The sequence below is a fragment of the Pocillopora damicornis genome, chromosome 10 (genome assembly GCF_964200805.1).
Source record: "Pocillopora damicornis chromosome 10, jaPocDami1.2, whole genome shotgun sequence".
NCBI classification, from domain to species: Eukaryota; Metazoa; Cnidaria; class Anthozoa; order Scleractinia; family Pocilloporidae; genus Pocillopora; species Pocillopora damicornis.
Window position 1 is genome coordinate 12,156,296 of NC_142679.1, and position 70,000 is coordinate 12,226,295.

General features: G+C 37.9%; 6 protein-coding genes, 1 long non-coding RNA gene and 2 pseudogenes across 11 annotated transcripts in view; 4 read left to right on the plus strand and 5 right to left on the minus strand.

Annotated features, from left to right (window-relative positions):
- The window catches only part of LOC149038949 (uncharacterized), a 5,122-nt gene extending 2,707 nt beyond the window's left edge, over positions 1–2,415 (plus strand). Inside the window, exons 2-3 of the mRNA XM_089185725.1 lie at positions 739–803; positions 1,012–2,415. Coding sequence (XP_089041851.1) covers positions 739–803; positions 1,012–1,164 — 218 coding nt within the window. The 3' untranslated portion in view covers positions 1,165–2,415. The remainder of the gene's footprint in view (positions 1–738; positions 804–1,011) is intronic.
- A 4,249-nt stretch (positions 2,416–6,664) lies between these two features.
- Positions 6,665–7,648, plus strand: LOC113671160 (uncharacterized). The gene is made up of 2 exons (XM_027187372.2): positions 6,665–6,834; positions 7,028–7,648. Exons 1-2 carry the CDS (start codon positions 6,768–6,770, stop codon positions 7,402–7,404), a joined length of 444 nt encoding a protein of 147 aa, XP_027043173.2. The 5' UTR covers positions 6,665–6,767; the 3' UTR covers positions 7,405–7,648.
- A 16,852-nt stretch (positions 7,649–24,500) lies between these two features.
- LOC149038950 (uncharacterized) lies at positions 24,501–28,518 on the minus strand. Its single transcript, XM_089185726.1, has 2 exons — positions 28,311–28,518; positions 24,501–27,858 (listed from the first exon to the last, which is right to left on the minus strand). The coding sequence occupies exon 2, from the start codon at positions 25,641–25,643 to the stop codon at positions 24,501–24,503; it is 1,143 nt and encodes a 380-aa protein (XP_089041852.1). The 5' UTR covers positions 25,644–27,858; positions 28,311–28,518.
- LOC113671161 (uncharacterized) lies at positions 28,519–44,871 on the plus strand. 5 transcript variants are annotated; one of them, XR_016180280.1, is made up of 10 exons: positions 28,550–28,836; positions 29,189–29,311; positions 29,570–31,302; positions 31,503–31,736; positions 31,921–32,030; positions 34,248–35,539; positions 35,953–36,342; positions 36,446–36,778; positions 37,349–37,582; positions 42,836–44,871. It is a non-coding gene; the product is annotated as an uncharacterized LOC113671161 (long non-coding RNA). The 5 variants fall into 5 exon arrangements; XR_016180279.1 differs by lacking the exon at positions 34,248–35,539 and having other exon boundaries at positions 28,535–28,836; positions 30,661–31,302; XR_016180277.1 differs by lacking the exon at positions 34,248–35,539 and having other exon boundaries at positions 29,189–31,302.
- Positions 44,872–45,041: 170 nt separating this feature from the next.
- On the minus strand, positions 45,042–46,146 carry LOC113664626 (uncharacterized). Its single transcript, XM_089184288.1, has one exon. It carries the CDS (start codon positions 46,059–46,061, stop codon positions 45,276–45,278), a length of 786 nt encoding a protein of 261 aa, XP_089040414.1. The 5' UTR covers positions 46,062–46,146; the 3' UTR covers positions 45,042–45,275.
- Positions 46,147–49,664: 3,518 nt separating this feature from the next.
- Positions 49,665–50,866, minus strand: LOC113671156 (uncharacterized). Its single transcript, XM_089184292.1, has one exon. It carries the CDS (start codon positions 50,623–50,625, stop codon positions 50,227–50,229), a length of 399 nt encoding a protein of 132 aa, XP_089040418.1. The 5' UTR covers positions 50,626–50,866; the 3' UTR covers positions 49,665–50,226.
- Positions 50,867–51,606: 740 nt separating this feature from the next.
- LOC113671347 (uncharacterized) lies at positions 51,607–52,897 on the plus strand (annotated as a pseudogene).
- Positions 52,898–63,728: 10,831 nt separating this feature from the next.
- LOC113671351 (uncharacterized) lies at positions 63,729–65,608 on the minus strand. Its single transcript, XM_089184291.1, has one exon. The coding sequence runs from the start codon at positions 64,143–64,145 to the stop codon at positions 63,732–63,734; it is 414 nt and encodes a 137-aa protein (XP_089040417.1). The 5' UTR covers positions 64,146–65,608; the 3' UTR covers positions 63,729–63,731.
- A 3,275-nt stretch (positions 65,609–68,883) lies between these two features.
- The window catches only part of LOC149038951 (uncharacterized), a 3,305-nt pseudogene continuing 2,188 nt past the window's right edge, over positions 68,884–70,000 (minus strand).

Genomic DNA, 70,000 nt, shown 5'->3' on the forward strand with positions numbered 1-70,000 from the left:
AAACAAGGGAAATTTGCGTTTACGACTACCTATTCATTCCAAATTGCATGGTAAAATCATGTGATTGCTAAATGACGATATACATGAAAAAAAATTGTTAGATAGCTCTGGTTATTTATGTATACTGCAGAGCGCGTAAATGGCGTGCACAAATAGTTTATTCAAACCGTGAAAATGTCTTTGTGTGTTAGGTTAGACCATCGGTTTCAATCGAAACAACAGTTTTCTTAATGCTTGTAGTTTTTCAGTTGCAAAATAGATCAAAGACTGTTACTAACCACTTTGTTAGCTTCTTTTGTCGTGAGTTAACGTTTTCTGTCGTGTATTACACCTCTCTGCATAATAATACTAAAGAACTACACTCCTCCTTTCTAATCAGAAAGAAGAAAAGTTAACGAAAACTCGTTACACGCGTTTATAAGTTCCAACATGCATTCAACGTCAAGCTCTTCCAAGGCCGTTCGCAACTTTTTTTCTCCTGCGTCTTTATGATCAGCACCGAGTTATGTTCCTTTTCAAAAACGAATTTGGTCAAGCAATCGCATTTGGATGATAAACAGAACGAAAATCGTAAATAATCAATTATTTTTGCTTCGATAAAAAAATGCAATCGTCGGGGTACAGTAAGGGAAATAAAAAATCCTTTAACATAAAAAAGAGACATCACTGATCCTAACCATATCATGCTGGGAGCTGATAGTTTTAAACCACAAAAATGTTTTGGTTTGTGTTTTACAGCATATACACAACTGGTCATCTGTTTCCAGATAGCAGAGATCCCAAGTGAAACTTATCAACAAACGGTACTATTAAAATCGTTCTAAACACAATCAGGCATAAGTTACGGTTTCTTAGAGATTTCAAAATTCGAGACCTAACTCATTATGTTAACGATGATTATCGTCACACTCAGGTTCAAAATGATTTGGTGTTCAAAGTGCAGTGTTTATTGAAAAAAAGTTAATAATATCATCTTAACATGTAAGATTCACATTTTCGTTTCCCTTTCAGATTTTGAAGTTTCCTAACCAATTTAGTGTGGCAAAGTGCAATGAGTTCCTTTTTACAAACAATTTCTGTAAACCAGGCCTATGCAAACCAATGGCAAAGCCAGCTAATGATGGACTGGGACGAGATGGGAGAAATAAAATTCAACGATGCTGATCTAAGAATTTTGATGCTGGATGATAATTTCACCAAGGAGTGTATTAGGAGTATTGCAGTTTACAAATGCCCTCTTTATGATAATCAGTTAATTCAACTGTTAGATAACCATCAGTTTGTCGTTCTTCAAACAGACAACTGTTGGTATTCAATCGAGAAAAATAGCCATTTTATTCAAATGCAAAGGAGTAACCGTATCGAAAATGTGCAATGTTATATAAGAAAAGATCGTAGAAGAACACCTATAAAGGGAATAAGTTTTGATTCTTGCCAACAACTGAAAACCATGAGTGACTTAATCCATTTCCTTCTGGAAAACCAAGAACTTGGTAAAATATATGATCTGGTTTTTTCCAATTGCCAGGCTTTCGCAAAGAGAATATTCGACAAATTTGCTGCAACAAAAAAACATGAAATCATGCTTGGATGTAGTCCCACTTTAGAAGTGACCCCTCCCTGGTAAAGGTAGACTTTCATCGTTACCTATAATTGTTAAAAAAAAAAGCAGTGCTAAGTTTTTCCTAAAATTTATTCTTAAACGGCACAATGTTTGTTTGTTTACTCATAAAAATTACGATTTCCTCGACTGTAATTGGTTTAAAAAATCCTATTTCCACTAATTCACTTGTCAAGTTGTTATCGGACAGTTCCATGAGCCAATCACATTCAAATAGGTAGTTTAAATCAACGAATCATATTCAAACTTGTAGTTTAAATCAACTAATCACAACCGTGGTTTCAATCATCATAGAAACAGTGTGCAGACTCCTTAATTGGGGCTTTCTTCAAATTGGAGAATTTTTTATTTCCTCGGGAATTTAAATTTTTATTATTAATTGGTAATAAGACTTCGTGTCGTTTAAATTCTGTCTGTAATCAAACTCGCGCGTGATAAACAAATCGGACTCTCGCTGTGCGGTCGTCCGATTTCGTTATCACACGTATGATTACAGACTGAATTGGCCTCCACTCAGTCCTATTACCATTACTAACTACCGATACGAGATCCCTAAGAGTAAGATATTCAAGTTCCCAGCAACCTAACACCCTCATTATGTAAGTTGAATAAAGAACGTAAGTACCAAGACTGGGTTTGTTGTAGGAGCCTCTGGTTCATTCAGTGCACACGTTAAGTTGTATTATTGTATAAGGGAATTCAGTTATAAATATATTGATTGTGAACCCAATCTAAGTTTAGGGCGATTTTTGTTACTATGAGTAACTTAATAAACTGAAAGTTATCTTTTCTTTTCACACTGTGAAAATGAGTGACTCCGAAGTAGCCGAGAGTATCTCTGCGAGTGGCTTCCTGCCTCAAATTCAAGATCATAGGTCTGTAAGATGATGTAATTTCTGTCTGTTCTTAGGGACTCAGCATTAACAGTGGAAACAAGACTCCCCAGCATGCACTCGTTCCGACAAGCAGATATCTAGTTGAGCCACTATATCATATTTGAACTACTATATCATATAGATATCTGCTTGTCGTATAAATATTTTTTTGATTTCGAAGAGAAATATGGAAAAATATCGGACTGCCAGACGTTTAATTATTTTAAGTTTAGTCACTTCATCGCAGGAACGTCAGCGAAACTGACAGTTTGCGTTACAATTCTTATTTGCTGCTTTGCATCGACAAAAACCTCGACCACTCTTTCGAGCGCAAGTTCCTCTCCACGGGCAGGAAACTTCAAGTGACTCTAATTCGTATTTAACAAGGATGGCAAACTTCAATTAAAAAAATTGATGAATAAATGAAAACGTGGTGGATCAACATTTTCACCTTCTTCGAAATGCTCGCAAGGATTTTCGCGTTCCTCATTAGAAACAACCGATCCATAAGCGTTTACTGCCTCGGAATCTACTAAATCAATGGGTTCATCTGATTCCATACCAGATTAAAACGTATAGAATTGTTTCAAACAGAATTATTTTGATAACCTCCTCAAATTCATTGGAGAAAACGCAGAAGGTATCTCGAGACGTGACAAGCTAAAAATAACTGACCAATCAGAGGCGCTATTTAAACAAAAGCGCTAGTTCAAAACAAAAACAGACGACCGCGTTGCATCAAGGTTGGAAGTGGGCCTTTAAAGTTTAAAGGCGTTGAAAAATATGTTTGAAAAATATGTATGTGCGAAATGTAATTGAGGTGAGGGTATATTGCGTTGCACCTGTATCGAGGGTCAAGGAATCGTTGATGTAAATCACGACACACAGTTAAATTTTCTTCACTCGTATTGGTATTCGAATGCTTTTTGTTTTTGGAAATTCATGGCGTTATCGAATAGCGGTTCATTGCTTCAAATTGATTGTATCCCATGCGAGACGGCCTTCAGAGCAGGTACCTAGAAACGATGGATTGTAGGAAAGTCGATTTTCGATCTAGCGAGACAAAAATGCAGCTCAAGCCTTTGTCGGCAGTAGGTTAAATAGAATCAACAACATTAACCTACCTCAGAGATGCCCTTAAGAACTGAAGGGATACAGCGAGAACATTCGAAATATTTTTTGCATTATTATAACCTTTGTTTCATTCAATGCTCCTAATTATCAAAATCACACTGGAATCACGAACACACGATTCGTGCGAACTTGAATTGTCAGAGTATTATCACTGTTACTTACTCTTACTCTCAAGCAACTACGTCCCCACTGGTTCGCCCTGTGAGGAATATCTGCAGGAGTTTAATCTCTCTCAGACGAGGCATTATATCAAAGCAAACGACTGAAGTGTAAGAGGGCGTGAAAGCACATAAAAGTGAAGTTAAAACGATGATGAGTCGTGTCCCTGTAATAATGTCTGTGTCAGTTAGCACAATTTGCGCGAAAGCAAAAAGAAATGTAAGCTAAATCAAGAGCAACTAATGAAAATTATCTTGCCTTTCGGTTAGAAAGGAGTCTCCATTCAAATGATCTATCACCTCACGGAGGAAACAATGTGTGGACGATGGCAGCTGTGTTTCGGGAGGCGAGTCTCAGACCCAGTGTGGGTATCACAACGAGGATAGCTACAAATACCGTTAATATTCGGCTCACACTTGCAAATATAAACAAGAAATTAGTTTGTCGAAGAAATATAGAAAACATCAAGTCCGAACTTTCCAACAAAAACTGTTCAAATCTTCTACATACTAGTAAATAACCAAAGGGACAGCCATGAAATCACCGTAACGGACGGAAGAGGAAAGGGGCTGGAAGACAAGTAGGCGATGATACTCCTGTTTTGGGAATGCACATTTCCCTTACAGAAAGAAAGGAAAAAAGTTGGTTTGCTCTGAAAGGGAAAAGACATATATCAAACACTTAGACTATTTTTTCTCAAAAATGTTAACAAGACACTTACATAATGGCTGCTCATCAAGATCATGTACTTTTTAACATAAACACAATCCAAGTAGAACACCTTTTAGTTGAAAGAGAGACAAAGGAAACCACTTAATCGAATGATTAAGACAAACAATGAGGTAGCTCCAAGCAGCCTTTGATTATCAAAATTGGTCGTACTTTTATCTTGGCTGAGTCATGGCGTACTTCAAATACACGCTCTTTTATGTAAAAACATTGACATGGGTCAAAGCAAACATTCACATGGGTCAAAGCGCCAAACCAGAATTTTGATTTGAATACAATTATAGTCTGATTAGCCAATGAGGTTTGAGGTCAACTCTTGGTTACCTGCTGCATTAGGGCATTGCGTATTCACTATCTTCAGTTTGAATCTGTTGACTTTGCATTAGCCATACGTACTGAAAAAAAAGTTTTCATAGAGAGCTTAGCCACAAAAAGGTGAGTTTTAACTTCAAGATATCAAATTTTCTATAATTTTCCTCCGACTGATGATCTAAACTGTGTTTGAAGAAAAGAACGTGTTATGTCATGTTTGCGTGCAGTTGTCAGTTTCAAGTGCTAATTCAAAAAGCTCGCGCGAGTTTTGCTGTTGAAACAATCGTCCTTATAGATAAATGGGGAGAATATGTTAGCCGGCAACTGGTCAGTACATAGACAGAACTGAATACAGTTGAGCAATAACATGCAACTCATACAGCGAAAATGATACTGAAAAAATTTCTACCTATCAAACAAATATTTCTTCGTTGATTCATTTGACCCCCTAATGCATCACTTTAACTTCACGGTTTATATGAGTGCGAGCACTGCGCCAAGCGTAGAGTGTGAAAGCAAAAGTGGATTTAAAGGTCGGTCATATAGTTTAGGACACTTGATTTCCAAGCGCTGTAAATATCCCTTTTGTGCTAACGTCTCGAATGCGGTTTGCCCGCCAAAACTTCTTTCCGTTTGAATTACCAAAATTAATCGGTTACATTAACATCCACTTACATCCAGGTTTCCGCAGAGGACAACGTGGCAATACGAAGATCTTAATAAAGAACTCCTCCTTGGAAAGTCTAAAAAAGGAAGTCGACGTTTATTTTCCCTGAAAATAATTAAATATATCTCTACGTTGACTCATCACTGTTTTGTACGTGTACATGTAGTTGCGTGATTTAGAATTTCGAATTGACAAAGAGTTTCCAAACTTTACTCTTGTTCATCATAAGTTCCTAGATATGATAATAAGCCAACGACAACAAGCCAATGAGAACCCTAAGCAAACACATAATCAGCATCGAGCGCGGGAAAACGGGAGTGATGAAGTCGCGATCGGCTTTAATTGTCATCTAATTGGTTGAGAGGGTGGCGAATACTTTCTAAGCCAATTGGAGAGCGTGAGAATCCCCCTCTCTCATACTTTGGCGACTAAAACAAAGAAGTGTTAGTTTAAAACTGTGAAATAACCCTAAAAGATGCTCAAGAATCGTTGCCTGGCAGATTTGAACAACTCGTCTGTTCTGTATCGGAACCGAATATCTGCTTATTAGAACTATTGCATGCTGGGGTCTTGTTCGGCCCCTGTTATTGCTGACCTCTGCGTAGAGAGTCCCGAAAACAGACAAAAATTACATCATTTCACAGGCCTATAATCTGGATAAAACACGCGCGAAAGCGTTAATAGCTTTAAACAGGATCTGAACAAGCAACAGCCTTCTGTCAACTTCACCATAGAACCAAACTTGCCATCCCTTGCAACGCCATTTCAGAAGAACTGTATGTTTTTCCGTGAGGAGAGCGACTCAAAAGTAGAAAAAACTTTTCTCCTGGTTTTTCAACCTATATATGGCTGGTTTTTCAGCTGTTATCGATTGCTAAGGTGAGAGCGTGAGCTGTGTGTGGCGTTGTGTTACATCGAATGTGAGCGTGACTTACTTCACAGTGTCATATATGAATCAAGATTGAATGTCCGCACATTTTTTAAGTCAACATTCAGAGAAGTCTTGAAGAATAAATAGATAACTTCCAAATTTGACTACTATCCAGAATAAATAAAACCTTGCAAAAGTTCCCGATCATGTTCTTAAACCCTTTACACCCTAACATCAGTATTGATTTTCTCCATACTGTTCTCCGAATATTTTAAATACTGAATATTTTTCTATTGTTATACACACCCTTCCCTTATATGGGTTAGTTGCCTGATAGTGGGATCACTTCCATCTACTAAAGCACGATTGTTATTCGAGCAGACGAGTCAAGGCACAGAAATGGCTTTTAACGCTTTCCATTTACTCATGATCATGGTGCACATGGTTGTCGTATTTCAGTCAGCAAGTAAGTAGAAGGATAGCCATGGCCAGGTGGCCTGCATTTCAAATGAATTCAAACTTATCTGAGCATTTCTTTCTAACACTTTCAATATGCATGAAACCGAGTGCCGTTTTCACTAGCAATTTGCTTCTGGTATCTGCCCTGCTTTGTTTGATGATTCGTTCTCATACAGGTTGCATATTTCGATCTCAAACAGATTCTCTGAGTTGTTATACATGCACAAGTAAAACGTCATGGGCAGATTGCAACTCAAAGATGACTAAATTAGAATGTCCATCGGGTTCACCCAACTGTGTCACGGGAACGTTGACCTGTACAAATCTCGATGACGAGGAAACCGTCTTTTACAAGAGATGTGGCGCCTCGGGAGACGATTGTGGCCCGAGAAGGGCCGATTATCCAACCTGTTCATCTTCGTCATCCATAAGTTGGTCGTACTCTTACTCCAGCAGCTGCTGTTCAGGAAACAATTGCAACTCAGGGTCATTCCACAGAATCAACAAAGCGAATCTGGGAATGTGTATGGTATTAATTATTTTGGCTCTTCGTCTGATACTTGCCGAGCGTTTCTAAAACAGCATTTCTGTTGCTGTATGATCCACTTAAAGAGCAAGAAAATTTTTAATTACCTTGATTCAACTTAATATGACGTAGTTGGTAAACACTCAACAATATGTATGAATATACTGGCAGAAAGAATTGTTCGAGAAGGAAAGGTGAATGCTACTTTTACTATGTGCCAACTGTAAATTTCAGTATTCTGTATGATTCCATACCATTAGTTCTTTAGACAATAAATAAAAGTGGACATGCACAATTTCACTTGGACCGTGATTTCACCTTTATCAACATCTAATGGGGTCACCTGAGGTTAGATTACCAGAAACACTCCAACAATCATCCTCCTTTACACTAATCCTTTGATCCACTTAGAGTGACTAGCATCTAATTTCTACTTACATTGTCATCCCTGAACCACATATTAAGGTCACGAGAGTACAGGAAATGATCACCAACAGAAAAAGCTCTTCATTTTCTTAAGAAATGTATGGAGAACAGTATGGAGATTATGCATACTAAATGACTGTGATTATATAAATAACATATAGTTGAACTACGGATTACTAAATGAAGATGAGAGTGATCTTCACAGTAATGAACACTACTGCTCAAGCGGTGTTAATTGCTACGGAGATCACTCTCATCCTCATTAAGGATGTAAAGGGTTAAACCCCACGTTTAGAACACCAAGTTTTCAATAAGTCGTTTTCTCTCCACCTCCCCCTCTCCCTTGAGCAAAACTCCAACATAATGCTTGAATTGAAGTTTCAAATAGCGTAGGTTTTCAGCTAGGCTTTTGACGATTTGTGCCAACATAATTTTTGGCATAATTTATAGAAAAATGAACATAATTTAGCAAACTGAGTACAATTTAGCCAACCGAGAGAATACTTTTAAGCTGTTCTCAAAATAGAGCTCTGCTAACATAATCTGGCTTTTATGACTTTAACAAAATGCAATATTTCGTCTTGAATAGACTTCATTTGACTTGTTCTGTTTATAAAACTGTTGTCACTTTCGGCTCTGGGCTGCCCTCTTGTCGGTGTGATATCGTTTAGTTTTAAGCACCGCAGGATACTGACTTGAGTTCTACGATCTATTAAAAATGGCAACGATTGGTCAGAATCAATATTTGGGCCAAGTCACTGAAGGGGACAAACTTTCCCAAATGCTCAAGGAGTGCCGGTGGTTTAACTGTTGATTCCACATGGTTTGAGTGCAGACTTGTTGATGGCTGCCATGAGAGACGATGCCAGCGTAAGCAAAGCCGCATGAAATCGCATTCAGTCCATATTTCCCAGGACCTTCAATGTTGTTTGCTTTTCTCACATTCTAAACAGTGTCAGCAATGACATTGTTATTCCTTACTTCTTATCTGAGTGAGTTGGGCAAAATGTGGATCTGATTATTTTCGCACTGCTACAAAGCGAGCCTTTTGTGACGAGTACTAATTGGAGGTGGACCGAAGAGTTTCACAAAAACTCGTTGATGTTCGAAGTGGAAAGTGTACAGACAGCACCTGGAACAAATCGAAGATGTACGTGGATTCGTCTATGGTATCCTGACAGAGAAAATGTTGCTCACCAGATTTCACGTCAATCGGTCGATTTCCTATCCGATTCAAATCAAGTTGTGAGCCTTAAGCCTTAACTAGCTTCACTAGCTGCAATCTTTGATGTGGGGAGCCATTCGTCAAGGCAATTTATGTTTTAGAGGAAAACAGCTCACTAGTTTTCTCATTGCTTGGGAGATTTCAAGCGGTTTCTGATGCTTGCCAGGCCCGGCTTTCTCACATGTCTAGGCGGCAGGTGTCGCAATAGCGATTGTGGATCCTACAAAAAATATTGAAGAGATGAAACAGTTCTTTAAGTCTTTTACTACTGAGGGAATATAATGTATAATTATCATGCTTTTGCACTTCATTTCGTGAGATGGTTGATTATTCATAGGACCAGGGAGTAAGATTTCAGGGGGAGGTAGAGGTTTCGTTCGATTCTCGTATTTCATGTACGTGACATGCTGTCTCCCCTTATTTTGGACATTTATGCCTTGTTATTGATGGTGTTAGATTGTTTGCGAGTGGCTGTAGATGTTTTTGAGGTTGTTGTAGGTGGTTGTTGAAATTTTTGAGGTGGTTGTAGATGGTTTTAGGTGGTTGTAGGTCGTTTCATGTTTTGGAACTTACGTGTGTTTAAATCGATAATGATAATAATAATGATAAGGAATTTATATAGCGCTAAAACTATAAACAACATTCAGAAGCACTTTACATAAGTTAAAGTTCTATACTAATTAAAATTAAAATATTCAAAGGCAATAAACATTAGAACTATTGAAACTAAGAACTTTCCTAAATAGAAATGTTTTAAGTTGCTTTTTAAAAATGGCGAGGCTACTACTTGTTCCTATAGTTAATGGCAGCGAGTTCCATAAAACAAATGCAGGTGTGATATGATCAAATTTCGGAATCTGAAAAATCATTCTAGCGGCAGCATTCTGAACTTTCTGTAAGCGATCGAGTTGATGTTTAGGTAGACCGAAGAGAAGTGCGTTACAGTAATCAAGGTGTGAGGATATAAAGGCGTGGACTAGTGTCTTAGTCGATTGAACAGTAAGGAATTTTCTGATCTGTCTTATGTTGTATAATCCGCGAAAAGCCTTGCTACAAAACTTGCCTATATGAACGTTCATTCGCATGTGGGCATCGAACCAGGACCAAAGGTTCCGGACGCTTTCTAAAGGTTTAATGAGGGTCTCATCAATAGTAACAGATTCAATTGATATCTTTTCAAGTTGTTGGCGGGTGCCAATAATTAGAAACTCAGTATTTGCGTCGTTGATCATTAAACGATTAGCAATAAACCAAGAACGAACACCAGCAATGCACATCTCAGTCGAAGATACAGCGTTAATTTCGGAATGGATAGAGCAAGGTCGGAAGGAGAGGTAAACCTGGGTGTCGTCAGCATAACCATGAACGGAAGGGAGATGCTGAGAAATAATGTTGAAGAGGCGGGAAACGTAGAGAGGGGGTCTCCACAGTTCAGTTCCTTCTCCAAGGGACCAGGATTTAGCTCAACATCCATGTGGACAGTTAAATCTTTTGGTCAAACTAAACAGGTCGGACCATGTTTGTACTAAACTGAAATAGGCCGCCTCGGAAACTTTAGTTCTTAGATATTCTTGATAAAAGATGTCTTTGCGTTGAACTTGGTCAATATTGGGTAGCAAAGGCCTTTAGGTTGCCATACCATATAAAATTGTAAGATATAAAACAAGTTCAAAAGCGAAATAAAGCGGCAAGTATGAATATAAACGGCTGCCATCTTGATCGGCGCTTACAAAATAGCTAACGAGTGAGTGCTGCGCGCGAACGAGTGAGATGTCGAGTTGAACACGAGAAGAGAAATTTCATGGCAATAATCATTTTGCCTAGTCAATTTGAGGTTAATTTGATCACATTGTGATCAGAAAAGCCATGCTTGTTTGATGTAACGTTGAGCAACTACAGTAATCGTCTCAAGAAGGACGCTGCGTTTCAAGAAGTTGCAGTGAAATTAAATATGTCAGGTACATAAATCACAAAACTGACCAAAACTACCTTCGTAAGCTCAGCTTGGTGCTGAATTAGCATGCTGGTCATGACTTTTACGTTGTGGCTCTTAAAAGAGCCGTTAAAAATAAGAAAAAAATGCAAATGCAGTTAAATTGTGTAGTGTGTTAAAACCAAATGTTTGATTTAACCGTAAGTTTACGTATTGGACATCCCACAATGCCATGCGTGCTCGGTTGCATGCAAAGAAGCATGATGAATGTATGTTCGGTTTTGTTGTAATCCTATAACATCATGATTGTAAAGCATTAGAATATAGAATTTAACAAATAGGCCTGATATTGTATGGTCACCATTAAGTCGCCCCCTAAAGCATTTAAATTTAGTACCATGGCTGGGGCGGATACAGGGGTGGTTCAGTCGAACTCCTTAAACTGAGAGAAAAAACATCCTAATCCGTGCGGTTTCTTAGGGAAAAACATAAGTGAACGAAACAAAATACCGGTCTAAAATTCATTATAATAAACGCTTCCTTTTTTATTTTTCTACTTGGTAAAATAACAATGTCGTTAAATCGGGAAATCAAACTAATGAAGTTATAGTGGAAAGGTAATTCTCACTATTTTGCAATTTCTAATCAACTCGCAAAGCAACAATATCCGCAGAGCTAAAGCTTTGTCAACCAGAGGAATTTGTTATAATTCAAGTTCGTGGAGAAAGGGTTTTGAGTGAAATAGGCTGGAAAGAAAGAGACAGCGACTCATACATGTCCGTTGTGTGTACCTACTATTGTAGAGGTGTCATTTGAAAGACTTTTTGGTGTGGCTGTTGTTCTTTGTTAATCTTTGTAGTCGAAAAAGCTACTCTGGGTACTGAACTTTAATTTTTATGTACACAAGACACCCTCTGAGGTGGAAGAGTAGAAGACCATAGAATGATATCTGGTAATTGACTCTTTTTTTGCCAGGATACATAGGGTTGGATGATTGTATTGTATTTCTTTTAGCTTTCAAACTTTCAACTTTGTATTAATTGTAACTGTTCACCACACTTATTTCTCTGTACCTTAAGCCCTCAAAAGTTGAAGTAGGTGAGTCAATGACCTGAATTTACTTCCTTTGTTTGGAATTGTGTCATTATGGTATATAATTTTGCTTTACAAGTGACCAAATTGTAACATTTCATATTATTATTTAGATTGTATTACACTCTTTCTTACACTCTTTAAACACTCTTTCTCTTGAAAGCTTTCAATAGTGCATGGTGCTTCTTACCAACGCTCATACCCAAACCAAACATTGATATATGTAATTGGTCGAGGGAAGTCAAGAGAATCTACCGACTCACGTGCAAGTAAATTGTTTCTGCTTGTCAAACCCTTTGTCTCACGACTTTGGGGCTTTGCATACATTGACACCATGCAATTGAATTTCCCCATTACAAGCTCTCGGCTTCCTGCTTAAAACCTGTTGAGCTTGTCTTTGCGCATGTGCGTTCCATAAGGCGTCAACCGGAATTTTTTATTGGTCTTTCGTCTTTGGTTCCTTGCGGACACAACAAATGTAATTAATCGAATTGTTTCTTCACCACAATCGTTTTTGTAAGTGATGGAGCGCAAAGAGCGCACGGAAGAGCGAACGCACAGCGAGGGGGAAAAGTCAAGTCTTCCAGGGCTCTTATTTCACACGCGTTATGCAAGATGACTTTACAGAGAACTGAAAAAGACTGCTAACAAACTAAACATATTTAGATGAACCTCTCAGCCATGCTCGAATTATTTCCCCTTTGTTTGGCAGATTGTAAGCATAAACTCTTTTGGTGCGACACGCGCGAGCTGGAGCAGAAAACAAGGTTACGAAAGTGTTTCTTCAACTTAGATCTTATTCTCAATGTAACCCGGAATTTTAAAAGAGCAAAGTCACTGTTTATGTATTTAAAACCAACTTTCATTGATTTAGCACAGACGTTTCTAGCTGTTCATTTGCAGTTCGTTTCTACATCTCCTCTATCCATGTTCCATCTTGATTCATTCACTGGTTCCTGAGTGTTTTTTATTCATTTGTAATCCGTGTCAATTTTCTCCATCCTTAGTCGTCCTTATCCCCTCTGGTTGCTTGTCACCTCTTTTAATGTTTTTCTATCTTACCGAACTTATATTTCATAGTCATTTGTAGTCTTCTCCAGTCTTGGTCATTCATCTTCTTTCGTGGTTTATCGTTATTTGTGTTTTATTAAACTACTATTCTAAAGTCATTTACAATTGTCAATCTTCTTCATCCATAGTCATCCTTGTTGCTTCTGGATTTCATTATCGTCCAGCCCTTTGGTGTTTGCGTGTTTTACTAAAACGACATTTAGTAGATTCACTAGAATAAAGGAAAGTTTTTCGAGGCACAAAATCTGGGACTACATGTCACGATACAATTTCTTGAGTTGCAAGAATTTTGATACTCTAAAAGTGTGATCTTGTAAACTTAGCCTACATTTCTTAGAAGGGGCTGTGTTATATATCTACATTTAAGTAAGTTACCTCCGCCGTTCTTGTAACAATGATACGGAAAACGTCAAATATTCCTCAGGCTGACAGCGTAACCTATACATGACGCTATGAAATCTTTTTTCGAGGTCCATTTTCTACGCTCTTCATGATCATGGCTCGCATCGGAGCTTTCGCCCACCGTTGTAAAAACAGGTGTGGACCTATACGTCATTTGTTCATTTTCTTACGTTATTTTTTAAATCAGCTTCCCAATTCAAGCTCACATCTCCAAATGAATCTGCTTCCTTGCTGACAGAAGCCAAAGCGAGGAGTGATTATAATGTCATAGAAGGTAATTAAACAATCCTGTGCTGACATCATCGATCAGCTGATTGTTATGGCGGGAAATTGAGTATAATTGAATAATAACCCAAACTCTCTCCTAATTAAGAAGCTCTGCGATCAATCTGCTTCTTTATTTCATTAACGAGCTCAAAACGATTTCCCTTAATTTCTTAATCTGCTTCCTCACACGACACTTTCGACATGGATAACGTAGCAATTTACAGGACACGTCATAAATGAACCTAGTATTGGCCTGTTTCTGTGGCTCACTAGTAGATCACAAAAACCACGATTAAAATGGCATCATAGACACAAAAATTCACATAATACGACCGTTCAACTGCAAACTCCAATTGGCTCACGTAATAATCGTATCCGCTACTTGGTAAAGTTTATAAGCTCAAGCCAGTGTATGTGCGCGCGCTTTGGCATATCGTTTCACTGCGCCTGCCACACCAGTTCAGTCGTCTTCTTTACGGTCCCTATCGGCACGTCTCTGCTACGCTCTAAGAGTCTTAATAAGCATGGAGTGACAAACAGAAAAAAACTAAAATCCGAATAAACTAAGCCAGTCAAGTAACTCAATTATTCTTAGTAATTTGAAAGTTACCTGCCAGGCACAACCTCATGACTTATCAAGTGTGGGAGCTTTTATAGTTTGCCAGGCGATTGTTGATATGCACATGTTTGTGACAACTTTTTTTCCATTTGCTCGATTTTACTAAAACTGATGATATTAAAAAACTAGATCCAAAATAACCCCATCTTCTCAATGTACAGCAGTGAACAACTGAGAACAGGATCAAGTCTAGACAGCTTCTTTAATTTTGACGGGACCAAAAAAAATCTCTAACCAGTGGTATGATTCGAGAAGGATGCCTGTGTGCGCATTGCATGCACATTCCCTAGCCTCAATTTGAATAACAACAGTTTGAGCAAAGTAGTCGATACACACGAGATTATTTCAGCTTGGTTGTTACTGCGGTATGAGCATTAGCATATTTTTCTTAGTAGTTTTTTTTCTTTGTTTTCGTTGTATGCACGAGCTACCAAGCGTTAGGTCACAAGGGACTCTTATACAGTTAAACATCCTCATTATGCGCATTTTCACCTTGCCACGTTTAGTTTTAGTGTAGTTAGCGTCCATGTTCAAGTTGTGTCGTTTCTTATCTACTAAAAACACCGATAAGGTTTGTATATTTTGCTTCTAGATTTTGTACCTTTGGCATTTGCATTCTATTGTATCTGCAACATTTGTTCTTTTTTCTTAACTGTAGAACCTACTCTTGAGTAAACGACCTTTTCTTTTTGATCCTGACTAAGATTGAGTGTATCGTCGGTGAATTGTTCAAGAATCGAGTGAAATTTGTGTCCGCGAATTCGTTTGTGTGCGGATCTTCTCCAAGCTTGGGTACTTTTCTGAACAGGTTCCCATTGCACATAATAGGGAGAGAGAACAGTGTGTTTCCTTATTTCACATCTTTTCTCATGAATTTATCAAAGGAAGGCCAGAGAGCAAAGGAGGGAAAAGTACTTACTTGTACGCACACACTGCTGCTGAGGAAAACTTCCGAGAAAGGAACAGAAAAATGAAAATTATCAACAGTTGCTGCAAATTCAAGGTCAGATGAGTTTACCATTGGTGTGATACTTTCCACAAAAAACGATCGACTAGAACGGCTTTGGAATAACTCACAAAATCTCAAAGATCATACTCCCACGGGATAAGGCACAAAAATTAACTATTTTCGATTTTTGGCATGTAGCATTTCAACATTCAGTCACCGCATGAACGCTCCGCAAGATTTTTTCAATCAGAGCCTACGGAAAGGTCTGTTTTCGTAATTGAATGGGAGTAATCGTCAATCTTTTGACTGTCAGACATTTTAAATAATAATCTACACAGGTTTCTCTTCGCTGTTCACTTTTAAATGGCAGGGAAATTGACTACGAGTAAATTCAAATAAGTGTTAAAAAATTTTAAAAGTTTTGATAATTAAAATGTTTGTTCCCTTTAATGTGCGCGCCTGAAAATCTTTAGAATCTACTACACAATTTATGAACTGAGATCAACGCTATGACTAGAAGTAAAGAGCGAAGTAGCGAGCAAGTTAAGAGAAAGACATTGCAAAACTGGTTAAAAAGGAACTCAAAATGACAGGACCTTTTGATGTGTTATTTTTTAAGGATAACAGTGAATAAGGCTTTCTTCCCTCGCAAGCCGTTATGTTGGTGTGCTGTCAACTTGTCTATTAAGCGCCCAAGAGGAAAAACATAACCTTCAGGAAATTGTCTTCGACGAGAGGTAAGATTTATCAAAACTTGCATGAAACGCATCAGTCTAAACAGCACGAGGCCAAAACAACTTGAGATTGTTGGTTATTACAACAACACGCTCTACTTCTTGTTGATTAAGTAGTGGTAACAGTAATTCATCTCGTCCAATTCGGTCTGAAATCATCCGAGTACAAAATCGGACTTACGGTGGATGGGGAACGGTAGCAATTTGACGCCCGAAGAACCCAGTCCGCATGCGGTTTCCTGGAAAAAATAGATCAAGGATTACCGGATCAAGGATCAGTTCAAAATGAATCAAGTAAATTAATAGGCATGATTAATTGCTCATCTGCGTGACTCAGTCAAGATCTCCTGTATGCTAAAGCGAAAATAAGAGAAAATACTAAAAACTAAAAAAAAGCCATACCACTTTGTGGAAGTGTCAATTTTCGCCTACCGACTATTAGGACTGCTATTGATTTAATTTGATTTATGTAATTTATTTGATTCATTTTGAACTGATCCTTGATCCGCGATCTTTGATCCGGTTTTCCTTGATCCGGTGATCCTTGATGGAGTTTTTCCAGGAAACCGTCTCCAGTCCCCTGTTCTCCCGGGCGCTCGCCCCCCTGTTCCCCTCCACTAATGTAGAAGAAATACTTTCAGGAGACCAAAAGATTTGATCCGGTAAATTGGCCGCATAAAAGCTGACAAGGGATAACGATTTACGCCTATACTACGGAAGATTATATGAGGGATTTTACGCCAGTAACTAACGGCATAATTTCTTCCAGTCGGTAATCTTTATATGTACGATTTTAACTAGTTACTAACGGCGTAATTTCTTCCAGTCGGTATTCTTTATATGGAAGATTTTACGCCAGTAACTAACGGCGTAATTTCTTCCAGTCGGTAATCTTTTATATGGAAGATTTTACGCCAGTAACTTACGGCGTAATTTCTTCCAGTCAGTATTATTTATATGAAAGATTTTACGCCACTAACTAACGGCGTAATTTCTTCTAGTCGGTATTCTTTATATACGGCGTAATTTCTTCCAGTCGGTATTATTTATATGGAAGATTATACGCCATGATTAATGGCGTAATTTCTCCCAGTCGGTAGTCTTTATATGGAAGATTTTACGCCAGTAACTAACGGCGTAATTTCTTCCAGTCGGTTGTGTTCATAGGGAAGATTTTACGCCAGTAACTAACGGCGTAATTTCTTCCAGTCGATATCATTCATATGGAAGATTTTACTCCAAGAACTAACGGCGTAATTTTTGCCAGTCGGTAGTCTTTATATGGGAGATTTTACGCCAGTAACTAACGGCGTAATTTCTTCCAGTCGGTGATATATATGAAAGATTTTACGCCAGTAACTAACGGCGTAATTTCCTCCAGTAGGTGATATATATAATGTAGATTTTACGCCAGTAATATAATTTATCTATATTTTAATTTATTATAATTAATCTACCGACTGAGTTAGTGGCGTAAAATCTTACAGTCTATAGACTGTGTTAGTCACATATTACGCTAGTAAATAACGGCGTAATTTCTTCCAGTCGGTATATTATATACTGTAAGATTTTACGCCGTTAGTTAACGGCTTAAAATCTAACATATATACACCGACGAAGATAGTGGCGTAAAATCGTACAGTCTATAGACTGTGTTAATCACATGTTACGCCGTTATCTAACTACCAGAGTCGAAAGCCCTTCCTTTTGTTGAAATTGGAAGCCGTTTGCTTGTCCTCTTGACTCGATGATAGTGGAGAAAGGAGATGTATCCTCTTCAGAGATGCTTCGGCAAGGATGATGGCTGAAGACTTAAGCTTACAATTACGTTTCTATGATGTTTCAATTTTATAGCGGCAAGTGTCGCAAACTGCACGCAGAGGACCATCGTCTGATAGAACCTTTTGATTGGAAACTTCTTCAAATATTTTCATAAACTCGCCATTAATATTTTTTTTTTCTCTTAATGTTGATGAAAACGAAAGAGCATACTCGACAACGGTCTTAAACATTTTCACTCGGACTATTCATAATCGTAAAAAAACCCTGAACCTTCCCTAAACAACTAGTCGAAGGAGATTAGATTTTGGCGCTCACAGAAAGCTGCGTAAGCGCCAGTTGCTCGATATAACTACATGGCCCGTGCGATGAAATAACTTCACGGGATTGGCAAAGTTTCAGTCACAGCAAATTATACAAGAAATCTAGAGAGATTTAAGCTTACATCTCGTTTAAGGTTTAAAGCGATATATTAAAGTCTGCAACCATTTTGTTTTATACGAACCTCGCAAACTTTTAAACGCGTTCTCTTGTGATAACTGCGAAATTATTCAGTATAATTTCCGGAAAGATTTTTGCGGAAAATCTGATCGATTTCTCTTACACTGTGTGCTGAGACTGAAATTTTTCACCTGGAGCAAAGCTTAGTCGCACGGCCCAAACAAACATGGGGAGCAACTGAACTCCTAGTACATCTCCGTGTTAAAGCGAGAGCAAGGGCTGTGTATGGCGTTGTGTTACATCGAAAGTGAGTGTGACTCCACTACACAGTGTCATAAATACGAATATGAATCTAGTAAGTTGAATGTCCACACATATTTCAAGACAACATTCAGCGAAGTCTTTAAGAATAAATAGATAACTTCCAACTTGACTACTAGCCAGAACAATTGTAGCCTTGCAGAAGTTCCTGATCACGTTCTTTAATCCCCATCGGAAAGTATCCTTTCCGCATGTAGATTTTTCTACCGTTATACACAACCTTGCCTTATATGGATTAGTCGCGTGAGAGTGCGATTACTTCTATCTACTAAAGCACGATTGTTTTCCGAGGAGACGAGTGAAGATCGTCAAGGCACGGAAATGGCTTTTAGTGCTTTCCCTTTACTCAAGATCATGGTGCACGTGGTTGTTGTATTTCAGTCAGCAAGTAAGTTGAAGGATAGCCATGACCAGGTGAATCCGTGTACCTTTGTGCCAACCGATTTTCAATTGTATAGGAAAATGAAACTCAAATTTTATTTTCGTTTTTCGGTTTTCGTTTTTCTTGCAGTAAAAAAACGAAATTGAACTTACATTTTCGTTTTTTATTTTCCCCGTCGGGAAGGAAACGGAATTCGAATTCACTTTATGTTCTCCATTTTTCTTTTTCTGTAGCTAAAAAAATGTGTAAATTTCACAGATTATGTCCAGCGCGCAGCGACTGCTATAGTATAGCTCATGGAATTCTATCTTGCTACAAGTTACAAGGTGCCTGCATTTAGTTCACAGACAAAATATGGAAACTTCAGCAAAAATATTTTTCCTACAAGCGTGATCAGAGGAGAGCCTTTTCTTCGACCTTAATTTGCATATCAAAACTCACCAATTTGAACGAAAGAATTCTCAAAATGCAGGCGTTAATCGGGCTAAAAGAACATATCAGTGTATAGTATATACACCAACGAAGTCACCGATTACCTCAAACCCACGGGTATATCTTTAGCTTTCATCCACCAACATCTTAAAAACAACACAAATCCAGGTGTTTTCCAAATTGCGCTCGTGTCAGTGATTATTTGCATAATTCTAAAACTCGACGAAGATCTCCTTTTGACCGTTCAGACTTCGTTTGTTTATCTTCTACGTTGGGGATTTCAGGTTTTCTTAACAACTGAAAGGATAATAGATGCCGAGTTGTCCTAAAACGTTGCGTAAACTACGCACAGTGTGGAGAAGAACAGAGTTTGACATTCTAATCATTACAGACATATCGCGTTGCTTAAAAGGACGCACAGACAAGTTGAAATAGGTTACTGTGTTCTTTACAAAACAGTCTGTCACCATTACCGACAACAGTCCTTCACCACTCACCCAGACGGTCAAACTACACTATTAGATGTTACCCCCGGGTTCAAATCATTTACTGTATTAGCTCTTTTGTGTTTGCGTGTTTTACTAAACAGACATTCAGTAGATTCCCTCGAATTAAGGAGAGTTTTTCGAGGCAGAGAATCTGAGACTGCATGTCACGATACAATTTCTTTGAGTTGCAAGAATTTTGCTACTCTAAAAGTGTGCTCTTGTAAACCTAGCCTATATTACTAAAAAGGGGCTGTGTTATATATCTGCATTTAAGGAAGTCACCTCCGCCGTTCTTGTAACAAAGATACGGAACACGCCAAATAGTCCTCAGGCCGACAGCATAACCGATACATGACGCTATGAAATCTTTTTTCGAAGTCTATTTTTCGCACTCTTCATGATCATGGCTCGCATCGGAGCTTTCGCCCACCGTTGTAACAGCAGATGTGGACCTTATACGTTATTTGTTCAACTTCTTGCGTTACTTTTTAAATCAGCTTCCCAATTCAAGCTCGCATCTCCAAATGAATCTGCTTCCTTGCTGACGGAAGCCAAAGCGAGGAGTGATTATGATGTCATAGAAGGTACGGAAACAATCCGGTGCTGACGTCATTGATCAGCTGATTGTTATGGCGGGAAATTGAGTATAATTGAATAATAACCCAAACTCTCTCCTAATTGAGCAGCTCTGCGATCAATCTGCTTCTTTATTTCATTAACGAGCTCAAAACGATTTCCCTCAATTTCTTAATCTGCTTCCTCACATGACACTTTCGACATGGATATCGTAGCAATTCACAGGACACGTCATAAATGAACCTAGTATTGGCCTGTTTCTTTGGCTCATTAGTAGATCGCAAAAACCACGATTAAAATGGCATCATAGACAAAAAAATTCATATAATACGACCGTTCAATTGCAAACTCCAATTGGCTCACGTAATAATCGTATCCGCCACTTGATAAAGTTTAGAAATTCAAACCAGTGTATGTGCGCGCGCTTTGGCATATCGTTTCACTGCGCCTGTCACACCAGTACAGTCGTCTTCTTTACGGTCCATATCGGCACGTCTCTGCTACGCTCTAGGAGTCTTAATAAGCATGGAGTGACAAACAGAAAAAAAGCTAAAATCCGAATAAACTAAGCCAGTCAAATAATTCAATTATTCTTAGTAATTTGAAAGTTACCTGCCAGGCACAACCTCATGACTTATCGAGTGTTGGAGCTTTTATGCTTTGCTAGGCGATTGTTAATATACACGTGTTAGTGATTGAACTTTTGTTCCATTCGCACGATTTTACTAAAACTGATGATATTAAAAAACTAGATCCAAAATAACCCCATCTTTTCAATTTACAGCAGTTAACAACTGAGAACAGGATCGAGTCTAAACGGCTTCTTTAATTTTGACGTGACTAAAATAATTTGTAACCAGTGGTATGATTTGAGAACGATGCCTGTGCACGCATTGCACGCACATTTCCTGGCCTCAATTTGAATAACAACAGTTCGAGCAAAGTAGTCGATACACACGATATTATCTCAGCTTGGTTATTACTGCGGTATGTGTATTAGCATCTTTTTTCTTGGTAGTTTTTTCTTTGTTTTTGTTGTATGCACGAGCTACTGAGCGTTAGGTCACAAGGGACTCTTATACAGTTAAACATCCTCATTATGCACATTTTGTACCTTGCACGTTTAGCTTTACTTCAATTAGCGTCCATGTTCAATTTGTGCCGTTTCTTGTATACAAAAAACACCGATAAGGTTTGTATGTTTTGATTCTAGATTTTGTACCTTTGGCAATTGTATTCTATTGTATCTGCAACATTTGTTCTTTTTTCTTAACTGTAGAACCGACTCTTGAGAAAACGACTTTTTCTTTTTGAACCTGACTAAGACTGAGTGTATCGTTGGTGAACTGTTCAAGAATAGAGTGAATTCGTGTCCGCGAATTCGTTTGTGTGCGGATCTTATCCAACCTCGGGTACTTTTCTGAACAGGTTCCCATTGCACATAATAAGGAGAGAGAACAGTGTGTTTCCTTATTTCACATCGTTTCCCATGAATTTATCAAAGGAAGGCCAGAGAGCAAAGGAGGGAAAAGTACTTACTTGTACGCACACACTGCTGCTGAGGAAAACTTTCGAGAAAGGAACAGAAAAATGAAAATTATCAACAGTTACTGCCAATTCTAACCAGGTGAGTTTACCATGGTGTGACACTTGTTTCCACAAAAAACGATCGACTAAAACGGCTTTAGAATAACTCACAAAATCTTGAAATTACACCCTCACGAGGTAAGACAAAAATTTCCGATTTTTTGGCATGTTGCATTTCAACATTCAGTCACCGCATGAACGCTGCACAGGATTTTTTTTCAATCACAGCCCATGGAAAGGTCTGTTTTCGTAGTTAAATGGGAATAATCGTCAATCTTTAAACTTCATAATATACACAGGTTTCTCTCCTCTGTTCACTTTTAAATGGCAAGGAAATTGACTATGAGTAAATTCAAATGTGTCAAAAAATTTAAAAAGTTGTGATAATTAAGATGTTTGTTCCTTTTAATGTAACTGAAAATCTTCTCTTTCTTCCGCCGTTAAACTGACGTTGAATGAGGCAATTTCGCTGAATTCGAAGGAACTATTGCAGATTCCATTTACTAAATTTCCTTAGAATCCACAACGCAATTTACGGACTGAGATCAACGCTATGACTAGTTGTAAAGAGGGAAGTAACGAGAACATTAAGAGAAAGACGCTGCAACACTGAGTAAAAAGGAACTCAAAATGACATGACCTTTCGAATGTGTTATTTTTTAAAGGATTACAATCAATATGACATTCTTTTCTGCCAAGCCCTTACCTTTGCGTTTACATAACCTTCAGGAAATTGACAAGATAAGAGGTAAGGTCCTTAGGGCCTGTTTACATGGAGGTAAATACACATATTTATTGTTTTTTTAGAGGGCACGGTAACGAATCTTGCAATCTGATTGGTTCTTTACCCGGTCAGTATTTTCCTATCTCTGCCCACGGGCCACGGTAACGCTTTCGTGAGTCGCCGAGTACATCCCAACTTTCGTTGTCATTTTTCATAAATATACCTCGTTTTCCGGCTGGGCAGTATTTTTAAGCAAACACGTCGGTCACTACCTCAAGCCGATAAATAACTTATGAATCCTCTCTTTTCTCTCTATCAAATCACTTTGGTTGACAGAAAAATATTGGTTTCAGAATGAATTTGTATAATCAATAGTGTCATTACGTTGGTTGACAAGCGGCCTAAAAACCTTCTGGAATTAATTTTAATCGTTTACAAAAAGTACCCAGAAAGTTGGAACGTGAGGTATTTGGTTACAGTTAAACTGAACGATGTAGCTTTCATTCATTTAATATCTGAATTTTCTCGAGCAATTTGTTCATAGTGAAAGAGCGAGCGAAGTTTTAATTTAAGTTGTCCAACAAATATACGCTCCTGGTGAGTCTTTCCAATTCCGTTCAATTTGGACATTTGTACCTTAAATTGCACAACAGAAATTGAAGGAATTTTTTGAGAAAAGGCCGCATTACATTCCCTTGTGTCTCGTTGGAGTGTGCCGTTCGAATTTAGTTTTTGTGAAGGAAAGATCAGAGTTAAGCACGCCAATACAGCAAACAAACGAGCAAACTCTCACAACTTCAAAATAAAAAGATTGAATTTACTCACAATTACTTTCCTCGCCGTTTACTTAATGAACAGAGGTAAATCTTCGTACATGAATGAATCGTCGATGAGAGTGAAGAATACTTTCCGTTAGATCATTAACTGATTTTGAAGAAAACATTGTCGTGACAGTCCTTGCCAAACTAGTTCTGTTGGTTTTCAAATGTTCCTTCGCTTTTTTTTTTCTTGCGCGCTCTCTAATTGACAGGTGTCAGATTGTGACAGATACTTGTAAAAATAATGTTTCAAAGTTTGTTTGGAAGCCTTTTAAATCACCTTTATCGTTACGGAAATGAAAATGTTTCGCTGAGGCATCTCCCTTAAATTTGCATCACCTCTATTTTAACTACCATTTACCCACTCAAAAATTGTTCAGTTTATGGAAGATCTTGCCGTATTTACGGCCATAAATCATTCGGGTTCTTTCGGAAAGAATTTCCTCAAGTTTAAAAACAATAAATATGTTATTTACCGGCTAAGGGTCGGTCCGTATGGTGAAAAACCGTGACCTCGGTCTTGAAAATGCTGCCCTCGGCCTACGGCCTCGGGCAGTATTTTCAAGACCTCGGTCACAGTTTTTCACCATACGGACCTCCCAGCCGGCAAATAACATATATGTATTTATTCATGGGTCGCGAATTCCCACGTAGACTCTGTGACCCCCTTCCGCAGTATGATTTTATTGTGTCAGCGGTCGTCCCACTTTAGTAATAACTAACTAAGGGGAGTTCAACTTGGGGGTTGAATCAGCTGTTAATTATAACCTTCAATGAAAAGTTCACAGACAGGCCTACACAGACTCCCCTTGTGGTTTTACGTTTGCGACGCAAAAGCCTTTAATTAAAGCTTCGCTCTGACGAGTATGTCTTTGAACGATTTAACTCTTTTGTATGATATAATCGGAGGCGTTTTGTAAATTGTTTTCAGCAGTGGCTGATTTTGGATGAGGTTCCATTCTTGCATCAGTATTTGTTTTAAATTTTTTAACCCCTGGGTGGTATGCTGTCACAAAAGGCAATATTTTGCCTTTAGTTTTTTTGGTTTGTTTTTTAAGTGTCGGCTGCCTTGTGGTAAACGAGACCTCAGATAACGTTTTTTCAATTAGGCTTTTTGGGTAACCACGTGCTTCAAGTCGTGTTTTGAAGTTACACATGGCCTCCTGGAAATTTCTTTCCGAGGAGTTTGTTCTTAGAAGTCTGATAGCTTCTCCTTTAATAAAGCCTTTCTTAACACCTGGCGGGTGGCAAGATGAATAGTGTGTATATTGAAAGGTCTCGGTCGGTTTGTAGACTGATTTTTCAGAGATGACACTGTTGTACTTTTCAACATGTTTATTATCACTCTGAAAGCGTGTACATATAAGGTCTTTCAGCTCTGAAAGCTGATTTTCTATTTTGTCTATCCTGTCGGCATCAGTATTTACAGTGTTCCTCAAGGGCGAACGTGATCTTTCACGTGTATTTACATTGTATTGTGATCGAGACTTGGCAATATTAGCCTTTTCAAGTTTGTTCTTGTGACTAACAAGTCTACGCTGATGGAAGCGCACTAGGGCGCTAACGTATTGTTCTTCGGCGTGACTTTTAATAGCGCTTATTTCCTGTCGAAAGGTTTCGTCAGGCGTGACGTTTGCCTTCGCCTTGTATTGAAGCGACTTAGGGCAAGTCTCTTGTTGTAAGTGTCTCTCCAGTTTTAAGATGGGGGTTTCAGTTTTTTGCTTCTTGAACTGGATAGCGCTGATGGTGTCTTCATGTTTCCTCTTCCTTGGCTGCCGCGTGGATCGGCTATTCCTCGGAAGGTTTTCTTTCTGACGGCTCTCTTTTTGAAGGCGTAGACCTTCGTTACTGCGTTGTTTGGCTAATGCAGCTTTATGGCTTGGCTCGAGTTGTGATGCTGGAGGGCTATCCTCTGGGTCCGATTCTAGGTTCGGATCAGTGTACGTTAATTCCATCTCCTCGTCCAGATTTGGACGGTAGTCTGGCGTTTTTGGTGGCCGCAATGGTGTTTCAAATGCTGACATCTTTTTCAGCTAAAACTGAAAGTGAAGTATATCGTCTAGCAGGACTGGCGGTTTCGATTCTTAAAGAATCTCTTCAGCTGCTTTGTTAAGTCAGGCTGTGTTAATCAGGGACAGGCAGAGAAATTCTCAATTCCAATCCCGCCAAAAAGGGTGGAAAACCATCCTTTTATACTTGGGTTACCTGCGGCTAGGATCAACGGTGTTCCGTTTTCATTGGTTCTCTCTGGAAAGAGAGTAACCAACCATGTGTTGGTATTTTCGATCCGCGCTTACTTACCTCCTCTTTGAATCTGCCATTCAATTTGCCTTTTCTTAAGGTAAATTCTAACAAAATCCTGCAAGGTTTCAACTCCGGAACACAACTGATCAGAGTAGAGTAATTAATTGTGATACCGCTGGTTGACTGCAGGCAGATCCTTGTTTATTATTACTAAAGTGAGACGACCGCTGACACGATAAAATCATACTGCGCAAGGGGGTCACAGAGTCTACGTGGGAATTCGCGACCCTTTATTCATGAAAGTGTCACGCGTTGTGTTACGCGGTGTTTGGTTTCGCTAGGAACCGTTGACTTAATACGTTATACAGAATAGTTTGGGAAACCAAATATGGTCGATTTACAGCGGTAAATATTCCAAAATGTGAACATTTTCTGCCATGAGACGGCTAGGAAATGTACAAAGTTTTAAAACATACATGTTTCGCTTTTGAGCTTTTTGCCATAAACGCGACCCCGGTTAGGCGGGCTACCCCACCTTGACACGTTTACATGGCAAATTGTCATCCCATGGAGCCTGTTTACATGGAGGTGGGGGACCCCAGGAAGGTGAGGTAACCCGCTTAGCCGTGGTCGAAAAATAAAACGCGTTTACATGCAACCTTACAACCACGAGGTGCTGGGGTTAGGTTTCTTGAGGTTGTTGTTGTGCTTGCAATTAGGTAGTTTGAGCAGAGGCGTCCCAAGCTCACATCTCGAAAAAGACGAAAGGTTAATTCTCGGACACATACGTATTTATTCATGAAAGCGTCACGCGTTGTGTTACGCGAGGAACCGTTGACTTAATGAGTTATACGCAATAATTTGGGAAACCAAATATAGTTGGTTTACAACAGTAAATATTCCGAAATGTGAACATTTTACACTCCTTGTGTGTCCGTTGCGGTTTCTGGCGGTTTCTGCCATGAGACGGCTAGGAAATGTACAAAGTTTTAAAACATATATGTTCCGCTTTTGAGCTTTTTGCAATGAACGCGACCCCGGCTAGGCGGGTTACCCCATTTTGACACGTTTACATGGCAAATTGTCACCCCGGCTGACCGGGTTACCCTACCTGGCAGACCGGGCAACCCGCCAAGGCGGGTCACCCCACCTATCATGTAAACGTGATCAAAATAAAATAAGAACGGGTTACCCTACCTCGGCGGGTTAAACAGGCCCTTAGGTTTATCAAAACTCGCAGGAAACTTATCAGTCTAAACAGCACGAGGCCAAAACCAACTTGCGATTGACGGTTATTACAACAACACGCTCTACTTCTTGTTGATTAAGTAGTGGTAACAGTAATTCATGTCGTCCAATTCGGTGAATTGGGAACGGTAACAATTTGACGCCCAAACAAGAACCCAGCGCAGGCAGAAATTTTTTTTGGGATCACTTTCTGAAGGAGCTTAGATACCAGGCTCAATTAGGTAACCAAGCCTTCTGATGATTTGTTTACAATTCTATACTCACCTCCCCCGACTGGTTGAAGTGCGATTGGATGAGGACAGGGAAGGGAACATTTTTGTTACTTGCGCGAGAAAAACCAAATGGGAAGTTATCTGTTAACCCTATTTTTTTGTCATTTTTGGCTGCGCTCCGTTCAAATACGAATCTTCTGCCTTTGGCTAAAATACGCTTTCTTCGAGAATTCTAAACTCTACTCACTGTCAAATGGAACCGAAGGGAATTTCAAACCTAGAAAATACTTGCTTCTGAATAGTGTCTTAGCTCTGCTCTCGGTGACGTTTTTCCGAAGGACTCGCTAGGTTGCAGAACAATCGCAAGAAGTGCACCTCGTCGAGTACAGGTCTTGAAAATGTATTCAATGTTAAAAGAAATCCTTGCAGGCAAAAAAAATTAACCTTTCGGTGAACTACGTAACTGAACCAAGTACTTTTTTACAGGAAAAGGATTCTTCTGTAAAAGAATTTTCTTCTTGCAGACTAAAATTTCCTGAAAAAATAACAGACAATGCATGGAAAATCTATTACAAACAACAGGGCAAATTCAAGGACAGGTGCAGCCATAGCCACTATGAAGTAAGCATCCCTACCACTCCCAAAATGCATTATCAGTTGCCTCAGATGTCCAGGCAGTCCAGGGAACAATTTAAACATTGACTCAGCTTTGTGTAATAAGATTAATTGTTGCTAAGTGCATTATTTCATGACAACGTACTTCAACAAGTAAGGTATACATATAGTATATACCACAAAAGCAAATTACTTCTGGTGTTATCGCTAATTGAGATATCAGATCAAGAAAGTATAAGGTTATTAATAAAGAGTTCAATTTTAGCTGTAAGCTTTTCGAGTTATTGATTTGACAATTTACTGTACGTTGTAAAATTACGAAAGGAAACACTAAATTTAGGTTGTAAAACACTAAAATACTTACTTACTTACCTTCCAGTCTCAAAAAGTTTTCTTCTTTGCTGCTTTAAAAATTTGAGCTTGTGTTTACTACTCGCCGAAGTTTCTTTGTATTCTCTAACGTGACAAAAAAGGTCACGCAAGCAAGAAAAGGCTTGGGCACAAATTCAGTAGGCTTGGCTACTGAGTTGAGCCTGGTTTCTAAGCTCCTTCAGAAAGTGATCCCAAAAAAAATTTCTGCAGTCCGCATGCTCCTAGTTTGACTGACCGACTCGATCTAAGATGGCGGAATGTCGGAGCCGACCATGATTCCACGGTATTCAGCTATCATTTCGCCTCCTTCCAATTTTGAATGTGTTTGTAAATCAACACCATAGTTTCATGTAGTATATAACAAGTGCATTGGATCTTTTAAAGTTCTGTTACCGATAAATTCAACGATCGAGCGAAATAGCTGACAGACCTGAATAGCAGACCCGGCAGACTGTCGATGTGATAGAAAAGACCGTGTTGTATACAATCGAGCCTAAGGCTGTTACAGAGCCAACCTCAGTGACATGTATGTAGCTTGCATTTGAATTTTGGATAATAACAATTTAATGGATATATTTTAATTAAATATTTTTACTTCTCATTTTTATACAGTTGTTAACTCGTTATAGCTGGCATTTGTCATTTGCTAGTTTGAGTCCAATTTGTGATTGGAGCATTACCCCTTGCAGGGATGTCAGTAATTGTTCAAGAAGATAGGGAAATGAAAAAACTAGCTAGGGGTTTAAGAATCTGCTTGGGGAAGAAGTGGGAAGGGGTAGGAATGGAGATTAAGGGAACAAAAAACCTTGCTGTAGATAAGCACGACAAATCTTGAAAAGGTTTTGACAATCAATCATAATTTTATTCTAACAATACAGTTTAGGCTGAGATTGACAATGCTCTCATCCTGTTCATTGTGGAATTCCAGAACAGTTACATCCACTCACACAAAAGAGCTTGCGTGACTTGTGAGTGACTAATAATGGCGTGACCCACGAATGGTAAGTAACAGTTTGACTAATAAGAGAGTACTGGAAACAAATCAAACAGGCCTAAAACAGTGCTGCAAACATTTTGGAAGCCTAAACTGTTTCTCTTTTTTTCTTCATCAATTTCTCAAAGCAAAGCTTTTAAGAAGTAAATGAAAAGCTTACAAGAAATTACTGAAAGAAAACTGTCTACACTGATGTGCATTAGGTAGTCTGGCAGGATTTTTGTAAGACAAAGCCTTGCACTAACTGAGACCAAATTCATTCAAGCTGTGCCAGCCAAGAAATTTTTGTTGACATGTGATTTATCAGAGAGAGAAAGACCAGTGGTTAACACTTGGTACCATTTGTGAAATTGAAGGATTTCACTGATCTCAGGCAGAAATTCTCAGCTTGCTTGCTGCATGCCTTTTGAAAAAAATTAAGGTGAGATTTGTTTTCAATTTTGGTTTGATCTAAGAGATAGTACAGTGTCTCACAGTATTTTTTGATGTAATTGCATGTTAAAATTTGTTAAACAAACTTGTTTGAATAAAGATTTGATTAATTGTCTCCCAATAAAAGTTGTTTGGGTTGGACCAGAGTATTGTTAACTGATGTCAGATAAATGATTTATTCGCTCTTATCTTTCCATATGTGTACCTGACTTGTTAGTAACACACAAAATGTAACAAAAAGCAGCAACCATATGCAGAAGAGTTGTCTCTTAATTCAGACTGGGGCCACAAATTTAGTTATTCTGCCATAATCAACTAGCATGAGGTGATATTAATACTCAAACAGTAATTTCCCAAACTGGCAATTTTTTTCAATGTTTGTGAAGTGGAAAATGGTAGCATAATGCAGTTAGTCTGATAATCAGTGGACCAATAACAGTATAATTAAAGAATAATCATCCTCAGGCTGTGACAATGTTGTCATATAATACCTATTTATAAGAAGAATATTCCCTTCACTTTTTGCCAATAATTGTTAAGTATTTGGTTTGTTGCATTACGATTATATGGTATTTTTGTCCCTGTTTGCCTATGAAAATACCCATATTGGGTATTTATTCTCAGATAGGCTGCAGAGAAATATGATAAAAGTTAGGGGTGGGGCTTAAATGCAGGTACAAGTGTTTTGGCACCAAGTCTCTTGCCTCCAAACAATATACCTTTGAAAATATTAATTGTGACGGCAAGTTTCTTTTTTTTTTTTTAACTGAGTGAATGTCAATGATTTGGAGTGTGGTAGAGACAGGAGTGTTATTCTACACTTGTATTGGACAAATATGTTTCAACTCATTTGATGCTGATTGTAACATGGATTTGCATTAACTCTCTCTTGTATCAAACATTTATCTTGGTGGTATTCTCCAGCCCATCAACAAAAGGCTTATCAACAGAATGCAAGAGATGAAGAGACACTGTATTAAGCAGTTTGTCAAAAGGGATATATTTGCGGGCCAAACTCCACCACCACTACCAACAAATAGGTACTTCTAGCCAACAAACCCACATATCCCAGGCATCTATGGAGATGTGGTCCAAAGTTGACCAGGAAAACCTAAAAACGATAATACAGCTTCAGTGTTAGGAGCATCCTCAAGTTTTATTTCAGACCATGTGCTCTATCATTGTCAACAAGAAGTTCTATTGTTCAAAGAACACAAAAGGAACACAGAAGGAACACAAAAGGAACACAAAAGCTGAAACTGTGTTGTTTACACACCAAACAAACTGGCAGAATTAGTTTTCAATCAATTTGGAAATGAGATTAAACTTCTGGATGCCATTTACAAGACCATGAGATGTGACTTGCTGCTATTCTTTCCAGTTGCTAAAACCAACATAAACTGTATAGGGGTTGGGCTCTTTCATCATTCAAAGTGAAACAACGGCTGCAATATATACAAGAACTGTTAACAATCTTCCATGATTAGGATGATACTTGGAAACCCTGATATTTTTTGACATACTGTTGCCAAGAGAAAATTAATGCAAGAAAGCAAACATTCACAGGTAGGGAATAAATAATAAAAATTGAAAATACAATTTCTTGTGAAAACAACAGCAGTCATTTTGAGGTTGGTTAATCCATGCACCTGTATGGTTTTGTAGATTTGCATTCTAGATGCATTATTTTTACACCGCTTATAACTACACTAAAAACTTACACAACTCTAAATAAGTGGCATCCTTATATGCTTTCTCAAATCCAGTGTACTACAAATGGACCCTACACACCTGTGACTTTCTCTGTCAGCACCACTGGTGGGAGAGGTGGCTGAGGAAGATTAAAAATGGAGGTTTTGACTTTGCTTTGTGCTGTTGCCAAATCAACATCAAAGGATTAATTTCAGAAAAGTGTGGCTCCCCTACAAGCTAATAGCCTCTGGATGGCAAATCCAAAGCTTATGAACTGGTTTGATAAATTATGGTTGGTAGAAGCATAGGTAATGATTATTTCACTCTGTTTATAGTAACATGGTCTGACATAACTGGTTTATTGAGGAACTTAAGAATGAAATGCATCATCTAAGAATAGGGAAAGGAGAGAGAGAAAAATAGAGAAAAGTCTGCATATATTTCTTTAACAGGACACTCTAAACTATTTTCTTTTTTAATTTTTTATTTAAGGTTAAAGGAATTGCTTTAAAATATCAATACCTCAAAGATCACAATAACAACAGACTTACTGGAATGATAACAGTACTGGCCCAGGAGGTCTTGCACAACAAATACTAAAGGTAGGTCGTAGCACTAGTGAATCATGATAAGATTGCCACTGGTGTAAAAGATCTCTGCAGAAGCAGCTCCTTATGATTCTTGTTTGTAGTGAATTGCTATAACAAATTATGATCAAGTTACCAATGGTTCAACTCACCAATGCCAACTTGCCAACATATAAAATTGAGTAGAGACGTCAGTGAGTTGGTCTTTAATCCAGCACAACTCGTTAGAAGTTAACCATAGAAAAAAAGTAAAAGATCTTTAGCAAAAAAAAAATTTTTATCTTCCAACAAAGTTTAAAAGGATCTCATGGCAAATAAAGCAGGATAAACATAGCTAATAACCAAAAAAGTTTTAGACATGAATGACTTATTGTTTGACATCAACACTGTTAAGACTCATCATGTTAATTGGTCAGATTTTTTTAAAAAAATGGCTTTCTAGACAAGTTCTCCAGTAAAAAACAATTCTTTTTATTTCCAGCAAAGTTTACAAGGATCTCAAGGCAAATAAAGCAAAGTGAACATCACCAATGACCAAAAAAGCTTTAGGTGCCAACAAGTTATTGTGTGACAACAACACTGTAAAGACTCATTGTGTCAATTGGTCTGATGTTAAAAAAAATTGGCTTTCTAGACAAGATCTTTAGTAAATAACAATTATTTTTGTTTCCAACAAAGTTTACAAGGATCTAAAGGCACATAAAGCAAGGCAAACATCACCAATGACCAAAAAAGGTTTAAACGCGAACAAGTTATTGTGTAACAACCATAGCAACCATGCAGAACCACATGTTTTTTTAACTTTAAAGAATAATTTATTCATGATTGAGAACGTTTGATTTACAGTAAAATTTGATATATTATAAAGATCAAGTGAACATGTGAAAGCTATGTATATCATGCAATTATTCTGCTCTTGAAGGTCTGTTTAATCTCAACTGAACTTGTCATAATGTTACATCTTACATTGTAAAATTAAGAAAATATCTTATGTAAGGAAAATGAATTTCAAATAAAACTTTTTATTACAAAAGTGTTTAGAAAGTGTTTGCCATTCACTGGCATAGCCTGATACTAAGATGGACCAAATGTAAACACCTTCAAAAGTGAGCTAATGAAGTGTGAATCTGGACTGATACTGGTTGTGACACAATAATAATAATAATTTTATTTATATAGGGCTAAAATCCAATAATTGTCCAAAGCGCTACCTAATTACAAAATAAAATATAAAAAATATAAAATATAAAATATCTACAATATACAATATAATTCAAATATAGCCTAAGTTATCTACTATATAAATCAAAAACATCTCAAAACAAAAGGAATCTCATAACCTATATGCTAACTTAAATAAAAAAGTTTTAAGGGATTGCTTAAAAGTTGCCACTGAAGCACATTTCCTAATCTCTAGAGGTAAATCGTTCCACAATTTAGGTCCTGCAATAGAGAAAGCTCTGTCTCCATATGTTTTCAATCTGCTTCTTGGAACCACTAAATGTTCTTTACATGAAGAACGCAATGACCTAGAGTATGTTTTAAAATTCAAAAGGTCAGAAATATAAGAAGGTGCAAGGCCATGAAGGGCCTTGTATACCAATAAAAGGACTTTAAAAGTTATTCTAAACTCAACTGGTAACCAATGAAGATTAATCAAAATAGGAGTTATATGAACATGCCTCGGTGTCAATGTGATAACACGAGCTGCAGCATTCTGAACTGCCTGTAGTCTAGCTAACAGATACTTAGGAAGGCCATGTAATAAGGAATTACAGTGATCAAGTTTCGAACTAATAAATGCATGGACTAAGATTTTACATGTATCTTGGCTTAAGTACTTGCGGATTTTAGCAATATTTCTCAAATGATAGAATGATGATTTACAAATGTTCTTAATGTGCTCCTCAAAACTAAATATGCTATCAAACTGAACCCCTAAATTACGAACAGAGTCACGAGGTGCAATGCACTCAGAACCAACTGTAATGTGACCGATGTCAGGCATGGGATGGAATCTGGAACTGATGACTACAAGGTCCGTTTTGTCCTGATTTAGTTTAAGATAGTTTCTTATCATCCATTCATCAATGTCCCTCACACAGCATTCCGCTCTCAACTTCACTTGTTGGATGTCATTCAAGCTGGTAGATTTAAAGGTAATATATAATTGGGTGTCGTCAGCATATAGATGGTATGATAGTCCATGATCATTTATTATGTCCGCAATAGGTGATGTGTATAACAAATACAACAAAGGGCCCAGAACTGATCCCTGAGGGACACCACACTTCAATGCACGTTGTGAAGAATGACTATTCCCAACTTTAACAAACAGCTTACGTGAAGACAGGTATGATTTTAGCCACTTAAGCACAGTTCCTTGAAAACCAAAACAAGTAGACTGCCTTGTCACTAGAAGAGTATGGTCCACCGTATCAAACGCCACCGACAGATCCAAAAGTACCAGTATGACCGACTCATTACGATCTAAAGCACAAAGAATGTCATTTTGAACCCTCAGTAGAGCCGTTTCAGTGGAGTGAAATGACTTGTATGCGGATTGAAACGTTTCCGAAAGACCATTAGATGTAATATAGTCTGTAAGCTGGACACATACCGCTTTTTCCACAAGCTTGGACACAAACTTCAAATTAGAAATAGGTCGAAAACTTTCACATTTAGTGAAATCAGCATTATGTTTCTTTAAAGTCGGTGTTATAGCTGCAATCTTCAAGACATCAGGCATAACTCCAGTAGATAAAGATGTATTCACTATGTTAGTCAACACAGGAGTTAGTAAATTGAAACATTCCTTCATTACCACTGCAGGCAGAGGATCAAGTTGGTTGTGTCTAAAGCTTTGTTGGTCATTGGTGATGTTTACCTTGCTTTATTCACCTTGAGATCTTTACAAACTTTGTTGGAAATTGACAGAATTGTTTTTTACTTAAGATCTTGTCTAGAAAGCTAAGTTTTCTTTAAAAAAATCTGACTGATTGACATGATGAGTCTTTACAGTGTTGTTGTCACACAATTACTCGTTTGCATCTGTTTTATAGTCATTGGCGATATTCAACTTGCTTTATTTGCCTTGAGATCCTTATAAACTTTGTTGGAAATTGACAGAATTGTTTTTACTTAAGATCTTGTCTAGAAAGCTAAGTTTTCTTCAAAAAATCTGACTGATTGACATGATGAGTCTTTACAGTGTTGTTGTCACGCAATAACTTGTTTGTGTCTGAAGCTTTAATAGTCATTGGCGATGTTTACGTTGCTTTATTTGCCATGAGATCCTTATAAACTATGTTGAAAGAAAAAAACTTTTTTTTACTGAATATCTTTTCCTTTTCTATATGGTTAACTTCTAATAAGTTGTACTGTACCAGACCAGAAAAGACCAGCTCGCTGATGTCTCTGCTTGATGCGGAGAGTTAGCATTGATGAGTTGAACTGTCAGCAACTTGACTGGTTACCACTATAACAGTTGCACACATTCAAAGAGTGAACAAGTTCGAGTTAAGGTACATTTATAGTGCTCTGAATATTTCTTCCCATGCATTGAAAATGTACATACAGTGAACTAACATATGGTACATTTTTACTTGCCTTGTCACTTTCTGGTACATGCAGTTCCTTTAACCCCTAAAAGTGACCAGCATCTCATGTAATTTCTCCTTAAAACATCACACCTGAATCACACATCAAGGTCACAAGAATAAAGGAAATGATCCCTAACTAAGGAAGTTCTTGATTGTTGAACATTCTTCTTGCTAGTACCTTAAGAAATGTGTAGAGAACAGTGTGGATGGAGATTAAGCATACTGATGTTAGGGTTTAAAGGGCTAAGCTTGTCTCTGGGCATTTCTTTTACGAAGTTGTTAGTACCTACAAAGATGTACCAATATTCATTACCATATTTTACTTGCTTGTTCAGACGCTTGACCTTTTGAACCTAAAGTGGTGCCAAGGAAAAATGTTACCCATGAATGAAAAGTCAACAGCCACTGGTGATGTGATTATCAACTTAGCTCTAACTAAACACACTCATCACAAAATAAGGATCCATGAAGGTTTCCACTTTATTCTGCTCTTCCCTGACCAGATGGGGTAATGAATTTACCTGGCACAGCAGAGGCCTTGAAAAATGCAGAGAAGACAGTGGAAAATTGTACAACCATTTCAATTCTTTTATTGCCAGTAAAGTGACTTTTTGTTCTCTGAGTTGCCAATTTTTTATGAAAGTGACAATGAGAGGGAAGATCAGCCTGGTTGAAGTGATGACAAAACAGAGAAAAACAATGACGAAATGTCCACAACAGACCCTGTAAGTAAAGATCCAGTATTACATACAGTTGAGACCAACCCTAGCAATGATGATGTGGAATGTCTCACATGTAGCTTTCTCTCTTTTCCTGTAATTATAAAAGCAGAACATGCAGGTGCAATGCAATGTCTCAAATGATGGAAAGGAACAAGATTCAAATTGAGTGGATGAAGGGAGAGAAGTTTGCATAATAGATCCAGCCCTACAGGGTACTCAGTGTGAAACCAAGGAAAGTATCAAGGATATCTTCCAGGGGTTGCTTAACAACACGAGTCTCAGAAAACTAGTCTGAATGAACATCAGGGAGAGGCTCATATGGAAAGATGTTAAACAGGCTCAACAAAATCAGCTATGAAGTGCAGATGACTATGTTAAAATTATATTCATTGGAAAACTGACAATAAGCAATGGGGAGTAAGGAGAGATTGCCTCACAGGTATACCTTTTGGTACCCTTAATTAAGTAATTATGAGACTGTTGAGGAGATTTTGCAAAAAAGATCTCCATGGAGTGAAAGATTTTCTCTATACAGAACCTTACTGGTACTGGATGTGCCAAGATGCAGTATTTAGGGATAATTCCTGTAAAAAACACATGTAGGATGTCAGATGGCTGAAGTTTAAGGAGAATTTGTAAAAAAGATCTTGGAATGAAAAATTTTCTGTATACCTCAACATTACTGTTTGTGTATGCAATGGTCTCTTTACAGTGCCAAGGGATAATTCTTAGACAAAACACATGTAGGCTAATTTGTGGATGAACAGCATTTCATGAATGTGTCAATGGGATTTTTCCAAAATCAGACTTGGCAATTAATCAAGCCATAGGGTTGTGAAGAGGTTAAATGTTTCATTGGCAGAACACTTTTTAATCAGTTTGATTTTTATCTTTTTATGATATAAATGGACTTAACCTTATACCAGTAAATCTTTTCACACCACAGCTCGATGAGCTCCATGGGCAATGTGACGACAATATCCCAGAGTGTTTTGTGTTTCCTTTACAGAAATTCTGGATCATGATGAAAGAGCTTTTTTCTCTATGGGTAGACCAACTGATTATCTGGTGATATTTAATCAAAAGGATTGCTGCTTGGCTGCTGAGCTGAAGGTTGTGTCAATGCTGCAGAGTGGACCTTCACCATCATTTTTTCACCCAGCTGTTTTTCAATATTTTAAGTCAAGGAAAAGCTATCATCAGTTATAATCACGAGAGCACTCTAAAAGGAGCAGCATTGAAGGTAAATAAATAAACAAGTGATTTTGCCACTGTTTTTTTGGGGGGGGGGCACCAAATATTAATCGTGTTCATTTGATAAATTCTTTGGATAGTTTCCACAATGAAATGCATGAAAAAGTCATTTTTCATGGTTTATTATGATAGAGTGGGGTTATTTGAGTAATAAGACAAATTTCGTTTCTGGCTAGATATTACTCATTAAGAAGGTTACTGATACAGAGTTTTTGATGTTTTTGTGTGGTCAGGGAGCCATGAATTTCAGGTAAATCCTGTGAAATTCACAAAAACATGCAAAATGCCACAAACTACGTTAGAAATCTTGCCCAATACATGTCACCACAACATATTTGAAACTTACAACACTGTAAAGACTTGTGTATAAGCAGCACCTTTTTGCTTAAGTTTTGGGCCTAAAATTGTAGGTGTGGCATATACACAAGACCATTGCTTTCACAGTGAGTAAACTGGCTTTTATGGGTCATAAATTGAACTGAGAACCTTCAGTGAATAAAGTTTAAATATATAGTCGTCTCAAGAAAATGATATAGTTTTTTCTTATTTTTTTTAAAAATGATATAGTTTTAGCTTTTTTCAATGACAATGATAATGAATTTATCATATATTAGTGTAAAATACAGTCTTGATTAGTCCAGTATTTGTCTCTAGTGTCCAGACTTCCCTTGTTACGACAGGCGTTACAGTTAGTTCATGATAAGATTTTGGTAGCTTACGTAAAACAATCATATTTAATCCACAATTCAATCAAATCAGCTCAAACTTATTAAGAAGTACATCCAGGCAATTGCCTACCACCTGACATGTTTATAGTTAATATATTGGTTATTTTAGATTAATAATTAACGCGTTACTGTGAAGGACTATTTTGAGGGTTAAGTTGAGGCTCATCACTTTTTTCTTATTTCCTTTTAAAATAATCACCTGATTTTTGATACAACAAAACATTATCCAATGGATTGCAACCTTATTGAGAGTTACTGCCTTTTGACCATTTTGGTTGTCATGGTAATAATTACATTTTGCTAAAGACAAATTACTTATAAAAACAGTCATATTTCAGATTTCAGATTTTTCTCAATCAGGTTGCAGATAATTACATAAACAATCTTTGTACCAAACTTGTTGTCAATAGCTGAAACACTCTTCAAGAAATATGAGGAGCCAACAAAATTACCCTGAGAAGAGCTATTTTCAGAAAAATGTAATTTAAACTCCCTTTTTATCTAACTCACTTGTAAGACTAATGACTTCCTAAAATGGCCTTTTATGCATCACAGCACATCTACTTGAAGGTATGCTTAGGTTCTTTGGTTCTTTCTCTTTTTACCCACTCTGAACAGCTGTTTTGACAAAACCTCCAGCCTTGTAGGTTATGGCTTCCTGGGTTACACACAAGTCTTCTTCTCTCTGCTTAGCTTGTCTTTGGGCAAGTCTATATTGTTTGTCTTTTTGTGAAGCTCTGTGCTCTGCCTGCTGAATTCTTCCACTATCACGTTGTCTTGCTTCCTTCCAACTGTGCCCGCCTAGTTCTTTTGTAGCTGTTCGCTTGTTTCCTCTTGGAAGGCTTGACTAAGGGTTTCTTCATGGCTGTACTAAGTGTCAGGTGAGTTATTAAAAGGCATGTTGAAGACCTCACTAAATTTGGCAACTCCTTCTTTTCCAAACCCACTCTTGTATGCAGCAAACACCATTCTTCTGTTCACATCTTTTCCTTGAAGAGTTAAAGGATTAACGTCATCTTGAGGGTGGCTACCAGTTGCAAGAAACCCAGACATGCCTCAACCACTGCACTAGGCATAAAGTGAGCTACCAGGTCCAAACTGGTTACAGGAATTCTTCAATATTCGTATTTGGCCCAGTAGATCAATAAAGATAGTCAACGCTTTTATTAATAAAGGGATAGAACTGTAGTAATTTCGGCCCTGTATTGATCCAGAAAAACATCTTTTATATCATCGTTCATAGGTCTTTTAATTTAACTCACATAATTCTTACCTAAAGAATTCTCTTCACAAATTTAAGAAGACTGTCCATTGAGACAAGTCTGTATCCTTCGGCAGGTGGCAGGTCTCTCTTTACTGATTGCTACATACTGTGGCAAGCAAACTCTGAAAATTATGGAAAATTTTTTTTGAGATGTCCACACTTCTGTGAAAACAACTACAAGAGATTGTTTGCAGAGTTATCCAAGAAGACGATAGCTGTCTGTCCAGCTCTACATGCAACATTGTAATGGACCACACAAGAACGTTGCCAATTAACAAATATCTTGACTGAGCAACATACATCCATCATTTCCCCACAAAACTAGCTAAATTGCTGTCTTTTTTTTCAAAACGTTTGTCAAATCAAGGCAATTTGTGCAAAACGTTCCCGGGAAATGGGCTGTTAAGCATGCTTTAACATGGCAAGCTGATACTCAAGGCTTTCCTTCTCCAATTGCAAAATGACAATTATTGTTCATCGCTCTCTCCACAACTTCTAATTCTCTGCAATCTCTCCACTTGACTTAATTCTAAATACTGCATAGGCAAAACTTGGTGAAACCTCATAGACTGCAATGCTTGTTGTGTAGGGGTGACTGCAATCAAAATTACATTTCTTTGTTGTCATTGCTGCTACTATGTGGTTTTATGTGAAAGGAAAGACTACACAACAAACTTTACCACTTAAGGGTTTATTCAAACTACTAGATTTTTCAGTCACATCACAGATAAACTAAACACAATTTTTTTTCTGTGCCTTGCCAAGAAGCTTACAATTATTGCACAACACTTAACAGGGCTTCAATGGCAAAAATTCCCACACTTCAGTCCTTCACATGCTTTTCATTTCTTGTTGATGTTTTCTATTTATATTTGCGTTTCCTAAGAGGAGAGACTTAGTCAATGGCTGAAAAGATATCATCTAAGCTCTCCCCACTTGATGCTAACAGGATCCTAGATCAGATCAAGACCAGCCAATGAGTCTTCAACACTGCCAAAGAAGGGCAACAGCAAAAGTTTGGGAAACTTTGCCAATGATGCGTCAGCTTATTTAGCTAACATCTTGTGTTCCCTAACCAGTGACTTGGATTTTATGGTGTTCAACTCTGCCCAATTTTTTTCTACCTTAAGTGGCAAAATGATTCAAGAAAGCGAGATCACTGAGTCCTTTGATTTAGAATTGTTGTTTACAAATATTCTGGCTGCCTGGCAGAAACTGGAGAATGATCCAAGCCTATCCATCTGCATGACAAAAACACGTAGTGTAATCGCTGACCTCCTGAACTTTGAATGGAGATCTACATACTTCCAAGACAAGTGATCAACTATGAAAAGACAGAAGGAGCAGCAATGGGGAGTCCTCTTTCCGCTGTTGTTGCTAACCTCTAAATGGAGAGTTTTAAAGAACAAGCTATCACATCATCAGTAAAAAACCTAGGATCTGAAACATTACATAGGTGACACCTGATAGCACATGATAATATAGAAAGCTTCCTACAGCATTTAAACTACCAACAGCCTTTCATTTGCTTCACTATAGAGACAGTAAACTACAGCAAACTCACCCTTCTCGACACTGCAGGTGCAAGAGAACCAAATTGATGCCTTACCACCAGGGTATACAGGAAGCCAACACATGCTTACCAATACTTAGCATACGATTCAAACCAACTGACAATTAACCAATACTCAATTTACCTAGCTGATGTGTCCCAATAACCACAAATTCAGTTTTATTCAATCCCGATGTGGTTAATACATCTCTTCATTGTTTTCATAGCACCTTATTTCGTTTAAAAAACCATCAGGTTTAAAACATAGACACAGTTGAGTATCATCAGCATATGCATGCACTGATGGCAAATGATCTTTGATCACTTCAAATAGCTTCCTAGCATACGTGATGAACAATAGCGGCCTCAGACACTACCTTGTGGGACTCCGAAGGGTAAGTGAATGCTATCAGAGAGCCCTCCATCAATAAACACAAGTGAAGAATGCTCAGACAGATATGAATTTAGCCACATAAGGGTACTACCAGTGATGCCCAACATTGATTAAAGCAGGTTCAACAAAATTTCATGGTCTACAGTGTCAAATGCAGCACTCAAATCAAGAAGTACCAGCAGTGTCACATTTTAATGATTGATGTTGATGCAGATATCATTAGACACTTTAACAAGCACCATCTCTGTGTTATGGTTTTTTCTTTTTGGTAATCATTGTTAGTGATTACCGAAAGAAAAACATCTAAACATTCAGTGACTAATGAAGTGGGCATTGGATCCAGCATGCATTACTTTTTTGCTGACTTCTGGATTAAAGCACAAACATCACCTTTGGTTAAAGGATGAAATGACTCTGGCCTTTGCTCAAAGCCCAATGAAATGTTACCATGTGTCTCATTCACATGTATTTCCATTGCATCTAGGAATTTCATCAACCTTTGTCACAAAAAAACTCAGCAGTTTCATTTGTGAGTTTGTCTTTATCCACATGATCAAGGAATGACAGTTTATTCTCTGTTGTAAGAAGTTTCTTTGCTGCCCTAAAGAGCTTTCCTTGATCCTTGCTGTTTTCTACCATAAATCGCATGTAAAACTCCGGTATTGCTTTATTCATTATATAAGTAGGTTCATGTTTTCTCTTCTTGAAAGCATCCAAATCCTCAACATGTCTCGTTTTGATTTAACCCTTGTATACCACTTACCCTCTGGCTCATTTCTCTGTTGTTCTTAGAGGTAATTGGAGAGTTGTTCCCAATTAGTGAGTGGAAATCAAAACATATGCTCAGTGGGTTATGAGCGTTTTATAGAGTCTGCTAATTTAAAAAAAATTAATACTTTAGTATAGCTGTAGTTAAATTCAAAGTCATACCAAGGAAAGAAGTTAAGTTTCAGTAAAAATGTGTCTTCGCTAAAATTAAAATTTTCTGCCATCGCACGTGTTTTGTTACTTTAAAGCATTTTATATTAAAATGCAAATATCCTGGTGAGCTCAATATACACTGGGAAATACTTTGAAAATAGTTAGCAATAATATATATGAGGGTAACTTAAAGTTCTGTTAGCACAAACTGATCATTGTGATCATTAAAAATGCCACAAAAGATGTGGGCAAGTAACATTTACATGTTCACATGATAATCCCTAAAGCATGGATCTTGACAAAGTGCAACTCCACACTTAATGCACTTGAACTTCATCTCAACTAGGTAACCCCTGGCCATTTTCTTGCCTTTTGCTTTGCAGTCAACACACTGCTTCTTGTGGCTGTTGATTTTGTGCTTGTGTGGTCCTCTGGAGCAAGAACAAGTGGTGGAGCACAGTTTGCAGGTTGCCTTTATAAGTTGAAATTTCTGATGAGTTGCTTGCCTAATCCGAGGCTGAAGGCATCTTGTAAGCGTTTTGTGTGGCTTTTGGACTCTAAGACATAGGCATTTCAGACAGCTAAATTAAATGACTACCAAAATATACACTTGAACCACTTTTTAGACTGCCACCTGATATAATAATATGAACGAAGTTGATCAGCTCAATCAACTCCCCTCATGTTGCTGGTGTAAACACCTGACACTTAGGGCTTGACAATATTGACCTCTCTTCCTGTGACTTTTTGCTGTATGGTGCACAAGGGCTACCCAGGAGAAATGTTTGTGGAAAATGTGGAAAGAAAGGCCGCATCTTGTTTGCAGTGCTATTTAGTGAAACTAGTATTCCGGTTTGAGCCTGAACAAGCTCACCAGGTCTGGTTAGCTTCTGCTTAGCACAATTTGGCAACCCTTTATGATTATATTGCACAGTGGAACATGCATAAGTTTGTTGGTGTTCCAAATGTTCTTGAAGCATTGGACTGGGAAAAAAATTATCAAATAAAATGGTAGTAATAACAATATTTGTTATTTGTAATGTGTATTTTACATATACATGTGCATAAAATAGACATGATGCTTTTTGTTCATATATGGCTGGATCATTTCATTGCAACATTGTAGCCAAGTTCACCTAAGCTTTGAATGCTTTCCTTGTTTCCTCATTTCCATTAGATGTCTCGAGCTGTGCTGCCAATCTCAATCTTTAATCTGCATTTTTTAGTTCTCTTATAGGCTTAAAGGCTCCTTCTTGCAGCCAAGAGCTTCTCTCTTTCCTTTTTTGACTTCGAACCCCATCACACAAGGGCATTTGTCATTTTCACTCGTGTGCAAGAATGAACTGTCACAGCTTGCTGACTCAAATTCTAGCAAAGGTAAAAAATCACAATGGGGCTCTAAAAGCAGTTCCTCTACTCTTTTGTTGATCATGGTTTTAATGTTTTCAAGGCATACATTTGCCATCTCAATGGGCTTTTCAGTTAGCTTCAAATGTTTCTATAGTCTTTAAAGTTCCAGAAATGACTCTTATTCTGCACTGGCTCGTTCAAGTTCTCTGAGCATGGTGTCAATTTTTCCATTAGGCTCGAGTTATTTTTTGCTACTTCTGTGCTATTTCAAAAGCTTTTCGTTGACATTAATGTGCCCTCTGACCATTTTCCTTTGGTACAATAACTTGCTCTTGGCCATTTCCCTTTAAGATTTCTAATTTTTTGAATGGCTAGGTCCAACTGGGTTGTGTAATTTGTCCTCACGGACACATCGTATGTGTTTTGCATGGTCCAACTTGTTACAACACCAAATTTATATTGTAAAAATGCAATATAAGGTGCAAGACAACCTTGCTCTGCTACCAGTTGTTAGAAATGTTATCACACGTAACTTTTCCTCAACAAGTGGTAAAACAAACCTTAACTTCCTAGCTGCTTTATTTACAACAACATGATGATAATTTGAGATTACACAAAAGTGTTGTGAATCAGCCTTAAAAGGAACATTAATTTTCCTTGAAACTCACTACTACAAATTCTACACTACACGAATTGCAATCAAACATTATTTTATGGTCTATGAAAATATATGTTAAGAGATAGCTAAGTTCATGGCCAATGAGTACACTGAAATCCTTGCAAAGGTATGCCGAAGCCCAGGAATTTTCATGAGATGATAAATTCATGGGTCTTAAAAACTGGTCAGTGGTTAATCCAACACTGATTTCATAAGAAGATCATTTTCATGACCCATGGAAATGACTTGTTACAAATGCGTCAAATTTTGTGTGCAGCATCCATTAATTATCACATGTGAATATTCATTAACTTCTTGTCCTATGTGTTCTGTGTTAAAATTAATAAGGAATAAGGAAGGTGAAAGTAATGGCCTATCATTTAGCAAAGTATGATTAAGACTAGAGCTTTGAAACTGTTTTATTTATTTAGTGTCTGGCAGCAGATAGCCAGAATCAAAATTAATTAACATTTCAAAAATTGTGGTTGGATTTATCTAGAATATTTTAATTGTAATAATAAACATTTATATAGCTTTTAAAACTATTCACATATTCAAAAGTTCTACCTTTAATTTCTTCCCACTCTCTGAGATGACTCAGAATTTCTTCTATCATCTCCTGGACTGAAACATAATAATAATAATAATAATAAAGACTTTATTTTACGAGGGTAACACATAATAGCATAGCTAATAAACTTGTGGCCCTCACTCAGAAATAATTACAATATAAAAACTAGTATAATACAATATAAAAATAGAAACTAATATAATATAACATAATCACAAGATAAGTAAAGAAACTAAAAAGGAAACTATACACAAAAATGACTTAAAAATTGTTGCTGCAAAAAAATATTAGTCCACATATTGTGCTTAAAGCACCTTATGCTGTCCGCCATCCGTATGCGTAGTGGTATCTCATTCCAAATTTTGGTTCCGGTGACGAGAAAAGTGCGCCCGCCTTCAGTTTCCCTGTTATATCTGGGGCACAGTACATTAAAGTTTGAATAGCGCGTAGTTCTTGAATGTCTTGAGTTGTTGATCGGAATATGCTCGTTTAAATAGCTAGGTAGTGCACCGTGGATTCGTTTGTACATTATCGACGCTTTGTCAATCTTACACTTCTCGTAAAAAGGAATCCATTTCAGTCTATTAAAGAGTTCTACGGATGGAGCCATCCGCTCTGCGTAAAGGATGACTCTAGCAGCGCGTTTCTGCAGCTTAAAAACTCTATATAACAATTCTTTATCACAATTTGACCAGATGGCGCTGACATAACTCATAACCGGACTAATAATAGAGTTGTAATACTGAATGCGTTGAGGAAGCGGTAAATACGTGCGAATTTTTCGCAAAATGGCAATACACGAAGCCAGTTTTTTGCAGACTTTGTCAGCGTGTGCATTGAAAGAGAGCGTGCTGTCAATATTTAGACCTAAGAGTGAAACACAGTCGACATTTGCTAAAGCCTTTAGGCTAGTTCCTAAAATAACTAATGCGTCCTGCTGGATCCTGGGCGCCAACCTCTTTCCTGTGACTGACAGTCGTCTCTTTCTGTTCTCATCATCAGTACTTTCGTGTGCATTCTTGGCAGCCATGCTCTCTCCTCGTGGATATCAGCTGGCTGTGGGGGGCGCGGTGGGGTATATCAGGAATCTCGAGCCCAGAGTCATTTTAACATGAGGAGTCCTTGCTGAAGTGTAGATTGGTCCGGTACGCGGAGTGAAGGGATTCAATGGACTAAAGGTTGGCTTTGTTGATTCAGTAATGCTTCCTTTAGGTTGGCTAATAGGTGTCCATGGAGCCGGGATGAAAGGCAGCTGACTTGACACGGATACTTTTACTTTGGAAATCGACGCTGATTGGTCATCAAGAAACTTTTCTAAAAGCGCTTTCGAGTCCGTCTCCAAGGGAGGACTGACAGGGAATTCGTCTAGGATAATTTCGCCATCTTGCTCTTCATGTTTAATGGAAGCAATCATTTGAGCTTCTTTCTTGACCAATTCTTGTTTGATACGAAAGTTCTCCTCTAGAGCCTTTAATTCTTCTTTGGCGCGTTCTTCTTCTCGTGCGATTTCCATCTTTCTTCTTTGCACCTTGTCCATTTTCGCTCGGTGTTCTATTTCCTTCTCTTGTCTCTCCTTAGCGAGTGCCATTGTAGCTCTTAGAGAGGCGATTTCTCCCTCAAGTTGCACTCTTTTCTCTCGTAAAGATAATAATGAGTTTCGAGAAGACGAACAAGAAGATTTACGGCTTGACCTTTCGGAAATTTTGCTTGTCTTGGTTGATCGTGAAATCGTTGAACTCTTAGAGTCCTGTTCTTGCTGCAAGAAGTTTATTCGGTCGCTAACCATTCTCAGGGCTTCGTTGTTTTCGCGAGAAACAACTTCAAATTCCTCGTACAAGCGGTTTCTCTCTTCCTCTTCTTCAATCACGGCCTCCAGTGCCTCGTGCGACAAGGACAATTGCGTCATCTTCCTCTCCAGCTCTTTGCATCCTGCTGTTAGTAACGCAATGTCCTTTCGAGTCACCAGAGTCAAATAAATGGAATTGATTTGTTTTCGCCAAGACCTTTTTGCCGTAATAAGGGCCTGAAGGCGAAGATTTCGAACATATTCGGACCCCTTTTCCGTTGAATGCTTTTCTCTTGCGCTTCGACGAGGCGCTTCATGCTTATCGTCTGAATCTTTAAACTCCACGTGGTCTACGAGGTTTTCTAGACCTTCTCCAGCGCTTTCGGCCATGAGATCTTACTCCTTTCGATTTAATTGCATGTTTCGTTCGTTGGCTATTAGCTATTTGATGGTGATTGCAGGATCCGACGCACAGAAGATCCAATACGCTCTTAATCTTTCTTGAGGAATTGTTTGACTATAGCTCCAGGCGTCGAAACAACGTCGGAATGTCCCAAAGATAGACAGGATTTAATGCGAGGACATCGAGCGAAATACTGATTCAAGACACCAAAGACCAATTATAATTCCAAACGTAGTTTATTCGTAATGATTGTGACTTGATGTCCAAAACCGTCAAACTAAAATACAATTAAAAAACCTAGTCTAAGCAATACTAAAGGACTGAAACTAAAATAAATAAACAATTTTATGACACGAATACATATCAATTACACGAGCGCAAACACAGCTAACAATGCAACATTCGGTAACAGGAAAGGAAAACAAGGAAATCAATACAATAATACAGTCGCTTACCGATTGTCCTCTCTGTAACGCCTGAATGAGTCGCAATGAACGCAGAAACACTCGCAATAAGCTCTCTTGTTAAACTATCTACCGCAAAGGACAATGCACGAGGTCTGACATATGATATCGAAGCGTCACTAATACGAAAACAAAGACTAATACGTAACAGAAATAATACTTAACTCGACAACACTTTGATGACTCATTAGGCCAGGGGTTGCAACTTCAATGTCTGTGCAATCTATTATGATCTTACAAGAACTGAACTGTGTAAATGATGACGGCAAACAAGTCTTATTTTTCTCCCTAGAAGGTACTGTTGACATCAAAAAAGTGAACAAAATCTCGTGCAAGAGATGAATAAATGTAATGACAATATTAGATATAGTAGTTTCACTGCATGAAAATAACTGAGCTATATGAAGGTTCGTGTAATTCTGTCTAATCTTTATTAAAGTTATGAATATCTGGTCTTCAAAACTTATTGATTCCACCTTCCAGCCATGAAAATATATTATTGAGTCTTTGAATCATAAAGTATAAAGTACAACTACATCAAATACTTGCTTAGTTGGAAGACTGGTTTCCATGCGTATTACATCGTCACTTAACGTAGACACTGAGTATTTTTCTCTAAAATATTTTGACTTCTCTTCATGTTGTTGAAGGTCATTTCTCAGCTGCTTTACTTCTGCTTCAAGGATTATCTACGAAGCAGTTAAATCGTTGAGTACGTCCCGTTCTTGATCTTCACTTTCGTTGCTCTGCAAGGCTTCTCTCATTTTTTCGATGTCGACTAATTCCTTGCCATCTGTTCTTTTTTCCAATTTCTTCTTCTTCTTTGGTGGCGGTTTACTGCTAGAAGGGAAAAGTTTTCCTTCGTTGTGCTTAAAAATCTCTGGCCCAAATACCTTCTCGCCATTTCTGAAATGGCAGCTGCAAACACGGCTGTGTTTGCTTGGTTCTCGATCTTCTCTTCTGTTGAAACATAGAGAGATGTGATATGTATTTAGATCAGAGTTGGATTTTGTTAGAAGTAAATCGAAGGAAACAAGCGTCAATCCAACAAGTACCATGTTTATTAGTCCGAAAGCCACAATACTTTAGTTTAGCTGCGATATTCTGGTTTTACAGTATATATGTAAGTTAAAATACAAACCTTAATAATCTTCTCCATCGATCATACTCAGATTTTTTCTTTTCTTTGCTCGGGAATGCAAAGAAGCGACAGCAATGACTCTCAGACTGGTGATTACATTTGGGTGCGAAACACTGAACCATTTCGCCTAATTCTCCAATATTTTAGATTCTGCAAGATATTATGGCCTTATCCTTCTACTTGCAGCATAACTTGAATGTACCACGAGCGTCAAACAAGGAGTTCAAAGTCTGCAAAACGGAGCTTCACATGACGCTTGCGTCCGCCATATTGGATAGAACAGTTTGTTTAGAACTGAAAAAAATGCGGTTATGACAACGTGACGTCATACTTTGCCACTCAATTATTGCATGACAGAACAGTGATCATTGTGTGACACTTAATAAAATACTAATCCTCTTATCCAAACATAAAACCATTGAATAGTGAGCTATTCTTAAATTAAACATGAAATAACTGAAAACAAGAAAATGCTAATAAATCAATAGCTCAAAACAACATAATATTCAATAAAACTAATCTCGATAGCATTTTCGTATTTTCCCTTTGACATAAAACTAGGAAAACTGGTAACATATCATTCTGTGACAGGACAACATCTGTCATTACTGATGAACTTAAAAATGAAAACTACGATGAAATATCCGATTTCACCAGTGCTACATTATGTAATCTCCAATACTTTGCTCCATTGAGGGGAAATTTCTGCTTTCCCATTCCAGGGATAATCTTCTTGCGTTGCCTGGCCTCTTGACTGGCTGGACTCTTTACAACTAAAATTCCTCTTCATGTGATCATGACTCCCAAGGCTTCAATGTCCAGTTCTAGGTATCCAACATACAGTATTGTTAGTCCATTCACTGCAGTTAATCTCAACCAATCACCAGTAGGTAAAACAGGTTTGTTGTTTACATATCCATATTTGAGCCATTGCTGTTCCCTCCTGTCACTTGGCTCCTTATGACAGAGGGAGGAAGTTTGGTGACTTGTCAGGGTGTGGTTTACCTTGTGGTGGGCCTCTCCTGTCAGCTTGGTTGTCCTTAGGCCGGCAGTTCCTAGCAATGTGTCTATTCTTGTTGCATTTTAAGCAAACAATTTTATCACGCTATCCACTCCATTCCTTGGCTGAGTGTTGGGTCCTTGGCTGTTTGAGGTCTCTAATTGAACTTGTCAGTTCTTCTAAGGGCTTCTGTTACTTCAGAAGGACATCCAAAACCTTATCCAAAGGGGTGTTGGTGGAACTAGTGTGGCACTGACAGCTTTCAGGACTGGCAACTGATACTTCTTGAATCTCGGCATGACTCACTGTAGTCTCTCCTCTTCTTCTGACCAGCATAGTGCCTCCTCTCTCAAATCCAAGAATGAAAGGTTTCACTTCCTGATGAACCTGTTCAGTTCTTTTCAAAGAAAAGAATCCCTCACATTGTCCGCCAAATGGTCTCGCAGAGTCTTCTCTGGGTCAGGGACTGCCTTTGGATCTGCCTTTGTGGCATTCTTGAGTAGTTCATTTAAGGAATACGAGTATGCTTGAAGTTTTTCACTTTCCTTCTGCTTCTGCCCAAAGAAGAGTTTTAAGAATTGCGAGCTGGAACGTTTCTCCCCAAATGCCAGTGTAAGAACATCCAGGAGAAAGTCTGGGTTACTTCTATCCTTCTTTCTGTACATTTGCACCTCTTCCTTGGCTGGCCCTTCCAGATGAGACATTATGAAATCCGCTCTCAGGGCCTTGAGTTGGTCCATAGCTTCTTTGTACTTCTTAGGCAATTCATCCAGGTCTTTCTTCAACTCCTCAGCAGACATAATGATTTGATACTAGAGCTGGTATTGCAACCACCCTTTTATAAAGCTAATTTTTTTAAAATTGCTTCCTGAAGTTTTTGTACCGTGCTCACAGCGCCAAATGTGAGTGAGGCAGGTACTGATGTTGTTATTTGAATAACAAGACAGACTTGTAACCACAAATAAATTTATTTATACAGGAAAGTACAAAAAAGAAAAGGGTGATTGCAAGTTAAAAAGAATAAATAATAAATAGCAAATCATTAACAAACAATTTACAATAACTCTTTGACTCTTGGTAATCTGAACTGATCTCTGATTGTCTTGGCAATGAGACGTCTGTAATCAATGCATAGCCTCAAGGAACCATTCCTTTTTTCTAACTAGCACAATAGGGGCAGCACAAGAACTGTGACTTTCTTAAATGATACCATTATCCTGAAGCTTTCATATGTGATCCTTTGCCTCTTAAAACTTGTTTGGTGGGATTCTCTGGTAAGGCTATGGGACTAGCACTTAATGTATGGTTGGGATCTTGTGTTTGACTGTCTCTGTATATCCAAGGTCATTTCATCCTTTGTGAAGACACTTGCATGCTTCTGAAACAGGCCCTCAAGGTTTTTCTTTTGTTTATGAGTACATTTTACATCTGAGAAATCAATTGGGCACACAAAGGGCTGTTCTTGCTTGTTGTCTGTAGTGGATTCTCTGACAAACACCATGTTTTTAGTATCCTCAACATCTTTAATCTTGTGTAGTACTCCTATCAGTGTGTGGGGTTGAAGCTAAACATCTTCATCAGTAATATCAACGACTCTTACATGGAGCTGTCCATAATTTATGTGAGTAAGAGTATTGATGACAACAAGGTTTCTGGCACTTCTCCATTCAATGGTTCCAAATGCCTGTGTAAGAACATCCAGGAGAAAGTCTGGGTTACTTCTATCCTTCTTTCTGTACATTTGCACCTCTTTCTTGGCTGGCCCTTCCAGATGAGACATTATGGAAGCCATTTCTCTCGCCTCAAAGGTAGTTTTCACTTCCATGATGGAGCTAGACCACCCCTTAAATGGGTAGTTATCCTGTGGGTATTTTTTTCAATATGGTGGCCTTCAAGCACGCAAAGGCTTCTGGATTGAGAAGTGAAGGGATCAGGAGCTAAACATGGTTTATTTTAAGCGGGATCTTAGCAACCTGGTGACAATAGGGTAATAAATGGTGCCTTTCTATTTGCCCCCTTGGGCAAATATGTGAATTTAGCTAAGGCTGAGCCACTTCACAACACCAACAATGCCTGGCAGCAGTGGTTTTCAGCTCTCCTGACAATGGCCATGCAGTACACTGACCAAGCTAAACTCCACACAGCAACAGTGGTTTTAGATCTTCCCAACTCTTCACCACTTATTACATTTCTAAAGTGTGTGTGGGAAACTGTGAAGTGTGGAAGGCCGTGCAACAGCCTCAATAGGTGGTTCAGTGGAAAGAGAAAGAAGGGAATTTCTTTCTCTTATAGATTCACTGGCCTGGAATCTAAACTTTGGTTACCTCCTCAAGGAACTCTTGCGAATAGAAAAATTTTAAAGAGGGTCTGCTTTAAAACTGCACTGTTAGGTGGAGTTAGTTCAAGTGTGTGGACCTTGGGCTATGCTATAACATACCACATCAATCAGCTCTTCAACAAGTTTGGGTTTAGGCTTGGCCTAAACTCTATGCAGGGTTGAGAGGCTAAACATATCAAGCTGACCAAGTATATTGAGAAGACCTGTAATGTAAAGAAAAGTATGAGGTGTTGGATTGTGTTCTGCCATGAGTTTGTATGTCTCATTTGGCTCAGAGAGATGGACCTGGCAGGAGAAGAAGAAGGGTTGTGATTCCTACATACCTAAGAGGGTTACCAACAATGATACCAGATTTTGTTATTGTGGTCTTCCAAAGTTAAATGTAGATGAAAAAGGTTGCACAGTATGCACAAGCAGTGAGATGCAACTAGTCAAGCAAAGTGTTGCAACTGGGAAAGTTATCACTGAGCTTCAGCTGTATTTTAAATAACATTGGTGTAATATATATGAAGAGATGCTGGATTGTTATTTTTCAGTGCTGTAATTTGATTTTGATCATGTGCTATATGTTCAAAGGAACATCCCAGCTCCTGTTATATATTATTATAAATAAGAAATGGAATCAATATTTAAAAATAGAAACAATGTCAATATTAGAAAGGGAAAAACCATTACTTATACATTGTAAACATTTAACAGTGTGATTCTTCAACATAAGTTCAAAAATAATTCACGACAATATCAACTACAATTAGCATTGTAAAAAATTTAATATTTACTCTGCATAATTAATAGTCTACATCTAATGTTGTGGCACACCATCCATGTTCCAGTAGCCATAGTGAAATTTGACTCAGAACTTCCTTTTCCTTATGAAATTTCAACTCCTTTACTTCGATCGGCACTAAATGTTGTATGACTCTTCTTAACTGAGAAGGACGTCCCATATCACTGACAGCTTTCACAACAGCCGCTCGAACATTGCCATCTCTTCCTGGGATAAGTTCTTCAACCTTTCCAAGCTTCCAGAAGGCTCTACTCGTCGAATCATTTTTCAACAAGACAAGGTCCCCAGTTGAAATAACTCGATTGAGTGTTCTCAATGCCACTGATTGGTCAGTTGTTGAAGAACATGTTTATCATTACACGACTTCCTCGCAAGAGACTGATTTGTACTGATTAATTCATAATGAGCTGCATTAGGAGTTGACATGATTCATCTTCCATAGATCAAATCGGACGGTGTTAAAGGGTAGGAGATTGACTCTTCGTCATCGCACAGGTACGTGAGTGGTCTGGAATTAACAACGCCTTCAATCTCCACTAAAACAGTTCTTATTTCATCAAAACTGAGAGTAGATCTCCTCAAGATCTTCTTTAAAGGTTTCTTGATGCTTCTCACAAGTCATTCCCAGAATCCCCCCACCAAGGGGCCTTTTTCGACAATAAAATTCCATGTGATTTGCTTGTTCGCAAGATATCGCCTAACTTCCTCTGCTCGGGTTATCTTTTGTATGTCTTGAGATGAAGATCTGAACGTCTTGGCGTTGTCGGAAGTGATGGCAGCCGGCAGTCCTCTTCAACTAGTAAACCTTCGGAAAGAAAGTGAGGAAGATTCAACACTTAGAGCTGGTGTAAGTTCCAAATGCACAGCTCGGGTGGACGCGCACATGAATAGACAAACATAGACTTTCTGCGATTCGTCACTTTTGTCTTCTGAAGTCTTCGTTTCGACATACAACGGTTCGGCAAAGTCGAGGCCTATGTGTGTGAAGGGTGGATCCTCTGAGACTCTGTTATTTGCAGGTCGTCAGGAGGGTAAAGGGCTGTACGGTGTACCCTCTTGTTTGAGACAAACAACACAACTACAAACAAATTTCTTCACAGGTTCTCGCCCACACAGTACCCAATAGCGTTCTCGTAATGTCGTTAAGGTGTCCCTTATGCCATTGTGTTTGACAGACTCGTGTTACTGCTTGATCAATAAACGGGTAAATTTGTGCTTCGCTGGCAGTAGAATGGGGTTCCTCGAGTTCACAGGCAGCGGTGCATTGTTCAGTCTCCCCTTGCACTTGATAAGACCTTTGTCTAAGAACAATCCAAACTGTGTGACATATGTTGGAGGGGTAGACCTGTGATCTTTACTCAGAAGAAATGCCATTTCCTTGAAGAAGAATGACCCTTGGACTGATCGAATCCAACAGCGTTCGGCTTCCTTTAACTCTACTGCACTTAATGTCAATTGTTCCTTCTCGGAAATTTTCACTTTGGCAACTTGATTCTTGAAGGATTTAGCAGCCTTGATCATGAGAGCGGTTACACGAAGCAATTTTGTTAGGTTGCAAAATCGGTTGATATCAACAATCTGGTCAATGTTTCTCTCTGGCAGGCTTGCTGAGGTGCTCACAAGTGAGTGAACAGTAGCTTGTGCCTTGTTAACAACTTCGTTGAGCGCGACTTCATCTTTGGACTGAGTTGTTCGATTCTCGGGTCATTCGGTTTCGGGAAGGTACAGGAATTGCGGGCCCTTCCACCACGTTTTGCAAGTTACGAGGACCTTAGCTGTTAAACCACACAAGGGTAGATCAGCTGGATTTAGATGACTGGGACAGTGTCGCCATGTTTCTTTGGGAGTTAGACTGCGAATCTCGTCAACTTGGTGCTGAACGTACTGTTTCCAAATCCTTTGGTTTTTGATCCAGCACAATGCGGTCATCGAGTCAGTCCAATAAATGGTTTTGTGAACTTCTGCAATCAATGACTTGAACTTGACGACTAGTTGTGCTAGAGATAAAGCGCCTAAAAGTTCCAAACGAGGGATGGTTTGCTTTGTCATGGGTGCCACTCAATCACCCTTTCCAGGACCCTCTCTGAATCCTCGATCTCGTTTTCAATAGTTTCAACTTCACATAATGATAAAATGCTTTCGTCAAGGCCTTCAACAGGTTTCAATTTGCTCTCCAGTAAACAATGCGATACGTCTAATTGTTTAATTTGTTCATTACTCAGCATACCTTCTGGTTCGAGTATATCGTTTGTTTCTCCAATCCTCTTGGTAAGGACACCTCTGTGGGCTCCTCGCGACACTCTAAGCCTTTCTAGTTTCTCCTTCAGCTCCTTTTTGCTCATGATGCTGCTTGCTCTGATCGCTTGTCTTCTTTAATCAAATCGTTTAGTGAGTCCTTGCCCCACGTTTGGCGCCATATTGTAAACTTCGAGACGTAATTTCTTGATTCCTTTTATTGATTCGTACTTACTACAACAACATCTAATTCGTATCGTAAAAAACCTAAACTTCGTAACTTCGCATAACCACTCGTCTTCACTTCGAAAAGGTACTGATTAAAGTCTATTATGTACATGTGATTATATTACTTGGCTCACGTGTCCGTCAATCAACAAAATCACTTCTGCACTGTACAAACAAAACAATTTATCTCGTTACGTAATTGTTCTCGCGTGGGACGTCTCAATGTTTCTTATAATTGTAAACTTTTAACAGTGTGATTCTTCAATATAAGTTCAACAATAATTCACGACAATATCAACTACGATTAGCATTGTAAAAAAGTTTAATATTTACTCTGCATAACTAATAGTCTACATCTAATGTTGTGGCACACCATCCATGTTCGGGTAGCCATAGTGAAATTTGACTCAGAACTTCCTTTTCCTTATGAAATTTCAACTCCGATGGCTTCTCATCCAAAACAATTACCTCACACCTCTCCATTTCACGTTCTAGTCGTTTTTTAAAATATTCTATGGTCCACTTTTGCCCTGTCAATGTTCATCCTTGTGAAGAGATATTTTGCTCATTGAAAATCTTATATTCTGTAAGGCAATTGATTGTTTGTCTCACTGAATTTGTGACCAGAACTGTTTTGGTTCAGGACAAATTCTGCGATGCAGTCGATCACCTCCATAGGCATGTCCACCATAAATTCACCAATCCATGGATTGGCTAGCTTCAGTTTCAGGCTGAGGCGCAAATAATTTTGCAGTGCACCTTTCTTAAGGTTCTTTCTACCACGTCTGCTACAGTATTGCATAACATGTCTAGTGAATGAAAGGTACAGATTAATACAATGTTCTGAAAGCTGACTACACTCTAGACAAATTTTGATCACGAATCAACTAAGAATTCAAGCAAAGACTAGACAATTGGATTGAGATAAGTACATATGAACTGTATTATTCTTGAACTTGAACTCTAAGACAATAACAAGGTCAAATGTGACATGCCAAATTCTCAGTCAAATACTAGGTCACCAGGGGTTACAATGGAGTTGCCTTTTGTGACCAAGAGGTCCTGAGCTTGTAAGTGCAGGTCTTGAAACTCTGAACTACTGAATTAAACTAACTGTACTTTTATAAGGAATCGAACAATTGGAAATTCCTATGATTTTGAAGCTAGGCGTGATAGTGTGACATACAAAAAAATTTATGATGCACATCCTGTGTTTGGGATGATTTGATTATCAATAGGAAATAGTTTCTGCAGATGTAACTCTAAAACTGGGACAAAAATGTCATGCATTTCGTGAGCCTGGTCACAATTAGAAGCTATTTGTAACCCTAAACAATAATATCAAGACAATGGTTAGTCAGTTCGTGTAAGGTTATAGAGAATTGCTACAATAATATTTTAAATCTAGTTACATTAATATCGTAACTAAACAATAGCCTCTACTTATTGTATTATTACTGTTATATATTTTGTTTGGCAATATAAAAGTTACACTTAACTGTTATAATTTGCTTAAAAGTTGACTAAACCAAGTTTACAAGCTAGAAGGTTAAAAGTTATATTGGTCAGAAAATGACAAGGTTTGGCAACAAAAACAGGGTAGCACTAAGGGAAATAGTGCTTGCAGAGATTTTTCAGTTATGACAAACTAACTAAACCATTATAGTGTAGTCAGTTGTTTGTATAGTATTTAGGGTGATGTTGGAATTGATGATTACTCACAGTTCTGTGATGCACCTGATCCTGTCAAAAGTTTTTCCCAAAGTGAGGCAGTTCATCATACTGACGACTCGGTTAAAAAAAGGCGAGCTTGGGTTGTGTGGATGTATTTCTTTTAACAGGCTGGGCTTGTGGTAGTGGTTTATATGGCCTTATTGTTAGAAACCTAGTGTTTGCTAGCTTTCTGTTTTGCATTCTCTTTCTATTTTGAAAAAAGTTTGAATGATCAAATGTGATCAAACTGAATAGTGAATAGCTACATCCACCCAGTAACATGTCTGTAGACTACTATGTAACAGACTGCATCATGGGGTAATTGGGGTTGCACAGATACTTTAGTAAGGATACATTCATGATGTTGAAGGTGTTTATATTTTAAACTTGCTAGACTGTTCGTCTTCCTTTCCCACGCACGAGATTACTGTGTGGTGGATGTCCTTCCCTGGGGTGGGATGGGTGGACTTGTAAGGCGCATCTGAATATATTCATATCGATATTTGCGCCGAATAAGTATTTATTAAATTAAACTGTTTAACAATACATTTTTGGTACTTCCCCTAGTCTGATATGTTAAATTAGTTGCTGTGGTTGTTTTTACATGTTTTAAAAACAGCAGGACAAACATCTCTTGATAAATTTGTACACTTAAACTCAAAGTATTATTTTGAACTGTCAGAATTTTCTTTTCAATAATTGACTTTGCGTAGCTGTTTAAGAGAGGAATTTCTGACAAAATAATTAGATGCTTTTTGGCCAGTGTACCTTACAAGGCTTTTGCTCATGTTTGCAGGTGGGCCTTAAATTTTCTCTTGTTAACAAGTATTTGCGATAAACTTTATGAAAACTACTCAAACCCTGCTAAAAAAAAAGCAATTCTGTATGTTTTTGCAAAATTAACAATTAAGAACGGGCAATGACTAAAAGGGAGAGTTGCGATCTAAGGTAATCGAGGTTATTCTGCTGTAATAACAACATTAATAATAAAGGATCTTATATAGCACTAGTGTCCTAAAAAGTAATAACGAAAGGTTCTTTAATTTTTTTCTAAATTGGACAATACGAAATTATTTTAAATGTCATATGGTAAAGCATTCACAGTGTTGAGGCTGCCACAGAGAAGGATCTTGTACCATATGTTTTAAGTTGTACAGCAAAGCAAAAAATTGTCTAAATGATAATGTAATTAACCCAATGAAGAGTAGGGTGTAAGCATATTGTGTATGTACAATGGTGCTAAGTTGTTGAGTGTCTTGTTGGTTATGAATTAAATTTTAAAATTATGCAATGATTTACTGGAAGCCGATATTAATTTAAAAGAATGAGGGTAATCTGGTGATGCTTTCTTGTAATTGTGATGAGTCAAGTAGTAGCATTCTGGATGTGCTGTGAAGTAAGCCATACAGTAGAGCATTGCAGTGATCCAAGATTGAAGACTTAAATGCAAGAACTAGTAGTTCATGATTTTTCATGCTGTAGTTGATCTTTCGACTACAGGATAGATAGATGAGGATAGATAAAGATTTGCAATTATTAGCAACATGTTCCTTGATACAAAATGACTACCAAATATTACACCAATATTCCTTGCTTGCTGCAAGAAGTTAATGGTTTCTTCACAACTGAGATATCTGAAAGAAGTGGTCTCAAAACATATTTGGCAAAGATTTAGGATGATTCACCAGCGTCCAGTGATTAATTTCATTTGCACTGCTCTTCATGTCAGACACAGCTAGATCCCCATCACCAGGTATACTTAGCTAGAAGGAGCAATAGAGGGGTGATATAAGTATAGAAATGATGGCTCAAATTGAATTTCATTTTGATGTCTGAAAGTGGTGATGTGTAAAGAAGATATAAAATGGGTCCTAAAGCAGATCTTTGTGGTACTGCACATCCAAGATGATGTTTCACAGAGGTACCACCATTGACAGAAACATACTGCATAAGATCAGACAGGTACATGTAAGATTGTAACCATAGTGGAGGCTTACGGGAATTAGCAGTGTTGGAATTAACTCTCTTGGGATCAGATAATTGGTCATTTAGCATTTGGTTCATCAAATGGAGGACTCTATGGCCATGGCTACATCTACAAGGTATGTCTTGATTACTCAATAAAACAGCGAGAGCTTTGACTCTGCCATCTCCTTCCAATAACACATGACATACCCTTCAATGGGAAGTTGATTATTAGCTTAAAAGGTAGTAGCCAATCAGTGACAAAGTATTGGAGAATAACGGTCAAGTTGATATTGAAAATTGGTCTAAATTCAATCTTTCCCCAAGGTGTTTTATTTATAATAATCATAATTGACTGGTGACTCGGTGTAGTTGTTACATCTTCCTGTTTGACACCCAGTTCACTTGAGTTTGGTGCATCTCATTCTTGTATCCATTTCCTTTTGCAAACTTAAGCTGGACACCAACATTCAAAGGATTTAATGGCAAAATCTTTTGAAAGTTATATTGATTCCTGTAGAGTAAGAGCGAATAAATAAACAAACAAGAAGAAAAGAGGAAAAAGATCTAGTTTAGTTATTAATGACAGTTGATATTGTTATGTACACCATCATGGCTGCAATGTTTTCAACCTGTCCATTGAAATCTTTATTTATGCTTGTTATACTATAATAGCTACTGTTTGTATCTTATGCTGTTGCTGATAGACATGCTGTTTTCTGGAGTTTTATTCTATTTGGAAGAGTATCTTTCAAGCTTGATAACCCTCCCATGCATCCATTATTTTCCCTGAGCAAACATGGATACACTTGTTTCTATCTCCCTTTGACTACGGACATCACCATCTATGTGGATGTTGAACTTGACCCAGATCCTCTCATTGCTCAGTGTTCTGCGCATTATTTGTCGCTGTCTCAAGCAGATTGTATATTGAAATTGAATATACTGATGTTATATACATGGTAACATTTCATCTGTATCTCCTATTAATCATTTTGTATATAATTGTAATGATCTTTTGTGTCTTTGCCCTTTCTATTTGGATTTTTGTGTATGGATATGAAATCAACCTCGGAATTGGAAATATCATGGAAAAAGAGCTGGTAAACTTTTGAAGGTGAAAGAAGCCAACAGAACTATGAATATTCCATCAACTGTCTGCTGATGAACATTTGTGAACAGTTATTTGTTAACTAATAGCAGAAGATTATTAAATTTGGCCAGGCTGGTACCTTTCAAGAGTGATGCCAAAGCATATAATCTGTAATTTAAATTTAAACCTTAATAGATATTCCTTAAAAGGTTTTTCAAAATCTATTAACAATTTTATAAAGATGTAAAATAATAATAATAATAGTAACAATAATAAGAAAATATAGTAATTATTTAAAACTAAACTTCCTCCTAAGGTTTATGTTAATATATTGTGCGGAGGTGTTCCCTCATGGCGATCTTGAAAGATTAAAGGAGGTATCATTCATAACATTATCCAAACTGTTCCATAGGCCAGTTGCTCTTTAGGTAAAACTACGTTGCCCAGTGGTAGTTTTACAAATCAGTATCTGAAGCAAGTCCCTTTTGTGCTTGTAACAAGCTTGAATACTAGAGCACTTAATCAACCTATTGCTCAGTTATTGTGGAGTGAGGTCATTCAGACATTTCTATGTCATTACCACATCCTTATAGTAGTAATTGCTTCACGAGTAGCCAATTCAACTGGCAAATCAAATCAACTGTCAAATCTCTTAGAGTTTGTGACTATCTTGCTGCGAAAGTTTTTAGATGGACTGTAGGTTACTTGTTTCCAGTTGATGTGTTTGACCAAACGGTGGAAAACAAATGATGCTATTTGTAATTTTAAAGTTTCTTTGTTAAAGCTCTCCTGAACATGATTTATCTAATATAATTTAGAAAAGCAGAATGAGAGTTAAGTGGGGGCCCAGAATGACTCCCAAGTCCTTAGCTGACGTAGCTGGTTATAGTGTCAAACCTAGGAAGGACACTTAAGGAACTTTTGGTATCCTCCTCATCAACTGCCTATGTCTGATAAAGAGGAGCTTGGTCTTGCTTGGAGTTATCAGAAAGATGTGTTGCATAGCACTGTTGGGCCATGTTGTGTTAGTTCTTGTTCAAGCTTCTCAATTGCTGAATCAACCTCTGCCAGAGGGAATGACAGGAATACTTGCAAGCCATCCATGCATGATTCTGGGCTGCAAGCACTAGGAGCTGAGGGCAGATCATTGAGGTAGATGCAGAAGAACATTGGTGAAAGGATTGCACCTTATAGGACACTGCGTGTTATAGGCAGGGGGTCTAACAGAGTGGAATCAGTTCGGGCAGATAGAGATCCCTGATAGATAGCTCTTAAACTAATTAACAGTTGAAGGTGATGCGCCTACATTGGAGAGTTTAAGAATGAGCTTCTGATTCAAAATGCTGTCTAAAGCCTTTGAGAAGTCTGATAGGATGTGAGCAGTGAGCTTCTTCCTATCCTTAGCTTCTAAGATGCGATCTGTGAGGTAGATGTTCAGAGTCTCATTGGAGTGGGTCTTTTGTTACCACACTGGGCTGTTAACCTGTTGTTGTTAATGAGGTAGGTAGTGAATTCACTGAGAATGATTTCTTGCAAACCTTAGACGCAATGGTTAACTGTGATAGTGGTCTGTTACTGGTGGCTTTTTCATGATCTCCATCCCCAAGGATAGGTATCACCTAGGCTTCTTTCCACCTAGCTGCAAATGTACTTCAAATGTAATTTGAAAGGGAGAGGGCAATTAATTATCTTCCATTGCGAACGCAGATTTTTCCGATGCAATCTTGCTTCTTTGAAGGTATGGTTTCTCTCAGCTTCAAGAAGGGTTTTCTCAACCAAGTTGTACAATTCTTTTGTATTAGCCCAGTCAATGGCATCCTGTGTTTGATGAAATCGTTTGAGGAGGCCATCTGTACATGTAGATTTCATGAGATCCTTGATTTCCTGGTTGACAAAACAACAGGGCCTGCAACGAATCTTAATGGATTTCTAGGGAGCATGAATGTCTAGAAGGGACTGTAGATTAAATGTATTGAGCTTGGTGTCCACAGCACTAGTATCAAAAATTGTAAGAAGGCCATGGGTTTTGTCAGCTAAGTGTACCATAAAGAGGTTAAGGTTATGGTTCTTATAGCTGGGGATATTTACAAATTGGGGGTGAGATTTTGGCAGCTTAACTTTGAGTTTCACAAAAACAAATGAATTACCATTTTTATGCAGATCACTTGCAACTGTAGATATCATTCAAAACATGGTGTACGAATGATGCAGATCGGTGCAAGACCTTATGAAGTCAGCGAAACAGCAAAAGGTATCAAGAAATACATAATTAAAAAAGAAATCAAGCATCAAGACTACAAAAAAACATTCTGCTAAACAATGCACAAACATATCACAGATTGAAAACTAAAAGAAGCAAGAATCATCAACTAGGGAGTTTTGAACTCAACAAAGTGTCATTATACTGGTTCAATGATAAGTGTCATATTAAAGATTGTGGCATTTCACTTACGCATAAGTTCATCTTCTTAACTGCTTGATGGACTTAGTATTTTTACTTCCAATTTCTTTTTTGTCAAAGCTTTTTTATGAAGCAAACGTTTGATGGTTTCTTTTCTTTCTCTTTCTTCCAGTACTTTCTTTAGTTCTCTGATGTAAGCACGCCTTTTTGTTTCCTTAAACAGAAATTTCCATTTAGTTAATGGCGCTTCCTGAATTTCTTCACCTTATTACAAGTGAATGCAATATATTTTTGTAGATTTATTTTTTTTGTGCACAAGTGAGACAAAATCATTAAATTAGTATGTTATGGTATTTAAAGTGTTTACATATAAGAAATATTTTCCCAAAATAATGAGATGGTTGAGGGCTAGACAGTAGGTGTGACAGTGAATAATTCTGAACATAACCTCTTGTTCTGACAGCAGTGGTTTCATATTACTAGAGATTGAGCACCACTCCTGGAATATATAAATACTTGATTTAAGAATATCTAATTATGATAATATAATTATAATAATATAATACTCATTCACTAATGCCACACCTAGAGACACATACTCACTGTACAACCGCTCAAGTAAAAGATGTAATCTTTGTCTTAAAGAAAAATTCCTTATCATCTGCCGACCCAAACTATCAACACTTCACAAACTTAATGAACTCGTGGTGATGTGTAGACTGTTATTATTAAAGATGGGATATATTTCTTTCTTGATGTTCTCTGTGTCTCTAGGTGTGGCATTAGTGAATGCTAGTCTGTTGTCTTGGTAAAGTCCTGCATTTATATTAAGGTCCTGGAGTTGGGAGAGCAGAAAGCTTCCCATAAGTTCACATGTTTTAGCGCTGTTGTTAGTGCTGTCGTCAAAGTCCAACCGAATTAAAGATTAAAACACTGAACACGATGAGACAACTTTTAATATCTTCTCTTCGACTTCGGTTTTCTCTTGACCTCGTGGTCGCAGATCACGTGACCAAGTGACTTAGTGGGGGGTGGGGTGCGCCCTACATACTCCACCTCTAAAACAAGATGTCCTCCTGGACATCTGAATAATAATAATAATAACTTTATTTAAGTGTCTGTGTATTTTTTAGCACTGCTTTTTCTTCAATTTTTTTCGATTGTGGCTACATCAACCATTACACTTGATGGTTCCTCTGTTTTTACAAAGGAGCAAAAGTTCCTAAGACTTAGTAAGTGAGCTTTCACGGTATCTGGCTTGTACATTTTCTCTGCATAATCTACCAGAAACTTGTCCCGAATCAAATTTTTGTTAAAGAGAGAGGACAACCTTTTCTCTGGGTCAATTATGACAAGTATCTTGGGAACTTGTGAGGAATGCTGCTTGGCCATTTTTCTATCCCTCCTTCCACCATCTGCTGTTTGTAACCACTGACAAAAAGCTCTGAAAATTTCTTCTTCGTCCTCTCCATCATTATCTTCTACAAACTCCACTTCGTTTTCTTCATGCAACTGTACATCCAAATCTATCATTTCCCTATGTTCTGTGTTGTTCGGCATGGCTGCATATTCCACTTCTGGGTTGTCTAAATCTGCATTCAAAGGGGTCCAAGTCTTGAGGGAGTGCGCTTGTCATAAAACTTGTTTGTAGCGAACAGAACTCTTTTTTATGTCCTTGTGGACTTGCTGAATGTGGTTAGGGAGGCGCTTGACCACAGAATGGCATCCCGCAATAGGACAGGGTCTGTGGCGGTGATAATCCTTCTTTTGCTGTACAGACACTTCTGGCTGCACAGGCTTTGGAAAAAAACTTTTTCTTACTCCAAAACTAGAGGTTGTGTTCTTTGCTCTTTCCCTTGTCCATTTATGGACTTTCCTTAAATGCCATGGAAGATGGATGACTTTCGACTTGCAGCCTTTTAATGGACATCTAAGTGCAATTCTTTTCACTGGTGTTTTAACTTTTTCCTCAACTACACCATGTATTTGATTATCTCTATTTTCTTTGACGTTGCCCCATCCATCAGTACTTGAAGACTCCTTGGAAGCTTCTGAACAACTAGATGAAGAGTACATATCCTCATCACTTAAATCTTCCCCACTGTAGTCATCTTGAGCTGCCCAGTCAGTATAGAGGTCTTCGAGGTGTTTCCTGTGCAGCATTACAGAAGGCAATGAATTAAAATGTATTAAAAATCCAAGTCAAATGATAAGTGCAGCTGCCAGTATGCAAAGACTAAGACTACACTTTGTCCATACCCACACTGTTATACGCCTTGCTGTGAACTGCACAACACAATATGTTGTAAACTGAGCAATGCAATATATGCCAGTTTGAACAACGTAACGCAACACAAGAGACCAAAAGTTGTGAACTGTACAACATACACAATATCTTTTAAACCGCGCAATATACGTAATATCCTGCAACCCAGACCATCTTCTCTTCAGCAACTGTTTTTTGTAACCTAGAGCGCTTACCAAAACTCAGGATTGGCCGCCCGGATTGGTTACTCTGCAACGAGAACCCTAGCATTTACCAGGAATGTCTAGCCAAATCAATCTATTCATAATAAGTATGCATAATAGTGACAGTTCTTTTGTGTAAGCCAGTTATGACTTTAGGTGAACAGCCTTTGTTAAATGTGTGGTTGATATGGTCCTAGTTTATTATATGTGAGCACGCTGAATTGAATTGAAGAATTACTTGTGTCCGTTTGAATCAGGGTCACACAGATCATTGTGGCGTATCGTATCAAGTTTAAAATCACTTTTTTTCCCTCTCATCTAGTCATAAAACAACAACAACAACAACAACTTTATTCTACCCCAATAAGAAAAGAATGAAATTTACATTTGATAAAGTTACAGTATAGACGGTATTGTACGGTGGCCCAGAAGGCTCAAACACAAACAAAAAAAAGAAAACGCAAATGAAAATGAGAAAGTGAAACTAACTTTGAGCTTCTGACACAACCCAAATAAAAAAAAGAAAAAGGAAACGCAAATAAAAATTAAAACGGAAGTAAACAGGAAAACACGAAGGGACTGAGCTCCAGGGTTGCGGTTTTGCCCCATTCGATGGTTTCTCCCAAGCTGCCCTGTTTTGTAGTAGTTGTGGCACAGTCTCTGATGGAAAATGACAAATATTGCTCTTAGTGTGGAACACTTCTTTAGAATCCCACAACCGAATCATATTATAAGGCCATAGGTTCATTTTTATTTCCGTTTTCTTTTTTTGTTTGTGTTGGAGCCTTCTGAGCCACCGTAGTATTGGCTTCCTAAAAGAAGAAGATAGTTAAAAAGACTAGCAAGCCAAGTTACAAGAAATAAATAATTACAATATTTGGGCTGGAAGACACATAAACATCTTTTACCTCCAACTGTTGGCCATACATGGTTTGGGTTGTTATAGTTCTAGTTTTTTACATACGAGTATGTTGTCCTTAATTAAAACTAATTCATTGAAAATTCAAATCTGCTCCTTCTTGAGAGGCTAAACTGCGTCAAGGGCAAAATCATTGTTAACAACAAAGTGTGCTCCTAAGTGCATAAGCGATTTGAAATGAGTGAACTACATTGTAAGAGTGAGCCATTGGTCGATCAAATGATCACATAATCTCTTTCAAGACCTTCTCTCCGTGGGTCTTAAGATACTAAGAAGACCTGAGGCATTCATGTTATATACAAATAGATACAATGGCAATTTTTGTACTTTCTTCAACTAGAAACACTCTTAAAGCTACAATAATATATTTGCTGATAAGATTATGAAACAGAAAATATCCCCTTCTGTACCCCCCTCTTCCCCTCTCCCAAAACAAATATTTCATTGCTCACATCAACCCCACCTCCCCCTCTGCAAGGATCCTTCTCTGTAGTATCCAGTTTTGTTTCAATGGGGTGTTATATCTAGCCAACCACAACTTGTGTTATTCTTTCGTTATATTTTTGACTTGTTTGGGGGAGAAAATCGGAACACTTGCACTCTGCTTTTTTTGCTGACATCCTAGATGTCGACCACTTATCAAAAACATTTTTTTTTAGAAGATATCATTCATATTATTACGTATATTACATTTTTAACTCGTGAATTGCATGCATGCGCAAGAGCGAGTTAAAGATACGATGTGGGGAATGGCATTCGCTCGCTTGCTCGATTGGTCGGTTCCTGTAAACTTTTTTTAGATTTTAGGCTTTTGAGTGCATTTTATAGTTTTTGGCGAGCAATAAACAGACGAAATGGCGACCTTTGTTGCTAAGAATAGTGGTGGGGTGAAAAAGAAGCTAATGATAATCTTAAAAGAGTTTTTTTTCGTTTTAGTTTCAACAAGCGGCGCCAGCGACTGGCAGGCATGCAAGGATTCACACTGAAATAACAGAACAACCTTCGTTTTTCATAAAATTGTAATTTACAATCCTTGAACTTGAAAACAATCCGAAGATTCATTGAAAATATCACTTACTGCGAAGCGCTCGGAGTTTACAGATGTTCAAAAGCTTTTTCTGTTATAGCGTGAGATTGATGACAAAATTGATCATTACGTTTCGTCGCGTGTGTTTTTCCTGTGTGAAGCAACAAAAGATGCCGGCGACTGACGAAAGAACAAGTTCACACGGAAATCAAATAACACCTAAACAAACAATTTTAGCTACCGATTTTCAGTGAATTTTTAAAGAACAATTTTCTTTTCAGTTTCAAGGCAATTTGAAGACTTAACATACATACAACGTACTAAAATGCGAAAGTTACACACCAAAAAATTGATAAATAGGCCTGAAATGAAATTCTATCTTGTTATTGATTATACGTTGCCTAGCACGTGACTTTAATCTACCCAGGCGGAGATCCAAAATGACGGTGGCAGGCTTGGCTTAGTTATATCACTCAAAACTCGTTCCCGTTTGTCTCATTTGATAAAGAGGGAATCGTTAATGTTTTCATTAAGACAGTATTGCCTTGATTTTCTATTATTTACAACGAAAGACAGTAAATTTCACTTTTCACCCACATTTACTTCCAACCTTTTCTTTTGAACCAGAAACAAAAATGATAGACGTTTAAAACACATGACATCATCCACCTTGTCAAATGTAATAGCATGATCATTTCAATTGTAATGCCTTCTTATCCCAACGTTACTTTGTTTTTTTGCTACATTAGCGAACACTGAACTACTGCTCGTACTCTAGATATGACAATCAACCACAAAATTCCCTAAACCAGATAACATTAAACATAATCTAAAAAATCATGTGTCAATTCACGAGTTTGCTCACAGAGCACTTTGATAGAAGCTTTATTTCTATTTACTTTCTATGTACTTAGCTATACAGTAAGCTAATTGGGGACACCTATTTACTCAAAACTAATCTAGAAACTAAAACTTTTGACAAGACGTGTAGGTAAATTGAACTGATCCAAAATATTAGAACTATGTATACAGCGCATAAATATACAAGTGGGCAGTATTCATAGGTTCCAAAGCTTGAAGCAACTGCATACATTGTGTAGTTTACAACTTTTGGTGTATTGCATTGCATTGCATTATTTTATGTTGCTCACATTGCTTATACTGTTTGGCTCAGTTTACAGTGTATTGCGTTGCATTGTTTACAACAAGCCTAGCAACCGTCTTTTTTCCTTTTTCACAAGTGTAATTTAAAAATTACACCTTTTAAAAGCTTTATTGAAAATAATTATTCTGTCCACCGAAGTTGATACATTGTAATGTTGTGATATATTGACCTCTTTTTTATTGCAAAGACTCACATTTGTGATAAAATAAGTTGAAACAATGGCGTGAAGCAGATCAATCATCTTTGACATTGGTCAGGTGTATAAGTAATTTACTTCATTAGTTTTGAGAAGTTGGACTTGATGTAATTTAATAACATCACCACTTCAGTCAGTTGACTAGTCAGTATTTTTTCAAAACCCGTTAATATTTGCCTCAAAGTTTATTTACATGGTTTGACAACATACATGTATTGTGATAAATGGTACATTAATAATGTTTATGATAATAGTGAGTCACTCAACTTTTCAATAAGGTTTTGGTCCCCTATCATCATAGCCTTGGCTCAATTAGATTTGATCTCTTGTATTTGTGAGAGCAAATTTTCACCGGCCATGATACAGGAAATTAAGAAGACCAAGCCTGTAAAAGATAGTTAAAATGTAAGTGAATCTAAGCATGTTAAATTGAACTCATTTTGTGTTAAAATAAAGAAAATGGTAAACTAATATTATTAAGCTTGATGGTGTATGAGAAAGGTGGGGAAGGAGAAGAAATGTAGAGTTCCAGTGATAACCGTCGTCAGATTTATTATCTCGTAAAACCATTTGGTTTCCACAAGAACAAATACGCTTAGCAGCCAGCAAGCCACGATTCACAAGGAACATTAAAATAGCTTGGCAGCTTGACATCATTGCTCGACAATTTAATTTGCTTGCCTTAAACTAAAAGGCGGTTATCTGCTTACCGATGTTGCTTTGATCAAAGGCTTTTCCCTCAAACGTCACAAACAGGGCTTCCTCGTTATCTTCGGCACAGACGCCTTGCACATAGTCAATGTATGTGCACACGTGGGCATGAGTTTCTGCATCCATGCAAACCCTAGCTGGGCCTTGATGGATCACTTGTGCTTAGGACAGTACATGGTGTAGCTACCATCATCACCCTGCTCAGCCTCTCTGAAGTTGGATACTGTGGCTGTTTCCAAGGGACCTGGTCATTACACATTTTCTAGTTCAAGTCGAACAATGAGAAAATCTCGCACACTGATAAATTCCCGAGACCTAACAAGGTGCCCAGTGCTCCTCTTGTTAAGAATTGTTATGGCCTCTTTGGCTGGATCGGTTGACATCAAGTCATTAATAGTTGATGCTGGTGGCAACCTTCTGAATACTTTGAGCACTTTCTCCCATTTCTTGTGACTGAACTTTCTGGAAATTGCTGTTCTCCAGCAGCTTGCGCACATTTTGGGCATGGATGCAGGCCTGCCTTTCTTTGTTTTCTCCACCACCAAGGTCTTGCAGATGTTTGTAAAAATACTTAAGAAGTTGGTGCCTGAAACCTTTGGGTTTTCCTTTGTAAAATTCTCTCACAGCCAACTCTTCCCACTTCCAACTCTTCCCACTTCCTACTCTTCCCCAGTATCCTCATCTTAATCCTCACCCTCATCCTTGTCTTTATTATCTGAACTTTCATCTTCATCATCCTTGCTTTCTTCCTTGTCTTTCTCTCCTATCCTTTCTCTCTCATTGTTGAAATTCTCTTCTTCAATGCTTCTCCTTTTAAATAGTACGATTTTCGTCCAGTTCTGCCTGTCCGGAGTAGGTGGAATAACATTGATGGATTCAGATGACTCTAACGAGATGTAGCTGTCATCATCACTTGATATTTCAAAAT

Excerpts from the sequence above, each read along its gene's own strand:
- LOC113671160 (XM_027187372.2), top strand. The coding sequence starts at position 6,768 with ATGGCTTTTAACGCTTTCCATTTACTCATGATCATGGTGCACATGGTT. Across the intron at positions 6,835-7,027 it reads TGTCGTATTTCAGTCAGCAA|ATTCTCTGAGTTGTTATACA; the intron begins GTAAGTAGAAGG and ends GATCTCAAACAG.
- LOC149038950 (XM_089185726.1), bottom strand. The coding sequence starts at position 25,643 with ATGTCAGCATTTGAAACACCATTGCGGCCACCAAAAACGCCAGACTAC.
- LOC113664626 (XM_089184288.1), bottom strand. The coding sequence starts at position 46,061 with ATGGCTGCCAAGAATGCACACGAAAGTACTGATGATGAGAACAGAAAG.
- LOC113671156 (XM_089184292.1), bottom strand. The coding sequence starts at position 50,625 with ATGTCTGCTGAGGAGTTGAAGAAAGACCTGGATGAATTGCCTAAGAAG.
- LOC113671351 (XM_089184291.1), bottom strand. The coding sequence starts at position 64,145 with ATGCCGAACAACACAGAACATAGGGAAATGATAGATTTGGATGTACAG.